At 35.9% G+C, this 69,364-nt stretch overlaps 3 protein-coding genes and 2 pseudogenes across 5 annotated transcripts; 3 read left to right on the top strand and 2 right to left on the bottom strand.

Annotated features, from left to right (window-relative positions):
* Positions 1-8,703: 8,703 nt before the first annotated feature.
* On the bottom strand, positions 8,704-11,368 carry LOC143565898 (zinc finger protein WIP5-like; annotated as a pseudogene). Its single transcript, XR_013141152.1, has 2 exons — positions 10,794-11,368; positions 8,704-9,197 (listed from the first exon to the last, which is right to left on the bottom strand). The product of XR_013141152.1 is annotated as a zinc finger protein WIP5-like (transcript).
* A 9,680-nt stretch (positions 11,369-21,048) lies between these two features.
* On the top strand, positions 21,049-21,819 carry LOC143565906 (zinc finger BED domain-containing protein RICESLEEPER 3-like). Its single transcript, XM_077052740.1, has 2 exons — positions 21,049-21,343; positions 21,413-21,819. Exons 1-2 carry the CDS (start codon positions 21,049-21,051, stop codon positions 21,817-21,819), a joined length of 702 nt encoding a protein of 233 aa, XP_076908855.1.
* Positions 21,820-34,108: 12,289 nt separating this feature from the next.
* On the top strand, positions 34,109-36,467 carry LOC143565918 (ADP,ATP carrier protein 1, mitochondrial-like). Of its 2 annotated transcripts, XM_077052752.1 has the most exons (4): positions 34,109-34,205; positions 34,515-34,869; positions 35,594-35,965; positions 36,067-36,467. In XM_077052752.1, exons 2-4 carry the CDS (start codon positions 34,537-34,539, stop codon positions 36,346-36,348), a joined length of 987 nt encoding a protein of 328 aa, XP_076908867.1. In that variant the 5' UTR covers positions 34,109-34,205; positions 34,515-34,536; the 3' UTR covers positions 36,349-36,467. The 2 variants fall into 2 exon arrangements, with proteins under 2 accessions (XP_076908867.1, XP_076908866.1); XM_077052751.1 differs by lacking the exon at positions 34,109-34,205 and having other exon boundaries at positions 34,413-34,869.
* Positions 36,468-37,833: 1,366 nt separating this feature from the next.
* Positions 37,834-42,820, top strand: LOC143565907 (uncharacterized). The gene is made up of 12 exons (XM_077052741.1): positions 37,834-38,374; positions 39,102-39,304; positions 39,386-39,583; positions 39,682-39,753; positions 39,836-39,931; positions 40,027-40,106; positions 40,481-40,556; positions 40,648-40,858; positions 40,963-41,159; positions 41,240-41,339; positions 41,447-41,536; positions 42,049-42,820. The coding sequence occupies exons 1-12, from the start codon at positions 37,834-37,836 to the stop codon at positions 42,774-42,776; spliced, it is 2,592 nt and encodes an 863-aa protein (XP_076908856.1). The 3' UTR covers positions 42,777-42,820.
* A 7,108-nt stretch (positions 42,821-49,928) lies between these two features.
* Positions 49,929-56,016, bottom strand: LOC143565908 (galactolipase DONGLE, chloroplastic pseudogene; annotated as a pseudogene).
* Positions 56,017-69,364: the final 13,348 nt, after the last annotated feature.

The raw sequence follows: 69,364 nt of genomic DNA on the forward strand, positions 1-69,364 counted from the left end.
TGACAAAAGGGTCAATGTTGTGGTCCAAGTATACATCTAAGTTATCTAGAGGGCGCGAAAATGCTTGGATCAGCACATTTTGAGGGTTCAAAAATGGTATATTAGGAGTTATAGGACAACACTAAAATGCAAGAATAACCATTTTTCTTATTATATGCCACGTATTAGGTTTGGTCCGGGTAATTTTAAGTATTGGTGGTCCGACCCGTTTGTGTGTTTTATATTATTTTTTAGTTTCACTATGTGCTATTTGTTTGAATATGTTGGAAGAGTGAAATTAAACGGGTTAGACCGGGGTTGGATAAAAGAAAAGCCTCCTATTAAGATTTCGGGAGCGAGTCTGGCTGAAGACTTTTCTGTAAACTTAGCGCTTCCCGGGAGGCAACCTGGTAGTATGTTTTTGCTTTATTCTTATTTTTTTTTTTGGTGTTTCTTGCTTTCTTTTACTGGCCGTGTGTTTTCTGGTTTTGCTTTCAGGTGTCTCAAGGATTGCTTGTGGAAGGTTGATGATACATGGTTTGATTCAAGTGTGAGGAGCCTATTTGCTTATTGATTGCCGCTTTCGTTCGTAAGTGACAGCTTGGTAGAGAGCACTGGAGTGTGAGACTTTCGTTCGAATTGGAGGGCATGGAACACGACTCGCAAGGCAATATCGTCATATGATTGCTTTATAATGAGTGTTAGAACTACAATTTACTCTATTATATTCTTGTTTGTGTGGATTTTGCGCAGGCCCATATGATGATGACGGTGGACAGTGGATAAAGAAAAGAACATGAATTAAATTAATAACAATTTTGGATTTTGGATTTAACGATTGGGTCTCACATTTACGGCCCACAAGAAAAGATCATGGTTGCTTGCATGGAAATAGAAAAAGAAATTTAACCTACTGGAGAAAAATAATATATATAGATTATTGTTCCTTGGAGGTGGGGGTGACATCAAGTCAGAAGAAGCAGCTGCCGTCACATTATCGATTATTATTTTGTTGAAGAAAGGGAGCAAGCAAGGTCACTTTTATTTTATTGTTTTGAACATGGTTGTTGGCTAAACCCTTTTAGTTATCTAGGTTTGTGATGATGTTTTGTTGACTGTTTTGGACTTGTCGGTTTCGGGTTTTGTTTATGGGATTTTGATTAATTAAAAGTTTTGATTAGTTTTATTGGATGTTTCTCACGCGTATTTACTGTTGATTTATGCTTGAATGAATGTTTCACATGTTACTTGATTGATTGTTTTCGATTATAGGTTGCATGTTAGGGTTGTTTACTGTGTGTTTGCAACTTGTATATGGTTTATTGAGCTCATTCATCATAGAAACTGATTTCTGACATATTATTAGAAGTTTATATTTTTACCTACTTAGATATCTGACGGGTGATAAGTTGTCGGGTTTGTCTGCGTTGTTAGGGTTTTAGGTTAAACTATCTGACAGGAGGTTTGCGTATTTTTGCCTTAATTTCACTGTTTACCCGTATCCTTTAGACTGTTCAAAAACCACCCCGTGTACTTAGGTGCATTGAGATAGTGAAACCGACGGGTTAGCTGTTTTCTAGGGTAATTAATCATAGTTGGTGAACTGACAGGTGAACCAACAAGCCGGTGTTTTTACATGATCTCTAAGATTTCTTTTTAGGTGACACATTGAGAGTGATTAAGGATCCATTAAGTTTCCTAGAGTTTCATACCTTTAGATTCCCGGTTCCCATAGCATTTTTCCCGTAACCGATAAGAGCCTGAGTCGTCACAATTCGGATTCCTTGCCTAGGTAACTTCTGGTCTAATTTGAATTTACTAAAGTCTTATTCGGTAATTTAATTTTCTAGTTTACTTTAATTTAATTAAGTAATTAGTTTAATTAATTATTAGTTTTTTTTAAATAATATAAATTAAAAAATCCATATATAATTAGTGTCAGTGTCAGTTTTAGTTTAAGTATTCTTTAGTTTATAGCTAATATATAAAAAAAACACAAAAATAACTAAATCTATTTAATTAAGTTTTAAGTCAGAGTCTAGTTTTAGGTGTCGTTAGTGTCCTTTGGGTTCGATATCCGGATTTCATTAGGCTTTACCACAGTTGATAGATACTCTTGCCTGTCTAGTGGTTTAGCATTAGGATAGTCTAGATTTATAAATTTAAAACTAGAGTGTAGATTAGTCTATTATTATTATTATTATTATTATTATTATTATTATTATACACTTGAGATGAAAATGATAATGGAAGTCTCGTCTGGAAGATAATTAGGCCCGATGTTTCTAAACTTCACTCTTCATGGCTTCAGCATCAGCTGGGCTGGACCAAAGACCAGCTCAGGTCCAAGATCTTGATCCAGTTCACACATAAAATGAAAAACGCTAATATTAGTTGAAGATCTTTATACTTCTTAACCATGAATAATTTTGTAGTTTTAACCAAGTATTAATTAAATGAACCAAGAAATATCATAAAAATTCTCGAAATTGTTTGTTTAAATTTTAAATCTTGGTTTAAGCTCAGTTCTGAACTGAACCTCAATAAACAAGATCGAGTATGAATTGATACATAGTTTTATTAATTAACTTCACAGGTATAAATATATAAAAATGACTTTCACTAACTTAATTTGGGCATAAATAATTATATTTATACATCTGTTATATAAACATTTATTTATGTGCTTGCATTCATTCCATTATGAAGTTAAGATAAATGAGAAGTTGATGAAGTTGTATGATTAGAATAACACAAGTTGCAAATTTTTGAAAGAAAATTGACGTGTTTCACTATTTTGCCCCAAATATCATGTGTAATAGTTGTTGAAGTGGTATATATATGCTGTTTTTCTTAGACCATGCGTATTCCTTGAACGTTGTGGTGGTTTGACTTGGCGTTTTTGAGGGAGCGTTTCCTACAAAACGCTAGTTCGGCTCGAATTTTTATGGAAATTGTGTGTGGGGAGGAGAGAGGGGGGGGGGGGAATATATATAATTATTGTAGGAGAGTTGTGGCGCTTTGCGGCTTTTGCCCATTACACCACTTTTTGCAAAACTCTCCATTGATTACGGGGATACCACATGACACAAAATGCCCAAGGGTGAGGCGTTTTGACTACATATGGTCTTACAAGAAGGATATATACTAGTGGGGACTCTAAAGGGTTGTGTGAGTGGTAAATTTATAAACGGCCTGGTGATACATTTATGCTTAACTTGCACTCGCACGCGCTTGGTGCGGGTCATGAGCGCAATATGTCGATTTGGTGACATATTTATATGAGTCGGATTGAAAAGTTTATTCATAATTCAAGCTCAAACTTCATATATATAGTGTAAATCAAACCAAACTCAAGCTTTTAAGTTAAGCAAGTTAAATATGAGTTTAATCAAAATCGACTCAACTCATTTTTATTTTTAAAGTATTATACAATTTTAAGAATAGATATATAAGATAACACGAGAAAAAGGTGACCATGCATATTATAACTGTCTTATCATTTTTCTTAAGAAAAATGATCTGTGCATATTATAAGTGTCACAATAAAATTTTATTTGATGTTACATCTGTTTCAATATTTTGTATGTTTTAAAAACTGACAATAATAATCATATCCATTAAAATCTTATAATTAAACTATTGGAAATGGATTGTACAAGTAGAATGTATGCAAATATCATAAAAGAGATTGCTTATAAAAAAATTGGCAATAATATATATACGAATTATAAATAAAATATTGCGTAAACAAATTAATTAAGTATACCCAATGGGAGATATTGAGGGATACGCTATAGCATCCATATCATACTCACCAATTTTAACAGGACGGTCGATATTATATACACTTAACTTCTTTATATAAAATGATAATAATATTTTTTTTTATACTTCTCTTGTAATAAAAACACATTTTACAAAAGTGAAATAATCCCTCATAGTTAGGATTATGAACTATAAACAAGTCGATTTAACTCAATCTTGTCTTGTTTCAAGTATTATATCTAAAGCTTGATTTCGCTAGTGAAAAATCTTTCAAGATCTATTTTTTAATTACATTTTTAATGGCGAATTTTTTTCTTTTAACTATAAATATATTCGTTTATTACCTATATTGTATTCAAGGAAAAATTCCTAAAATGTCTCATTTTTAGAGAGAGATTTTAAATATGTCTCTCTAAAATTCAAATTCCTTTTTTGTCTCTTTTTTAGAGAGAGATTTTAAATATGTTTCTTAACTCGCCGCATCCCCTCCATATTAGCTCATAACCTGTCGCCTCCCCACCATGTTAGCTCAAAACCCATCGTCTCCGCTCCATTTTAGCTCAAAACACGTCGCCTCCACCCTATGTTAGCTAAAAAAAAATCTACTTTATCTTTACTAAAAATATAGATCCAAAACTTAATTAAAAAATATTTGAATATATTAAATTTTATTGGTTTTTAAGTTATTGTATATTGAATTTTGAATAATAATATGATTTAGAAAATCGGGTGAGATCCCTCATATCTCCCATATAAATTGGTGATAATGAAATTTTAACCCCGTACCTCTCACTATTAAAATAAGTGCTCTATAGGAACTAGTAAAGAGCGTCATATAATATACTAGTTTGAGTCCCGTGTATTACACGAGTAGTTCTTGAAAATACAATATTTAATAAATAATCAGTATACGGGAAACAATAAACCCGTTAAACACTATTAATACAGTCGTTGTATAATAGTCTTTAAAACAATTTAAAGTAAAAGATAATTATAAATATCAAATGTTTGAAAAAATATATGAAGTAATATTAAATTAACAAATTTTGAAGCATAAATTTTAAGAATGGTAACTATTATTTTACTATTATAAATTTATTAAAAAATGTGAGGTCTAACATAGGAGTGACAAGTGGCAAAACTTGTAGTCTTTTATTAGGGAGTATAGATGTTTTGATTTATTTTATAGGTAACTAAAAATAATAATAAATTTATATCGGTGAAAAGGTTCACAAAAAGACAGTACAGTAAAGTAAGTTGGTCGTATGCAAAAGTTTCAGAGATGAGAAGTGATGGATGGAACATAACATCTGAACATTGGAATGCTTTGACATGACATCTCGCTGCAATATCCCTTTTGTTCCTCTGTCCCAACCCACCCAAATTATTTTGGACACAAATTATTGTTTTTATATATACTTGGAACTGAAATTTTCTAATTATCCTTAATAATATGTAACAGTTTATATAAACAGTAAAGTGAGAGTGAAAAATCTTTTAAAAATATAGGAAAATTGTGAAAAATGCTGTTAAGCTATCTTTTATTAAGCTATACGTTTCTTTTCTTTTTTCCTTTCTTTGTAAAAAAGATAACTTTTAAAAATTGTACGTGACACATATATTCTTACAAAAAAAAGGGGTTGTATTAGTCTCTTCAGTATAGAAACCGATTTTATGCTAGCAACCAGGTATATATTGTTAAAATATAGCCAATGTATTTGTATAGGATTCTTGTTATCCCCCAAAAAACTAAAATCCGAGTAACAGAAATTGGTTTTTGTAAACTACAAGGTTTTACTTAACTGCAATAGAAATTGGATGCCTCAAATAGTTTTGAACACATTATGTTGAAATCCTGTTTTTGTAACTTAATTTTGATAAGTGTTTTCTTTTTCTATCTAAGATGTGCTTCGTATTTCCTTCATCTTACCTATAAATTAGAGAAGTTTGCGTCAGTGAATATAAGGCTAAGGGGTGTGGGGGCTCTAATGGGGGCTCCAGTGGGGGCTCCAGCCAATAATATTATGACGTGTGGCAGAGAGAGAAACTGGATAAGGGGGGTGTTGGAGCCCCCGTTGGAGCCCCTGGCCCTGGTGTGGAGGGGCTCCAGCAGGGGCTCCAGCGGATTTTTTTTTTATTTTTTTATAAATGTATTAAAAAAACGTATTATTAAAAAAACTCATAAATTATTTAAAAAAACACACATTAATTAAAAAAACACATTAATATCTAAAAATAAAATAAAAATTAAATTACTAAAAAAAACATTATTCTTATTCTTCGGCTTGGTCTTCTTCGATCAACCTCTTTCGGATACGTTCCTTTTGCTTTTCCATCAGCATTTGATCGACCGGATTTAGGTTACTGAAGTCTCTTGTAAGGAAGTCCAAATCTCTCATTCGACTTTTTCCTTTTTGTCATTAGAGACCACCTCCATGGTTTTGTTGAATTTATTGAGGGATTCAACAAGATCGGCGATGTTTACGGCTCCCCCCTCAGCCGGTTTTTTCCCCTTGGCGTCCCTTCCCAATGGCCGCCTCCTCGGCGGTGAAGACGTTTCCTCCCCCGCAATGTTTAGGTCGAATCCAACGCGGCAATCCGACCCGGCGGAAGTGCTATACACTCCAGACGAACTAGTTTTAGTCCGTTTCGGCCCTACTTCCGCATCAAGGTCCGGCGCCACCAGCTCAACCCACTTGGAACACCTTTTCAACCTCTCCCACAACTTTAAATCGTCCCACGTCTTCACCATCCCATACCTCCGCAAACACTCCTGCCTCCACTCTTCGACCGTGAAATTGTAAACCGCCAAATCATCACTGCCACTTGGTCTCATACGACCGGCGTTCCTGTTGAAAAGATTAGTAAACAAGCCGACAAATTTTCTGATTTCGGACCACCGACCCGAAATCATATCGGCGTTTCGCTCTGTACTCCCAACGAGCGTATAGAACGTCTCCCTAACCTTTGTCCAAAAAAAACTTGCTTTTTTGGTAGTCGGCTGCAAAATGAATAATTAAATTAGATTTCCAGTTAACTTTTTTATTTAACTTTTTTATTAAAAATCATTTTTAAAAACGTTAAAACAATTACCGCAACGCCGATCCTCAGAAATGACTATCCAAGCCCGACACAAGGCTTCCTTCTCATCCGATGACCACGGAGTGGTTTTCCGTTTCGTCCTCGGAGTCGAAGCCGGTCCCGGCCCGTCCGTTGCTAGTTGTTTTTTCCGGTGGTCGCATCTTCTTGCTCCCGTAGCATCACCGTGTGATTCTTGTGTCTCTGGAACAACAAAGTTAGGAGACGGTTGTATGTTGAATGGTTGAAAGCCGGATGTTTCTTGCGGCCCCGAATAAAACATCGGTTGGTCTGGTGACGACCATAAATCGTCGTCAATATAATCTGAATCTAGGTTTGGGTACCAATTTCCAGACATTTTTGGGTATTATATAGGAGTTTGGGATACTATATAGGAGTTTGTAAGGTGAAATTTGTGTTTTGATATGGTTGAAATGGGAGTAATTTGGGGTATTATATAGAGGTTTTTAATGTTTTTTTTTTATTAATTCCGAGCTCAACGACTCTTTTGGGCATCCACACCAGCTTTTTCTCTCTCTTCTCCCGCGACCACACTCACGCCTGCCTGGGGGCTCGCGTTCGCGCCCCGTTCGCGCCCCGGTTCGCGCCCCGGTGGTGTGGGGTTAGCGCTTGGGGGCGCGAGCGGAGGGGCTCTCGCGCCCAGGTTAGCGCCCCACACCCCTCAGCCTAATTAGTTGATGAATGTCCATAGGAAATATAGGATGGGTAATGACCCTACAAACACATCACAATGAAACTTTTGGATGGATCATTGACAATAATTTACTAACGAAACATCGACATATCACCAATAATAGATTGATGCAAATGCAATAAAAAAATAACATGTTTCAAATCAGTAAATTGTTTCATTTCAATCAATGTTTAATAGTATTTTAAAAAATGTTCATACAATTATAAAAATTATTTAAATGTGAGGTTGTGAGTTCAAATACTTGTAAGTGGAAGATGAAAGGTAGAATTTTGTTTTTAAAAAAGAGCTATTGGATGGGGGTGGTGACATGCCATTTGGTCATAAAAGCACCAAACTCGATTTTCAATTATCCGATTATATCGAGTCAAGTCCGTAGCTAGATGTTCATGTTGCATTGAAGGCCTTCAACACGGTTCCACTTAGCCTCCAACTATGAACCCTGTCTCACACGTCTTATTGTTTATTTGCATGGCTAGCCGTTTTTGTTCAAAAATAATCATCAATACAAGATCCGTAAACTCTAGTGAACTCAAGGTGGATTACATAAATATGAGATTTAAATTATATTGCACCATAAGTCATACTGCCAATTAACAACTTAACACGAGGGCAATAAAAGAGAGAATACATAACTATATGTTAGATATATTAACATGTTAAATAAGTCAATAAATACAACATTCACATAGTTTTCGGGCATTCAATATTCAATTATATTACAATTTCAATACTGTATTATAGATTTATAGTATAAGATATTGGATTAGTTTTGATATCATGATGTTGTAAGGAAATCCCAAAGTTGAATAAGCCTAAATAGTAGAATCCACTTTCTAGAAATGTTGGGGTAATTTCCGCCTGCGAAGAGTTTTTGAGACATACCTGAAGTGTTAAATAGAGAACGGTTGAAATTCCATACCATATAGGCTTGAAAAAAACGTTGTTAACAAAGATAGACATGGCTCTTATAAACAATGGTTTAATAATACATAACATTGTACGTCTTAATATGCAATCACATATTCACACACAGTTTGAACCCGTTAAAACTTATATATAGAAGACAACCGTACTAAAATTAATGACATAAAAAACTAACCCTAAAGTGATTGTGAAATAATGTATGCAATAGATGGTGACTTACAATATCTCTTTCAAAAACCAGTTAATGTCTCAAAAGTCACATGGTTCAAACGTACTAAAGTTAACATGATATGGATTTACATTCATTGCTCAATCTCCGAATTAGCAGCTTCATCTTCTTCAACTTCAAAACAACAATCAACAAAATCAAAAGCTCCATGCCCATTTCCAAAAGCTTTCACATGATCTTTCAAAGACCTTTTATGCTTAAAATCTGATCCACATGTGCAACACCAAAGCTTCCCACAATTCTTCTCATGGGTTCGCCAATCCCGCGAACCGCAAACATTTTATCGCATTTGTGGCACATGAATGGCTTGTCTCCATGTTTCCTCTTGTAATTTGTCTGAAGGGTTCGAAAATCTTTAAGTGGTCTAGCCCTTGGGTGGTCAATGTTGTTGCAACACCCTGGTGCACAACAATAGCATGGTAGTCTAAGCATGGCTGTTGGTTGTCTTCCTCTTAGTGATTCTGGACCTCTTCTGTATTGAGATCCATGCCCCCACATATGCATCTTTTTTATATATATAAATCACAAGAAGATATATGATCAATTAATTACAAGATTAATTAAATGAATATATAATAACTTTTTAAATTTAAATGGACAAAAACAAAGTTACATGCGGTATAATCATGTGTTATATTTTAACTTGTCACGTCTCTATGAATGAACCAAATTCAAAGAAGACAAGCTCTAGAGTCTAGTACGAGAAAGAGCCAGAAGAATATAAGTGTATTGTTACGTACGTATGTCAGATGATGAAAAAAACATAGTATATGTGCCAAAAATTAAATGATGAAGGAACATATGGATATGACATTAAACAAGAACATATTGTTGTTAGATGACAGTTTTCACTTTACTAGCAAGAGAATGGCATAGTACTATATGTTTTCCACTAATTTATGGCTGGCATATATACTTGTAAACTAACATGATTATATATATAGGATGACTATCATTACGGAACTCTTAAATTATTTAAGAAATTAAAGAATCCTTTGAAAACTAACATTTTTCTATAAAAAATTTTGTATGTTTATGTTATTTAAGTGTAGCTTTAACATTTTTATATCTATATTTAAAATTACAATTTTGAAAATTAGTTTTTATACATATCTATGTTTTGTTTTACACTTATGTAAATTTGTTAATACATAAACTTTACACATATATAAACTTGACTTGTGATTAATATATGTAATCAACAATTTTTATATAAATTTTTTTTAAAAATGTTTGATTATTTAAAGTTTTTAAGAATTCTTAATTTTTTTAGAGTTCTTAAAAGACTTAACATAAAAAAAATCACCCACATATGAATGTTAAAAACAAAATAGACCTTAACATATATATATATTTCAGAAGTTTTTTTACAGCGAGAAGTGCGAGAAGTAAAGGTGTAACTCAATTAATCCCTAATTTCACTCATTTTCTTGTGTGTAGGTGCGTTGTGTAGGTGCATATGTATGTGTGTAGGTACGTATGTTTGTATATGTGTACGCATGTTTGTAAATGTGTATGTATGTGTGTAGGTACATAGATTTGAACGTGGCTCGGTACATTTAGGGTTTAGGGTTTAGACCTTAATATAACATTCATATGTAGTTGATTTTTTTAATGTTTTTTTTAAATTTCAACTCATGAATCTGTAAAGATAAAAAGCTAAGTACTATTTTCTAAAAATCTAAGCTTTGCTTTTCTTTTTCTTAACAAGAAAAAGGATAAAAATGGAAAAGGCAAATAGAATATTAAGAAAGAACACAAATTCCAAGAAAGAGAGAGAAAGAAAAGACATGATATTGTCTTGTCAAATCACAGATAAACTCATAAATGATAAATCCTCTTATTTTCTGACCAAAACAGCATGATCACTATTAGAATGGATCAAAGTCAAATCAAATCCCCACAAAGTATTCATTGCAAGAATTAAATTAATGAATAAGGATGCATGTTGAATTTAACCCTAAATGGAGATGCTATCAATTAGCTAGCTAGGTTTAGAAGAGCACATAGAAAGAAGTCTACTTGTGTTTGCCTTTACTACAACAAAGCATTAAAATATAAAAGATTGTATATTATATAAGATTAATAAGGGTTGAAAACCTGCATGTTATTGTATCTGTTGAAGGTTTTGCAGCAAAGATGGCAAGAGAACTGATTTGGACCAATGAGGATCTGAGTTGGAGTAGGGATCCAATACTGACCCTTGTTGATTGAGCTTGTAAAATACCCATTGATCATGTTTGTACCAGCTTCCTTTAATTTATCATCTTCTTTATATTCATCAGTTACATGATGAGCATAATTGGTGGACAGTCTTGAAATTAGATCAGATTCAGAAAGTGTAAGGCTTGGGAGTCCAAGATGTAGAGATACAGTCACAGTACTACTTTCAGAGCAGTTATGAGTGGCTGTGGTGGTTGTAGTTGTACTACTACAAGCATCAGTACTAGGGTTTTGTAAATAAGAATTAGGTCTTGTTGTTGGACTTAAGCTGAGGAGAGGAAGGGGTTCTTTAGGTGGACATGGAGGATGAATAGAAGATGAAGAAGTAGAAGAGATATTCATGTATTGGCAATGAGGGTTGAGAAAGAACCATGAGGCATTGAGATGAGTACTATCATGGCTCATGTTTTTAGAAACCAAAAGCAAACTTTAGAACAATAGGTAGATGGTTTATAAAAACACTATTGAATGAAACACTAAAACTAAAAGAAAGTTCAAGGGCAGACTTTTAACATAAAAATAACTTACAAGCATTATGATTCATGAAGCACCTCCTTGAGACAACACAAATGGAGACAAATCATATCTCTCTCAAGTCTCACCTCCACACATACATAATTATTAAAGTTATAGAAATATAATTTTTGCCATTGGTTTGCATAGAGGAAATGCCATGATAACATTATATTAAGTGTTGACTTTTTATTTAATGAAGAATAATAGTTATCATTTTTATTATCTCTGATACTTTTATATATATACCTTAGCTTTGTATTTGTTATATACCTTATTTTATGTGTGTATGTGTGCTTTGGGATTTTGGTAACATTTCTGATAGAGGGTTTGAGTTTTAGAAAATACATAGAAGTGTTTACTTTTGAAATAATACGGATATTTATTGTTTCAAATCTTACGCCTCCTTAACCAACTGAGCTACACGGCGTACGGATATCATTATTATTGTGGAAAGTTAAATGGGATAAAGACCAATTTCCCCAAAACTTAACAAGCAGGATGCCCTAATATAAAGGGTGTAGCTACCACCACCTGATCATCGTTAAGTATGTTCCATAAGTCTCTTAAATAGGCTAAATAGTGACAAAGTTGTTATGTGACCAAATGTAATACACGGATGATCTTGACGTTGTATGTGATCGTACGTAATTAGTTGGTTGTTTAGTCTAAGATGCTTATGTTTCTTGCTTGGTAAGATTAATCAGAAGTTATTGATTGGTAAATGTGTAAAAGGTGGTAACGAAATTGTTGGTAAAGTACGTTACGCTATGTCGATATCATATTAGAATGTCGAAATTTCACAACATGTTGTAGGTGGCACATTATACGTCGCTGATATGAAAGCTTTCTCTATTGTCATACACTATACGTTAGTGGGAAGAAAAATGGAGCAGTCGATCGACATATTAAACGCGGAGGCTTTTTTACATTTGTATGTTATGTTGGTGACTAATTTTGGGGCTTGTATACCATATTCAGCTTATATATTCTCATTTAGCATTGCTAATAATGTTTCATTGTATTTATATTCAGGTACATGAAATTAAACATGGGTGGATCATATATAACCACGTCTCGTCGTAAACTACAAACACTAATTAACGTGAAAAGTAAGTAAAGTGATTACGTGAAGGATTACTATAGTGGTATTTGCTTTGTAACTAAACTATATGATAATCAACATAATTGTTACATTTATGGGCATCAATATATAGTCTCGATTGTTATGTAACATAAATAAACTCAACTAACCCATTTATCTAAGCAAGTCAAACTAGTTGATAACTTGACGGGTCTCAATCAAGATGTAAAACGGATTGGAGGTTCATAATAAATGTGTTAAACGAGTTGGTGAGTAAATTGTTGATAAAATAGGTCGGCGGATCAACTTGTTTTACTAAACAAGTTAACCTAAAAATAACCGTCGAACTAAACGAGTTAATCGTGCGGCTTAATCGTGCTGTATCAAAAATTGATCAACACCCACCTTACTTACAAGACAATATTTACTAATCAGACCTTAAAGAATATGTAAGTTACCCTCAAGCCCCTCTAGTTGGAAAGTACGTTGAACTATTGGAAGACAGTATGAAGTGGGCCTGGATAAGATTAGGGCTAAAGAAGACAGATTGATGAAATAAAGGATTTATGCAAGGCTCTAAAACGACATGAATGCTTATGCGAGTGTTTGATCAATTTCACTATTCATGAAGAACCAAACAATTGACAACACACACTACATGTTTCTGTCGTTCTTTTGTACTTCCCTTTAAATTTCTTACTCTAGATCAAAACATATCCACATTATTTCCAACCGGGTCATACCTATACATATGCATTTATTTTGAAAATATTTTTATTGTGAAATACAAGAACAAATGTCACATAAAAGTATATTGTTTGAAAAATGAAGTTGATACGTGAAAATAATATGGACATTTAAAAGTATAAACTTAAGAGTGGATACACACGAAAAAAAAAATGTATTTGTAAAGAAAGTAATTAGGTTGATAAAGTTTGTCAATTCAAAGAATCTACGATAATACACGAATATAACATAGATAATTAAATAAAAAGTTGGTGAACATTATAAACTAGCTGGGTGCCCGCGCAATGCAGCAGGGCGCACACGCAACTTTACATTGAACGAATAGTCCATGCCGGTACATACGTCACCTGATGAAAATGCGTACGTAGCCTGAAATTGGGCGCGTAACTCATGCAAAGCCAGTTGCGTGTAATCGAAGATTGAACACACGTAACCAGACGGGAATGGACCTTATCGACATTAAAACATGCTTAACCAACAGCACGCGTGTAACTCATGGCGATTAATGGTGTAGGGTGCTCGGTTGATCGTTTACCAGGATTGGGTTATGTGTGTTACGTGGTGCTGGACTTCATTGGCCCCGGTACATGTAAACAACGGTATCCGCGTAGCTTGTAACGAAAATAACAAGGAAAACCTGAAATATATAGTAATTTGGAATAAATCATTTTTTTAAACTAACCCGCTTTGGCCCCAAACCCATTCTGATTCGACAACGTTCTGACATGGCCCCTTTCTACCCGAACCCGAACCAAATTAACCATTTTTTGTATCGACTCATTCCGACCCTAATGTACTTTTACAAATGACCAAAGCTCGCCTGACTCGACCTATTACCCGTATCTAAATAGTAAGCGCGCAACATGCTAACTTTTTAAAACTAAAAAAAAACTATAACAATATCATAATCAAATTAAAGAGAATAAAATGCTCGTTTTTATGATGTATTTTTTTTAAAGAATATTAACGTGTGAAAAAATTATGACCGTTAAAAAAGTCATGGGGTAGTTAGTTTTGAATTACTGAATTAGGGCCATATGAGTATACAACAAATTCTTTCTGTGAAAACGGGGAAAATGAAACGTATGGCTGAATTAGATCCTGATCCTTTTTTTGGACCGAGCAAAGCAAAGAGACTGAAAGTAGATAGGAGTACAAGGACATTTCAAACGAAAGGTGCATTTCCTCAGTTGATAGAAGAAAGAGTGCAGCCCAGCGCTACGACTTAGTTAGGGGGCTAAGAGTCATGGCTGACTTATAAGGAGAGTCTACGGTAAGCAAGAGAGTCCACGGCACCTAAGCTATTCACATATTAGGATTGGTTAGTAGTCTTTGATTATGAGACTAGGGAAAGTGAGACCATAGCCCTAAGCTCTTCTTTAATAGCTTATAGTGCACTGGAAAAGAGAATGAAAGATTGATCTCCTATTGTAAGCAAGACCCTAATCTAAAGCCAGAATCAAAGGCAATGCCACGGGGAAGTGAAAGGTGGCATGAAAGTAGAATCAGATCTCCGAAGCAGACTGGCTTGAATTCATGTCATGCTTGAAGACTGCTTGAAAGCTAATCCTGCCTTCCTTCTTGCTTGACTGACTTTCAAAAAAAGCAATTCCACCGGGGAAGGATCCACGAAAGCCCTCGCTTGCTACCACTAACTATTATTAAACTTTACAAAAAGGTAGTGAAGTTGAAGGACTAAAGTTTTAAATATATTTTGAAAGAATGAAAGTTACGTTGTAAAGACCTTACTACCCCTAATTTCTAAATTTTTGATGCATTATATGTTGTATATAAAGCAATGCGTTTGGTACATCTTAAATTTTAAGAGGTTCATAACTCATGCTTTATATTTAGTATAGATTACAAGGGTCATGCACGTATTATAAGCATTAACAAGTTATAACCGGAAATCCACACCCCAAAATTTTGGTTAGCTAATCGGCTATGACTCGATTGACTAGTAGAGGGAAGCCATAGCCGGTTACGTAAGCACTAAGTCCTTTATCGATTTAGACATCAAGGGAATATCAGTGTATCACAGCATCATGTGTAATATTAAAGTTGGCAATGCAAAAATGAGTTAATTCATGTGACGTAATTATGTAAATAATGCATAGTATTATAAAAGTAGTTACATATAAACATGACAATAGAATTGAAAGACAATAGAGATGTAGACAAATGTTATATCAGCTCATGTACACCGTGTCAAGATGTTGTTCTCTTTGTTCATTATGGATTGTCATTCAGGAACTCACGTCTTTGTTTTCACTTGATGAATTGTTTGCCCAGACAAAACGATGAGTTCTTAAGGGGGTTGATTGTAACAATATATAGAAAATTAACATTACCCATTGGATTTGGTCATCTTTAGCTAATAAATGATCTCGTTAATGATAAGCGTCCCTTCAATAATATTTCGGTTTTTGAGAAAACCCGATTGATTTTCAAAAATAATTGAACCAATTACCATCACTTTTGAAATTACCTTGGGTAATAGAACCAATTAAATTTATCGGTCTGTAATCGTTGAAACTGAGATGATCATTCTTTTTGGAACCATGGATATAAAGGAATTTTGCTAATATAATTGTGTTTATTTTTTGGAACAACCTTGTTTGATGAGGTGTAGTTTGCTAATATAATAGAGTTTATTTGTATGTTGGATTGGACCTAGATCAATATGGACTTAAACATAAGTTGGGCTAAAGATGAAAAGAGTTTGGGCTTATGCTTTCTAGAGTTGCTGATGGGCCTGGAAGCTTATCAATATGATCTATGGTTATGAAAGAAAAAAAGACCAAAAGCTGTAGGAGACTTCTACCAGTGCATTTGCCTTCAAATCGTCTATATGACTTCATCATATTTGATCTAATATCAGAATCATTCTCAAGATTTTAAATCATTAGAATCATTCTAAAGATCTTAAATCATCTTTGAATCATCTTTGAAACACTTTTAAGCACAACACCATCCACATTTAAAACTACATAAGCTCGTTATCAATTAAAACTACACAAACTCGTAACATTCAGGTTTTAAAATATTATCAAACAACACATTTTACTATGACATCAAAACTAGCTAATCAGTTTCCTGTGTTGATGTTATTGATTGTTATTCCACCATCCTTCTTCATCTTTTGGGCGTTGGTATTATACCTAGCAGCTTTACTTGCCAGATACAAAAGAACAGTAGCTTGTGGGTACATTGTAGCTAGACCAATAACACCAACAAGATTCCAAACTAAGTTTTCTTAAGCGCTTTTGGGATCTCCTCCTCAAAAACAAATCCGGTGAAGCCAACAACGTGGACAGGCCCAGCAACCAATTTTTCCTAACATCAGTTAAAAGAAGCACAAGTTAAAAAAATATGACATAAGCATTTGAATAATATTAAAAAAGAAAAAAACAGGTGTTACCTTAAGGGAGATGGAACCATCCTGCTTCTTCTCATCCTCAATTTTAAACTCTGCCCCTAACGGATCACCATAAACAACCTCCTTATTCAACTCATGTAAATAATGCATGTACTTACTTAATCATCAGGTCATGCAATATCATCATACAATAAGTAACTTGATAAAATTCAACATAACTAACCTGGTCGAATTGAACATTGATGGTTTCATATTTAGAAACCTCCAGCACTCTTACTTTGATGATAGTTCCAGGCAGCAAAGCAGTTATCCTATTGACGAAGCATGAATGATGGACTAAATCATAATCACATCTAGATATAATGTTGATGCTGACAGAGTAATCAATATCTTAAGAGAATTCCACATCGATCGTAGAGATGAGAGATTTTTGGTTGATAAAGAATGTCATGTCTTTTCAATCACCAACGTATTTTGAACTTAATTGGTTGTAGAGTAGATGATGACTCAGCGGTTAAGCATGCTAAGGTAAGAGTGTAGTACCAGGAGTTTCTGAGTTTCTGGATAGACATCTACCATGTGCAAAGCGGACAGTATTAGTGATACGCACGACATGATGTTACAACTGATATCAGAGCTACTTCTATATTGGTATATTGTTTGGGATGATGGAATAAACCTCACCAACAGCCACGTGTCCTTATAATATATTAACTACAAACAAATATATCATAAGTTATAACTGAAAATTGGTTGCCTTAGGAAATAAGGAAAAACTAATTGTAGGTCCTCTTTGGATGGATCTAACTTTACTCGGATCAATCCGTGTTGTTAGCTAGCGAAAATCACTAACAACACTTTGATCTCGGATCTTAGACCATGCGTATTCAAAACTAGATAACCCTAGGGATTTTACGCCATGTGGTGCTTAGTCAGCATTTCAAAGTTTTGCCAAAAACAAGTGTAGTGGGAAAATGCCATAACTTTACCACAATCATTATTTTATTCTTCCACTCCCTCTCTCTATCTCACACAACTCTCCTCAAAACAAGTTATGTACATAACGCCACCCAAAATGCTCATTCAAAACGCCATCCATAATGCCTGGTGGGGTGGTGTTCCCAGACATTATGGCATCAAAATGCCACAATAAAGCCACCACTACGGATGGTCTTAGTTTGTAAGAAATAAAAGAAAGAAAAGATAGGAAGTGGGAGTAGGTGAGAGAGAAAGTTCTCTTTTGTTTCCAAGAAAGTTTTTGAATTGTGAAGTGTTGTGGAGAAGTGGGTTAAGTGACTCTTTAATTGGGTCCTTATTTCTCCAACTTTTACATTTTGTCCATACAAAATAAACTTACTGTAGTACGTAATACACCGACTAAAAACAAATATAAAGACCCTACACTAACTGAACAAAATTAATATGAAAAATTGGATATCGGGCGACTTGCAATGGATTGTCGTTTGCCCTTGACGCAATAATTGACTAAAAAGCCCAATATATATCTTACTTTAGGCACTAATTTATTTCTTATGAAAAAAAAAGAGATCTTGGGCCTACGGGAGGCTTTAAGTTGGTCTAAGTGGTGTATTTCTTTTAAGGGACTATATGTTTTAGACTTTTAGCCCAAATTGTTTGTGTAATTTGCTTAGACTCACATGGCTCTGAGTTTTGGTTTCTTGTAGTTGTGGTATTCTTCATGTTTTTCGTGTTTTGTAATTGCCTTGCTTCATGGTGGTTTTGTTTTCTTGTAGTTGTGGTATTCTTCATGTTTTTCCTGTTTTGTACTCGCCTTGCTTCCTTGTGACAGTTCTATTTTTATTAAAGTTTCTTGCCTTAAAATAATGATTTATCCAATTAAGTTTGGAAATAATGGTTATTTCAATATTTGTTTTGTCTTCACTCTTCACCCACAGAATCCCATTTCACTACACAATCTGCACTCAGAAATCATGGACAACAATTTATGTAACCCATGAATCTTTCCAATTTACATTCTATTATTTGGTTTTGTTAATTCATTTAAGGAAGAAACTTGTTTTCTTTGGTTTTCATCCTCTCGAGATTTGTTATAGCATCTTCAATAAAGAGCTCAAAAACGTTTAAAACACCCGTCAAACCAATTTGCCAATTCATTGAAAACAATATTTCCACTACAATACTAAACATTCACAGTTATCCCTATAGGGTAAAGATGACTTTCTCTCTCCATATGCAAGACACATGTTAACTCCTCAGTCATTTTAAAACGTTTATAACTTTTTCATACGACATTAAAATTTTTTTTAACCATAATAACAAACGTTTTTTATCTTTAATATGAATATCACATTGTTATATAAAAATAAGAAAAAGTTAGTGGGTTTTTTTATATTGTGTTACTTGGTTGTTCATTGTGTTTTTTAACTGAGTTTTTCTATGCATTGTATTAAAAATTTTGATCATTGTGTTTTTCATTTGGTACTCATACTAAAGATAAAAATTAAAACAAATATTACATTATTGTGTCTTTATTTTCCATATTTTCTTTCTACTTATCATTGTATTTTAGTCATTGTGATCAACATTCACTTAAGTTGAGACAAATAGTATTATGTTCTTTTTGTATTACGTTCAAGTCATTGTGTAATATGTAAATTCTCTTGTGTTTTACGCTTCCGGTCATTGTGTTATATGTATTTACCATTGTGTCTTGCGTTTCAGGCCATTGTGTTATATGTATTTATTATTGTGTTTTACGTTTCAGGTTATTGTGTAATATGTATTCATCATTGTGTTTTATGTATTTGATAATGCGTTGGTATTCTTCATTATATTTACATATTATTACACAATGGTATTATTAGTATTTAAAAAAGGCACAATGATCATTTGAAGACACAATGGCGAAAAAAAACACATTGACAAACAGAAAGACACAATGACGAAAAAAGACATAATGGTAAGAAAAAAAAACACAATGATGTAATTTTTGTTATTTGTATATAAAAAAATCATACTCATATTAAAGATAAAAAAACGCTTGTCATTATGGTGAATTTTTATTTAAAAAAAATATTGTGTGAAAAAGTTACAGACATTTAAAAATGATAGGAGAATTAACATGTGACTTGCATGTGGAGCGAGAAAATGTGTACTATTACTTTTATACCCTTTTCTTTTGGTCCCTACTTGACACATGTAGGGATGGCAAAAATCCCCGAATCCGACGGGGAAACCCGAAAACCGGCTTATTTCGGGTCGGGTCGGGTTTTGTTTTTTCGGTTTCGGGTCGGGTTTTGGAGATTGTTTCGGGGATTGTTTCGGGTTCGGGTTCGGGTTTGGGTTCAGGTACCCCCGCCCCGACCCGCCCCGATATAATATATAAATATAAATATAAATAATATATATATATATATATATATATATATTAAAAACCAATAAACCCTAAAAAGACATCCAGTCCGCCCCCGCCCCCCCGATTCATATCTGCTTTTACTCTTCCGGCAATCCAGCAATCCAGACTCCGGCAATCCAGACTCCGACAATCCAGCCCCTCCCCTGCTGCTGTTACTCTTCCGCCACCATCACCATCCACTCAATCGCCGTCTGCACCACCGGACCACCCTCCTCCTCCTCCTCCTCGTTTTGATCCCAGCCGAAGTATGTAATCTCACTCTTTAATCATTTGAAATTGAGTAATTGATACACCGTTCTCTATGTTTTCTCCCGTTTGTTTTGAGTCTCAATTAAACCATTCAGAGATCCAGATCTATAATTCGTTAAGATACAGATTGTTTTGAGTGAAAAAGAGGACATGTCTTAAATGGTTGATGCATTCAAAATCACACATCATGTTTTGACTACGAAGTGCCTAGATAGCAGAACATGTGATATTGTTTGTTTGGATATGTTGATGAGATTTAACAGATTTTTTCAAATTAGGCTAATATGTGACTATGTGTGTTTACAGTTTCTTGATCTTATCTGCATTAAACAAAATACTTTGATTTGATGTAATAATTTCTTAGATAATTTGTGGATATGATTGTATTATTTTATCGAGTTCACATATGTCATGCTTATTAATTTCTTAGATAATTTGTGGATATGATGTAATAATTTCTTAGATAATTTGACTGCATTTCTTGTGTCTATATGGGCTGCACTTAGACATGATTTTATGTTTATTTGACTCCTGAATTCTGAAATGTCATATTTCCTTTGGCACCTGTTAATAACACACCCTGCTTCAATATTCATACACCCTCTATACGACTCGTACAGCCTATACGAGTCGTATAGATATCCGTACACTGACAACTACCAGCTTTTTGAAAATATTATCAAAAAGGTGAAGGCGTATAGATATTACACAATGATTTAATTGGTTTATTTCAAACTTCTTCTTTGTAGGTTTTTACAACTATATGGCATCACAAGGTGATAAATTTGCTTCAGACACTTGTACTCCTACTCCCATTGCTTCAAACACTCCTACTTATTCTACTCCTCAAGGAAGCAGTGAAGGGGTACATGATTCTAATGAACCACCACCAACTAACTTTACTACCCACGATGAGTCTAACCTTGATGATACTTTTGAAGATGGTCAAAATGTCGGTGGTAAAAGGAAAAGATCTGCCGTGTGGAACCATTTTAAATTAATGAAAGTGAACGGTGAAGATAAGGCGGAATGTAACTATTGTAAGAAAAAGCTAGGAGGTTCAAGCAAAAACGGCACATCGCATTTACGAGATCATTTTGAACGTTGTCCAAGACGAACTGTTAAAGATATACGACAAAGCATCTTGATTATGGAGCAAAAGAAAGTTGATGGTAGTTCATCATATCTCTCCAACTACACGTTTAATCCAGACAACTCAAGGAGAGATCTCGCGGAGATGATTATTGTGCACGAGTATCCTCTTACAACGGTGGACCATCATGGTTTTAGAAAGTTTGTTCAAGGTCTTCAACCTTTGTTTAAGGTTCCGAGTCGAAATACCATCAAGAGCGACATTTTAAAAATTTATGAATATGAAAGGGTGAAAACTAAGAAACTATTAGGGAGGATCACAAGTAGAGTGGCAATAACTACTGATATGTGGACAGCTAACCATCAAAGAAAAGGGTTTATGGCCGTCACTGCACACTTTATAGATGACTCTTGGAACTTGCAAAGCCGAATCATGAGGTAAAGCATATATATTGTACAAGTCTAATATAAAGTTAGTTTAAAACTTTAAATGTATTTTACACTTATATTGATGCATAAATTTTATATAAGTTTATTTATGTGCCTGCACCACATACAGCTGATGTTCTTGCAGATACGCTATATGATTGTCTATGTGATTGGAATATTGATAGAAAAGTGTCTACTCTTACCGTTGATAATTGTACCACAAATGATGCAATTATCAACAAGTTACTACAGAAGCTTCCATTGAGATCACTCATGAGGAAAGGAGAGTTGTTTCATATGCGTTGTTGCGCGCACATTCTCAATTTGATTGTTCAAGATGGTTTGTCTGTTATTGAGGATGGGATTGAAAGAATTAGAGATAGTGTTTTATTTTGGTCTGCATCAGGAAAAAGAGAGCAAAAATTTGAGGAAGCAGCCAATCAACTTGAAATGGAATACACAAAGAAACTGATCGTTGATTGCAAGACTCGCTGGAACTCTACTTATTTGATGCTTAGTGTTGCTATACCTTATAGACATGTTTTCACGCGATTAAAGCAAAGAGAGCCCAGGTATACTAGTTTGCCTACGGACCTTGATTGGGACTTAGCAACTGAGATATGTAACAAGCTACAACTATTCTATCGGGTAACTCTTTTGTTTTCTGGTAACAAGTATCCTACTGCTAATGTCTTTTTCCCTTTGATATGTGAGATTCGTTTTTCTATGCGGGAGTGGACTAAGTCTTCTATTGTTGACATTAGTCTAATGGCGTATAAAATGAGTATCAAGTTTGATAAATATTGGTCTGTAATTCATGGGATTATGGGGATGGCTGCGGTTTTAGATCCACGTTACAAGCTAAAATACGTAGAGTTGCTTATGCCTGCCTTATACGGTGAAGAAATGGCAAAGGAAGAGTTTAAATCTCTTGAGGATTTTGTCCGAGCTTTTTTTAAAGAATATGAATCTACCAACTCACGTGGTAAAAACTACTATGAAGGTATAATCATATTAATATTTAATGAGTATAAATATAAATTGCTAATATTTGATTTATCTTGATTCACATTAATTTATAGGTGGTGGTTCTAGTTCATCTTTATTCAGTTCGGGGTTGTCAGAGTGTTCTTCTGGTGGATTCCAAAAATTCCTATCTGACATTAAATCCAAAGCTAAGGTGAATGATGACTTGAATGATATGGCGGAGTTAGATAACTACTTGAAAGAAAATCTTTTGCCTGATGAAGTAGAACTGGATTTGTTGCTTTGGTGGAAGACAAATGGAGGTAAGTATCCGACACTTCAAAGGATGGCAAAAGATGTATTGGCAATTCCAGTTTCCACCGTTGCCTCTGAATCTGCGTTCAGTACAAGTGGAAGATTAATAAGTCCTCACCGAAGTCGACTTCACCCAAAAACTTTGGAGGCTTTAATGTGTGCTCAAAGTTGGTTGTTGAATGAGATTCGAGGTAACGCTATATTGAATATTACATTATTACTCATGTTATTTATCTTCATAATCATGAATATATGTTTATGTTATTACTATTAAATATAGAAACTTGTTCGGAAGAGACCGAGGCATATTGCCGCACCATTGAATATGAAATGGACGTGGAAGAGGTAATAATATTTATAAAATTTACTATTTTTGTAACATAGCTTTTATTCTTTTAACTTGGTTGATTTATTGATAAATATTCTTAATGTAGGTAGGTACTAAAGAAAGTGGCACGACGACTTTGGATGATTTGGTTTGATTTGGTATTTAGATTTGGTCGCAAGTTTGTAGTTTGTGTATTTGGCATGATTTTTCGGCCATGTAGACTTGGTTTTATTTCCTTTGTAACACATTGTTTCAGCTTTCATGTGTGTGATGCAGAAGTTTATTTCGATAAATGTTCAGTTATGTGATGAACCAATTTCGGGTCGGGTCGGATCGGTTTCGGGTTTTCGGGTTCGGGGACGGGGCGGGTCGGGGGGGTACAAAAAACCAAACGGGGAATCCCCGAATTAAACCCGACGGGTAATGGGGCGGGTACGGGGATGGTTTTTGGTTTCGGGTTCGGGTTCGGGTTAAGCAAAACCCGCCCCAAACCCGCCCCGTTGCCATTCCTAGACACATGTCAATTAATTATGGTTTCTCACACTTCTCATTTTTGTTGCATTTTATAAAATAACTCAACCCTATCTTTATAATCCTATACTATCATGATCACTAATATTTATTTTAGCAACACTTAACTCTTGAGTATCATGGGCGGTTACCGATGAAATATTTCATGGGATATTACCAATGAGTTTTTGACTCATATCAGTGTTGCAAATGTTAGGCCATGAATTTTATACTGAGGATCCTTTATCCTTGACTGTCTTATAGATAGTTTATCCTTGAAATATGTATCAGGATATAAAGGATCGACGATCCTCGGTATTACTTGTTTACTAATGCGTTTAGTATGGTGATGTGTTAGACAGGCGTGGCAACTTTAAGACGTACTTGTATCAATTATCCTCACAGAGCATTCTCTAGCTGGAGCATGGATCCAGGATCCTAGTACAATGTAGTTGTTAATGGACGAACTCATGTGAAGATGGATGTTTAAATATCAACAACGGCTACAAGACTCGTTCTCCCGCGTTTCTCGCTACTGGACGGCTATTGGCACGTGGTCAAAGGTCGTGGAGCGGCTAGTGGAAGACTTCCGGATGGTTAGGGAATATTGTTAGTGATATTTTCTTATTTAGTTGAGCTATGATCGAGTAGGAAACACTTGTATTATCACACACACTAGAGCAGAAACAAGCATTCTCTCTATTCACTAGCTTACTTTGTAATCTCGATCATTTACTCCACAACGATTGTAACACCCTTTTTATCTAATATAAACGACGGTGATAGTTTTCACCGTCCGGGGGTTTTTTGTGCCGGAGGTCACGATAATCACATACTCATCGACCAAAGGTTACCTTGTTGATCCTTGACCGAAAAGACTCAACCAACGATTACTTAATTAATCCTTGATTGAAGAGATTCGACCAAAGATTATCTTGATAAGTTTGACCGAAGTAAGACTATCTTGGTTAAAAGGCTTTTTCCCTCGTGATCAAACCTTTGTGTTCACCAATATTACGATTACACACTTGTCATTATCAAGTTAGCACCTCACCTCACTTAACAGATTTGGATACTCGATCCTTAGCAGATTTTCGTCCAAAACAGCAAACATCTCAACTAGGCACCGATTAATATTCGATTAGTCACTAGTCCCCACTTTACTGATTAATTTTGAGTTAGTCGGCCAATTAATCAGTCAAATCCGGCCAAAATCGGTGACTTTAGGCAAGATTCCGACCAAAATGAGCGGTTTTCGGCGAGATTTCAACCAAAATGTAAGGCCCCGAACCCGGTAGCCTTACTTTAGCGTCGGATTTACTCATAAACACAGTTCTTACAAATCAGAGTTCATTAAAACTTTCGCGGAATATAAAAACTTTCATAAAACATTTCGTAACAAAACACTCCTTGTCTTAAAACATCATTTTGTCTTTCAAAATTAACGAACATTAACTTAAACGTCTTGAGTCTTTCGATGCCAGCCTCTTATTCAGTGCCACGTGTCTCCTCAAGCGAGCTGCCTCATCCTACTCACCTGCGTGCATACTAAAAGTCAGCTACGCTGAGTGAGTTCTAGTTAATCAAGCAACTTATCATACAACCACTTCATACAATATATACGTATCCGAAGACACATAGTCCACTGTCTAACATGCCACTGTTTAACCACTTAATTACCCCTATAGCTTAGCCTCTTAACTACCCCTACAGCTTAGCCACTTATGCCACTTTATGCCACTTGATGCCACCTTAATAACGAAGTCACGTATAGGCTTACCCTACCACGTACTATCGTCATGCCACTAACACTCTTACTAGACTCTGCCACTTCTATCACACTCTACCACTACTTGTCTACAGCACTCTTTATACCAATACAATATTTACATAATAAGCAAGTCGCATCATAGAATACATACACACTAACAACCACTTGACAATCACCCTCCTTGACGATACGTTCAATATCCGAAGATCGTTCACGTACCGACAAGCATTACATAATAGCTACTTGTATAACATCTATACACTTACCACTTAAGGTAAGTGTCACACTTTCGCATCTAACCTGCTTAACTTACCACTTAGCCTCTTATTTACACCTACCACCTTGCCACTTTGCCACTTTAATAACGTATAACGTTATGCCACTTTGCCACTTAATAACGAAAAACGTTATGCCACTTTGCCACTTTAATAACGTAAAACGTTATGCCACTTTGCCACTTTAATAACGTATAACGTTATGCCACTTTGCCACTTTAATAACGTAAAACGTTATGCCACTTTGCCACTTTAATAACGTAAAACGTTATGCCACTTTGCCACTTTAATAACGAAGGCACGTATAGGCTTACCCTACCACGTACTATCGTTATGCCACTAACACTCTTACTAGACTCTTGCCACTTCTAACAGTTCTACCTCTACTTGTCTACAACACGCTTCATATCATTTACATAATAAGCATGTCACATCAACAATCATACACACATAATAACGATGGCACGTACAGACTTTCCCTATCACGCGCTCACGTTATGCCACTAACACCCTAGCTAGACTCTTGCCACTTTTAACACACTCTACCTCTACCTGCCTATATCACACTTCATATCAGTTCGGTATTTACGTAATAAACCAGTCACATCATAACATTCGTACACACTATCAACCACTTGGAATTTACTATCCTTGGCGATACGTGCAATATCCGAAGATCGTTCACGTACTGACAAGCATTATAAAATATATACCTCGTATAACATCTATAGCATACACTTACCACTTAAGGTAAGTGTATTCACACTTCACATCGAGTATGCACACAGCCCCGAAAACATAACAAGGAATGGGGCTAGAAACTCACCTGAACTCTGCTTCTTCCTCTGATAGTTGTAAATCCCTTCTTTAACTGAGCTCGGCTGACTTGAACGAGTTGAACTACGAACACGGTTAAGCCTTGATGTTGTTTTGGTCCGTCACGACGTTCCAGCACCAACAAGCTCGAGTTTTCGCCTTCGGATCTTGGTTCGGGTCGTGTGTGTTTTGGGTGTGTGTGTATGGAAATGAGGATTAAATGGTGGTTAATGGTATTTATATTTAGGGATCATGGGCTTAAGCCCATGAACTCTCCTTCCTTCTTTCATAACCCATATCCATTACCCAACACTAGCCCGACCCATACCAACTCCTACTCTATTTATTTATTTCCCGATAATCCGAGTAAACTTTCCCTCTATTATTAAGTAATATAATTAATATCATTTTGGAAATTTCGGGATGTTACAAGTCTTCCCTCCTTAAAGAGGTTTCGTCCTCGAAACCTAACTTATTCCCTATAAAAGAAAAACTTTTTATATTTACACTCTTTATTGAATCGCCTTTGCTTTCTGGGTTATCCCTCTTACTCCTGACTTGTAGTCGTCGAGCGGTGATCATGTGTTTTAGCTATTACGGTAGCTTGTCCATGAAGCCCTCGATGTACCAAGTCTCGTATCGCCTTCCCGAGGAACCATCTCCTATAATAACGCTAACTCCTAAGGCGACGATTTACCATCACACAACTATTTATCATAACCAACATGCATTCAAGATAAATTCCTAGGTCGTTCATACAAAAACACAAGAAGTCACAAGTACTTCATTACATAAAAGGAAATCATTCAAGCTTGCTAAACAAACATAGGTTCAACTGTAACATAAAACACTCTTTAACTACTAAACATAAAACAACTGTGACATGCCACTTATTCTCCTACAACCTCCTCAGCAATTAATAGATCATCCTTTCACGCGTTTCCTCTTCCTTCCCCCACTGCCACGGCTTCTCCACACGCCCTAGCTATGTGACCTGACTTACCACACTTGTAACACTTCTGGTCCTCGGTGCATTCACGGGAGATGTGCCCCTTCCTCCCACATCGGTAGCACTGATTTGGACCAGCCTTGCATTCCCCCAAGTGCATTTTCCCGCACACCTTACATGCTTCCTTTCCTGCCATCTTCTGTGTCTTTCTCCCTGCACGCTCCACGACATCCCCAGCTCTTTTAGTTCCTTTCCCTTTTTCCCCATCTTCCACTTCCACATCATCCGCCGCCAGATCATCATAGACCATCTCCGCCAACTCGACCGCCGACTCAAAGGTAACGGGTTTGTTGGCCCTGACTAACAGGCGGACCTTCTGGGGAAGTCCTCTAACGTAACACTTGATCCGTTTCGCCTCGGTGTTCACCATGTCAGGAACCAGCCTAGACATGCGGTTGAATTCAGTGGTGTACTCACGATGTGTCATCTTGTCCGCCTTCAGATTCAGAAATTTCATCTCGGCCCTCTCAACCTCAGCATCAGCACAGAACCTTTTCATCACTAACTCCTTAAGGTCATCCCACCTCATGGCCTTAATCTCCTCTCGGGTCTTCCTTTGTTCGACAGTTTCCCACCAGTACATGGCCTCATCTTCAAATGACTGAGTGACATAACCCACTGCTTGGTCGGGACGGCATTCGCTAATTCGGATTTTCTTGTCCATTGTGGTTATCCACTGGAGAGTAGCGATTGCGTCTCCCAACCCAGTCAGCTTTGGCGGGTCGCATCCTTTGAAGGACTTATAGTTGCACCCATCTCGGCCTCTTTTCCTGTCATCGACCTTCACAGACTTATCCTCACTCGAGGCCTCTCTTTCTCCTTCCCCATCCTTCCTACCATCACCACCCGCCCCTTCAGCAGTTCGTTCACGGCTTCCAGCAGATCTTTCGGGATTCAGGTTCTTCATAGCAACAACTACAGCTTGAACAATGGCTGCTTGGACTGCAGGGCTAAGTTGAACCTCTTCGTTATTGTTCTGGTCTCCTCCAGCTGCGCTTTCTTTACCTTCGGTGTTAGAAGCTGTCTCAACCGAAAGTTGCTGGACACGACAAGGCCTGCCGCGTCGTCCAGTGCGACCTCCAGCTCCAGCAATGTTTCCAGCCCCAGCCATCGTATTCTAAAAAGGAAAACACAAACATCATCACTCAAGGAACTATTTAGTACAAGGATAGCAAGGCTAACAGGTAATAACAGTGGCCAGCTGTGACTAGCTGATCACGTTGCTTTCCGTGTCCTATACACTTCCCTTTATGAGTCTATTTGTGCTGGTTCTACTTAATCAGTTAGTCAAATCAACAATCAATTATTCCTATCCCTGCCGTTCACGTATCTTTTCTTTCTCATTAACATATATCATTTAATTATACACTTTACCTTTACTGATCTTGCTTGAGCGACACATGGCATTCTTGAACTGGCATCTTCTTTCCTTTCTTACTTAAATCCCATTCTCTGTTCGAGTCTAAGCATGTAGGATGCTTAAATCTCTCGAACTTATGCTCTGATACCAACTTGTAAGGCCCCGAACCCGGTAGCCTTACTTTAGCGTCGGATTTACTCATAAACACAGTTCTTACAAATCAGAGTTCATTAAAACTTTCGCGGAATATAAAAACTTTCATAAAACATTTCGTAACAAAACCCGCCTTGTCTTAAAACATCATTTTGTCTTTCAAAATTAACGAACATTAACTTAAACGTCTTGAGTCTTTCGATGCCAGCCTCTTATTTAGTGCCACGTGTCTCCTCAAGCGAGCTGCCTCATCCTACTCACCTGCGTGCATACTAAAAGTCAGCTACGCTGAGTGAGTTCTAGTTAATCAAGCAACTTATCATACAACCACTTCATACAATATATACGTATCCGAAGACACATAGTCCACTGTCTAACATGCCACTGTTTAACCACTTAATTACCCCTATAGCTTAGCCTCTTAACTACCCCTACAGCTTAGCCACTTATGCCACTTTATGCCACTTGATGCCACCTTAATAACGAAGTCACGTATAGGCTTACCCTACCAAGTACTATCGTCATGCCACTAACACTCTTACTAGACTCTGCCACTTCTATCACACTCTACCACTACTTGTCTACAGCACTCTTTATACCAATACAATATTTACATAATAAGCAAGTCGCATCATAGAATACATACACACTAACAACCACTTGACAATCACTCTCCTTGACGATACGTGCAATATCCGAAGATCGTTCACGTACCGACAAGCATTACATAATAGCTACTTGTATAACATCTATACACTTACCACTTAAGGTAAGTGTCACACTTTCGCATCTAACCTGCTTAACTTACCACTTAGCCTCTTATTTACACCTACCACCTTGCCACTTTGCCACTTTAATAACGTATAACGTTATGCCACTTTGCCACTTAATAACGAAAAACGTTATGCCACTTTGCCACTTTAATAACGTAAAACGTTATGCCACTTTGCCACTTTAACAACGTATAACGTTATGCCACTTTGCCACTTTAATAACGTAAAACGTTATGCCACTTTGCCACTTTAATAACGTAAAACGTTATGCCACTTTGCCACTTTAATAACGAAGGCACGTATAGGCTTACCCTACCACGTACTATCGTTATGCCACTAACACTCTTACTAGACTTTTGCCACTTCTAACAGTTCTACCTCTACTTGTCTACAACACGCTTCATATCATTTACATAATAAGCATGTCACATCAACAATCATACACACATAATAACGATGGCACGTACAGGCTTTCCCTATCACGCGCTCACGTTATGCCACTAACACCCTTGCTAGACTCTTGCCACTTTTAACACACTCTACCTCTACCTGCCTATATCACACTTCATATCAGTTCGGTATTTACGTAATAAACCAGTCACATCATAACATTCGTACACACTATCAACCACTTGGAATTTACTATCCTTGGCGATACGTGCAATATCCGAAGATCGTTCACGTACCGACAAGCATTATAAAATATATACCTCGTATAACATCTATAGCATACACTTACCACTTAAGGTAAGTGTATTCACACTTCACATCGAGTATGCACACAGCCCCGAAAACATAACAAGGAATGGGGCTAGAAACTCACCTGAACTCTGCTTCTTCCTCTGATAGTTATAAATCCCTTCTTTAACTGAGCTCGGCTGACTTGAACGAGTTGAACTACGAACACGGTTAAGCCTTGATGTTGTTTTGGTCCGTCACGACGTTCCAGCACCAACAAGCTCGAGTTTTCGCCTTCGGATCTTGGTTCGGGTCGTGTGTGTTTTGGGTGTGTGTGTATGGAAATGAGGATTAAATGGTGGTTAATGGTATTTATATTTAGGGATCATGGGCTTAAGCCCATGAACTCTCCTTCCTTCTTTCATAACCCAAGTCCATAACCCATATCCATTACCCAACACTAGCCCGACCCATACCAACTCCTACTCTATTTATTTATTTCCCGATAATCCGAGTAAACTTTCCCTCTATTATTAAGTAATATAATTAATATCATTTTGGAAATTTCGGGATGTTACACAAAATGAGCGGTTTCCTGCAATATTCCAACAATACCAACGTTTTCCAGCAAGATTCCAGCCAATTTCCGGCCAAAATATGTTTATGTATGTATACAACTGAAAATTACATGTAAAAATGTGTGCGTGTATATATAATACTGAAAAATATCAATTAAAATCCGATCTGATTAATCTCAATTAATCCCGAATAATCACTAGTCCCCACATCACCGACAAACTAGCGATTAGCGATTTTTACAACACTGCTCATAACCCATATAAAGGATTTGATTTTTTTTTAATTTCAAAATATTAGTGCATGTTTGGGATTGCTTATTTAAAATGTTTTTTGCTTTTTGGAGAGTCAAAATTTCCAAAATGCCCCTCCAAAAGCACCAATTTGGAGCTTTTAGGTGCTTTTGAAGGGGCATTTTGAATATTTTGCCTCTAAAAAGCAAAAAACATTTTAAAGAATCAATCCCAAACACCTCCTTAACGGTTTGGTTGGAAACTAAAACTGAAGTAAAATTGGAACCCTTCTTTCTCTCTCTTCCCTCAATTTTCATATTGTTTATTCAGATATGAGCAACATCGATTTTAAGATTTGATATTCATACTCACCACCGCTCTTTCTCTTTCAGTGTGGTTCAAGCAACATTGATTTTCAGATATGAGTGATTAGTTTTCAAATTAGTGAGAGAGATCTAGTAGGAAATGACAAGGTTTGATGGTGGTGGTGTACGACGCTGACGATCTTTTTTCTTTCAAATACGTACTAGTCTAATTGATTTAAAAGTTATTCATAATTTTTTGTTTTTATTTTCCTCTTATAACTTTTAGAATATGATATTTAATTTATAAAAATTTCAAATATTATAATTGTGTAGTCGTAAACGGAGCGTACAAATCAACAAAGCGACGTGCTTTAAAAAAATCTTAATTTGTCGTTGCGACGTGCTTATTTTTTATTTATCTTTAGATTTAAGTTTTTTTAAAAGGAGTGTACAAGTGATAAAAACACAATTTTTAATTTTTTACATTTTTTTCCTCCTACAACTTTTAAAATATGTTGAATAATAAAATCTTAATTTTCCATTGCGACATAATTGATTTATCAACGTTTTGACATTAGTTTTTTTCAAAACCGAGTTATGAATTTGAGGGTAACATCTAGAACACCTACGTACGGCTACATAATGCAAATTTGATGGTAACATCTAGAACACCTACACGACTACACCACACATATCTTTAACTTGTGGATCTACACAATTCTTTACTCCTCTACGATTATATTATTAGTTACAATACATTCGTACATTATATCTTCTTAATTACTTTTTTAATTTTAGTTTTTACGAACATAGCACAATTCCTAATGAGTTTGGAGGAATCAAATGCTTTCTCGACATCCTTTCTTGAAGACTCATGTCTTTGTTTGAATTTTATCGTTGGTGGGTTTGAAGAAAGAGCGAGTCGAGAAGCAACTGTTGCAGTTTTATGAACAAAGACTTACGTTGTAACTGAAGCATTTGAAATTGAGAAAATACGGTTTATATAACAAGGATTTTGTGAGTGAAAAGATCAAGAGCCCTAGAGTTTAATATTGATGAACAAGAGGTTGATGTTGGAGAACATGGCGTTACAACTAAAGCATACAAATCAAGTCACACACTCCTACTAGCTTTTTGAGGAATTTTTAAAACACTTGTGACATGATCATCATATGAACTTGGTAATGGTATTGGATAATGGGCCGATTTAATAAAAGACAGAAGGATGTTTCATGCGTTTAGAATTTGAATGTCTTGTTAATTCGGGCCCAAATTCTTTTGGTCCTATTTGCTCATCCCGCATGCCTTTTGGGCTGGTTGTGCAGAGAACCAAATCCACCCCGTTTAGAATAGATGCTAATCCATTTTTTATAAAATTTTAAGGTCTATTTTTGGGTGGAGGCTTTCAAATGATGGATGTAGCTTGTTTGAATGATCTTGCTCACACTTTCTAGATTTCCAAACGGACCAAACCATATACACTATACATATTCAATTTTGGTTACAAAACATGATTCAAAATTGAAAATGACTCATAGCTAGGCAATTTGGACCGAATACTTTTTGACCCATATATACCTTAAAAATATAAAAAGTTCAAAATTACACGTGTCATCCTCTTGGCTCTTCCAATGCTTCTGGAAATTTTCTTTTCTAATTGATCCTTCTAATAAACACAGTAGAGTACACATTATGACATGAAGATTAATAATTTTGTCAAATTCTTTTTTAAATAAAAAGCCAAATTAATTTGTGAACTATACTTTTTTAAATAAATAGCCAAATAAATAAAAATGTCAAATTTTATTATATAATTTCTGATCTCTAGTCAAAAGTAATTTTATTATATAAAAACTATCATTATTGTTGTTTATTTATTAATAAATGTACTTTAAAAAAGTATCTATAAAAAAACATTAGTAATCTACAATAACTGCCGTTAAAAAAAATCTACAATAATTCAATTTACGATCAATTTCGACATGAGTTGGTGGAAGATATTTATCTATAGTGTTCAATAAAAGATTACTACTAAGAATAATAATTTAAGTGTATGATAGAAAAGTAGCATATAGTGACATGGGTATCGGTCAAAAGTCAAAAGTCAAAAGTCAAAAGTCAAAAGTCAAAAGTCAAACAATATTTGGATACTGATTTGTTATTTTAAACCTGGACCCCACTCGGAATATTCAACGTGGGCACCAGGCCCGTTATATATAAAGTTAACTAACCCATAGTCACAATTTTTGTCATTCATATAAAATCCATAGTCTACACACATAACAGTAACACGATATTTCATCCACCTTCTCCAACAAATTTAAATTTAAGGTATTGTATTGGGTGTTCATAAATTCATTCAAGATTTGAATCACTTAACCGAAATCAATTAGTTTACTCGTCTTGCTAGTTTGGTCATGTTCAAAACTTGGAAACCGCCGAGTACATTGAACCGATCACTTAACTTTCTATTTTTTATATATACATTCTTTCTTTATTCTGAGAATAGACGGTTATGATTAACGTCAGGAGTTTCAAAAGTATTGTAACTTCGTCATTCAAAAATAAAAACTTTCTTTTGTATCATTGAACACTTTGTTTTCCTGAATAGTAAACTAATAATAAACGTTTCATCCGCAGAAATATCATATATATTGAACATATGGCTGATCAGAACCAACAAGCGGGGTTGCGGTATCCGGTCGTAACACAATATTCATTAGTAGCTAATGCTCCAGCAGAGAAAGGGTTGGGTGGATTTGCAATTGACTTTCTTATGGGTGGAGTTTCGGGTGGAGTTTCCAAAACTGTAGCAGCTCCACTCGAACGCGTGAAGCTTTTGATTCAAAACCAAGATGAAATGATCAAATCGGGTCGGCTTTCAAAGCCATACAAGGGTATAGGGGATTGTTTCACTAGAACGGTTAAGGATGAAGGAGTTTTGTCTTTGTGGAGAGGTAACGGTACTAATGTTATCCGTTACTTCCCTACTCAGGTATGCTATATATTCTTTAGTGGTAATTTCGACTTATTTATTTATGAACGGATTGATTCGGTTAATATCTAACGGGTAAAAAATCGAATAAAAATTGGAAAATTCCATGAAAGAGAATTATGACAAAGCCATTTTACAACCTGAAAAATCATGAAAATAGTAATTAAAATAATGTCTTAAGTCTTAACCGATGAGTTTAACAAAATAGTCTCAAACTTTTAAAAGTTTTCAAATCAACTGCAGTGTCTCTCGGCGCAACCGATTTCAATCTTGGCACGCCTCAATGTTGGTGTAGCAGATATCCATGTAGCAGAGCGTGCCATGTAGAAGCGTCTAGTTTGCTAAAACAACTTCTTAACTAAAACTAGAAATGTTATATGATATTTTTATAAAAGGAAAAAGTTGTAACTATTTTGTTAAACTTATTGTCAAAATAGCTATTGTTACCAAATATGAGAATATTGTATGGAGATGGTATTGTTTTTTGTTTTATAAAACATATCAAATAAGAAAGTATTAACTAAAATGAAGTTTTAGTAATTCTAGTTTTTAAATATTGTTTGAAAGTTAAATTTTAATAGTTTTAAAACATTTTCTAAGTTATGGTAATTTTATTTTTGTAAAAAAGAATTAAGCCTTAAACATGTGTGAAACTTATAATAAATATTATTATGTTTTGGTATTTTTAAAGATTACAATGTTCTAAGCTTGGATTATTGGGCAGGCCCTTAACTTTGCATTCAAGGACTACTTTAAAAGTTTGTTCAACTACAAAAAAGACCGCGATGGCTACTGGAAGTGGTTTGCCGGAAACCTTGGATCGGGTGGTGCTGCGGGTGCTACCTCCTCGTTATTCACCTACTCTTTGGATTATGCACGAACTCGTTTATCAAATGATGCAAAGGTTACAAAGACAGGAGGCGAGAAGCAGTTTAATGGTTTGATTGATGTATACAAGAAAACTATTGCATCAGATGGTGTTGTCGGGCTATACCGCGGATTCAACATTTCATGTGTTGGTATAATTGTGTACCGTGGTTTGTATTTTGGGTTGTATGATTCTTTGAAGCCTGTTCTTCTCACCGGATCATTGCAGGTTAGTAAGTTATATTGTTTGGTAATAGGTCAAAATTGATTTAGTTAAAATGGTTGCATTGATTATGACAAATGATAAGCTTTTGAATGTGTGATATTCAGGATAGTTTTTTGGCTAGCTTTGGGCTTGGTTGGGCGGTCACAAACGGTGCTGGTCTTGCCTCATACCCAATCGACACGATCCGTAGAAGAATGATGATGAAATCTGGTGAAGCAGTCAAGTACAAGAGTTCTCTTGACGCGTTCAATCAAATCGTGAAGAACGAGGGTGCAAAATCACTGTTCAAGGGCGCAGGCGCAAACATATTGCGTGCTGTAGCCGGTGCCGGTGTTCTTGCTGGTTATGACAAGCTTCAGGTCATTGTTTTTGGCAAGAAGTATTAGTTTAAAGAGGCATGCTTTTTAAAGGTAATGGGTTATAAAATGATGATGATGATGATGAAATCTTTCCTGAGTTTTGTTTGTGTATAAGGTTTAGTATCAGAGTCCCTGAATTGTTAGTGTTTGTGTTTGTGTTTGATTTAAAGGTTTCAGTTATTTATTGTTAATTGCTTTTTGTAATAGTCTTATTCTTCCGAATCGCCATGTGGATTTTTAAGGTATTTAAAGTTATAAAACAAGAAATTGTTACTATGATTGGAGATATATGACGGTACAACTAGCGTAATCTTATTATGCAACGGTTTTATAAGTAGCATAGTGTTATTTACGCTACTTGTAAAATTGTTACATAATCATTAGCTTGTTGCCTAGTTGGTTTTTAAATAAAGATATATTGATTTTAAATAATCTCAATTATCAGTTTTTGACCGCTGTAGTTCCCAACTAACAAAATATGTAGAGACAGTCCCACTTTTTAACATGTTTGCTTCCAAAGATCCACGACTAACGAAAGCATAACTCTGTTAGACCCTGATCTCTGGAAAAAATGTTTTCGGTCAGAAAACTCGACATTTTCGTCCGAAACCTCTTTGAAACCTTAGATCAGACCTTTAAGAACCTTTTTTTAGGAAAACCCCAATTATTTAGGTTGCCGGAACCCTAGGTGGTGGTCGTTAGAAAAACATTTTCTGCCGAAAAACTCTCTTTTCAGATGGAAACCTTTAGCGGTGGTGTTTAGATAACGGTGGTCAACGGTGGTGGTGGTATTCAAGTAATGGTGGTCAACGGTGGTGGTGATGTACCGGTTGAGTTTTTCAAAGAAAAACGTTTTTTTGGTGGTTTACGCTTTAGTTGGTCGTAAATCGTTGGAAGCAAACATGGCATTAGATTCTGTACTTTCAATAGCTGTTCCCGAATTTAGGGAGACCCCTACGTTCAGATCGGTGCTTCAGGAGATCATAAACAATTTTTCACTAGGGGTTGGTTGCCCCTCAAAAATGATATTTGGATTCGGTGGGTTCATAAGGACTAAGACTGTCACCAGCCAATTTATTAGTTAAGAGCCAAATGTAATAGTTGATATTATATAAAACCAATATATCTTAAATAAATTTAACAACCCCAACCCCAACTCCATCCATCCCAAGAAACAAAATTTAAATAAATCACATCTCCTAAAGTAGTGGAGATAATGACACCGAGGATAACTATTTTCTTTCCAAACAGTTCCACGTCCATGGCTGACCTCATAATTGTCGGTAGCAACAATACGTGACATGAAACCCACAATCACAATTCAATTCAATTCAATTCAATTCATTCACATTATCCTCCTAATTTTGCATGCCTCCGTACATGTAAATCCATTATTTCTAATTCACTCATGCAAATACATATTCATTCTCACTTTCGTTTCCATTGATATGTGATCATTCGAATGTAATTTCATCTAGGGTTTCACGTTTTTTCGATATTAATATTCACAAAATGAGATTGAAGATGGACATACTTTATATTATGATTATGGTTTTGGTATTGGTTTTGTGTTATGATCATGTCATTGGCAAAGAATGCACCAACACTCCAACTGAGATCTCATCACACACTTACAGACACCAATTATTAAGTTCAGACAACACTGCATGGAAACAACAAGTGTTGTTATCACACAACCATAACCATTTGACTCCCTCCGATGAATCCACTTGGGCGAGTTTGATCCCAAGAAAAGTGTTGAAACAGGAAGACGAGTACGCGTGGATGATGATGTATAGACAGATGAAGAATCAAATTGTTAAGTCTCCTAAAGTTTCCGGAAACTTTTTGAATGAAGTTGCTTTAAGTGATGTGAGATTGGACCCCGATTCGATTCATGGTCAAGCTCAACAAACCAATTTGGAATATATGTTGATGCTTGATGTTGATAGATTGGTTTGGAACTTTAGGCAAACCGCGGGGTTGCCTACACCGGGTGTCGGGTATGGTGGTTGGGAGGCGCCGGATAAAGAGCTTCGTGGTCACTTTGTAGGTTTGTTGTCTTCCCGAGTGTTAGTTGGTTGTTGTATTTGTTTATTTGTATTCGTTTATGTGATAAAAGTCGAGTTAATATCGTAAAAAACCACTATGTATCCTTATTTTCATGAAATAGTCATGGTATAAAAAAGTACATGAAGAATGTTACTATTACTAAGCTAATTTTGTATATTAGAAAGAAGCCTATAAACTTGACTAAAGTGAACATAGTGGTTTTAAAATTTTTTTGTATTAACAATGACTTCTTAACTTCAAGATTTGTCAAAATAAGATTGTATGACTTTTCTTTTGCCAAATTGTTGAATGTATCTTTATCAAATTTGACTGATTTTATAGTTAACAAGTTATTATTTTACAAATATGTTCACAAGTACATTCCTGTCTAGACAAATTAAGGGACTTGAATATACAAACATTAGCTTAGTGACTTTTTTGTGTACTTTTTACTGGTTGAAGGATATTACAGTCATTTCTAGACAAATTTTTTGGTTATTTCACACCCCATTACCAGACAATTTAATGACAGTTAGTGAAGAGACGTAACGCATCACAAATTTTCATATAAAGATGGTTTTTTTGTAAACCTGCAAGTTGGTATGTATACCTAAAGGATGAAAAGTGTATATATATTTTAAAAAATGAGAAACTATATTGGTTTTGTCGGGGAATTAACTGGTAAAAATTTCACTAATTTAAGAACTTGTTTTTGAAAATATTATCAGGGCACTACTTGAGTGCCACAGCTCTAATGTGGGCAAGTAGCGGTCACAAAACTTTAAAAGAAAAAATGACTCAACTCGTATCAGCACTCGGTGAATGTCAAGATAAGATGAACACCGGGTACCTCTCGGCTTTCCCAGCTGAGTTTTTTGACCGTGTTGAAGCGAGTCAACCTGTGTGGGCCCCATATTACACCATTCACAAGGTAAAACTTTACCATTTTAAAAAACTTGATGCAACTCTTCGATCAAATTCTACATCATATATACTTTCTTGTAACTGGCAGATAATGGCAGGGTTACTTGATCAACATGCTTTTGCTGGTAATGATCAAGCTCTAATAATGGTTATAAAAATGGCGGATTATTTCTGCAAACGCGTGAAAAATGTGATCACGTTGTTCAGTATCGAACGACACTGGCAATCTTTGAATGAAGAATATGGCGGGATGAATGATGTCATGTATCAGCTGTACACCATAACGGTATGTTGAAACCTTAACCGACATCATATATTATGTTGTTTGCTTCATTTTCTTATAATTCTGCAAATGTTACTAAATGTGGTTCTTGTTGTTACTAGGGAGATACAAAGCATTTATTATTGGCTAATCTTTTTGACAAACCATGCTTTCTTGGACCATTGGCTTTAAAGGTAAGTTATATAGTTATATGCGAATGTGATTATTTTTATCGAACAATATGGATAAATTATATGTAACAAAGAACACCTGCAGGTCGATGAGTTATCTGGTTTTCATTCCAACTCGCATATTCCAATTGTTGTTGGATCACAAATGCGGTATGAAGTTACTGGTGAATCTATATACAAGGTACATAATGTATTAATATACACATTAAGATGATATTATTATACAAATACAACTTCTTTAGAAAACAAATATCTGGTTTTTTGAACTATTATCAGGATATCGGGATGTTTTTCATGGATGCGATTAACTCTTCTCACATGTATGCTACCGGAGGGACATCAGTAGGCGAGTTCTGGTAAATATAGCAAATGGTCACTTTCTTTTGTGCAATATTATAGCAAAGTTCTTGAGACTGTATATTTTTATTGCTTATAAATACGAGCATTTTTCGCATCTTATAAGTGTGAAAAAGGAATGTATACGAACTCAGCTATCAGTTAACATTTTATGAACTGTTCGGTGGAAAATTCATTTATGTTTGTTTATAAAATTTTTTGTTTATATTCATTCGTTTAACTTCATTTATGTTCTTTAATTTACATTTGCTTAAGTTCGTTCGTTTGTTTGGTTAAAGTTAAATGAACGAACATGAACTTGACTAGTTCAGTTCGTTTACATGACAAGTGAAAATAAAATATAAACAACGCATTTGCTGGTTGGTTTTATCAGGACCGACCCGAAAAGACTCGCAACCACCTTGGAGCTGGAGAATGAAGAAACATGTGCCACTTATAACATGTTGAAGGTATGCCAATGATAATAATAAAAAATTAATCTTATATTTTTCAATGTCACATTATGATGATTTTACATTTTTTTTGTAATTGTGTTTACAGGTCTCTAGGATTTTGTTTAGATGGACCAAAGAAATGGCGCACGCAGATTATTATGAACGCGCGTTGACTAACGGTGTTTTAAGTGTTCAAAGAGGAAAAGAACCCGGGATTATGATTTACATGTTGCCATTAGGCCCGGGAATGTCAAAATCCTTCGGATTCCATAGTTGGGGCACACCGTACGATTCCTTCTGGTGTTGTTACGGGACAGGTTTGTATATAACATTTTGTATACAGATACATAGTGCAAATATATATACATATGTAGTTTTATAATTATATATGTGTAAATGAGTTTTCTTTTCGTTTATGTAGGTATCGAGTCGTTTTCAAAATTAGGTGATTCGATTTACTTTGAAGAAGCAGGAAACAATCCCGGGCTTTACATCATTCAGTACATATCAAGCTCGGTTAACTGGAAACTTGGGCAGATTGCTATCGATCATAAAGTAATACCGGTTGTGTCATGGGACCCGCGCCTTAGAGTGACAGCTACTGTCTCCTCAAAGAAGGTAAAAAGGTTGTAAAAAGGTTATATTTGTTATATTGCTTGTTCGTTAATTTGCAAACGCGTGCTAAGTGTTTTCTGCAGGAAGGATCGTCGTCTACTTTGAACTTTAGAATACCGTTTTGGACTACAAAGGATGCAAAAGCAACACTTAACGGTCAGAATATTCCTCAAGTATCTGCGGGTATGAATCTTTTGATCGCGGAATAATGTATTTATAAAAAAAATATGTTAAAGTAGAAGATTGTAGAATTTAAGTTATGAGAGGGCTTATAAAAGTTCTTGATGTAGGTAAGTTCTTATCGGTCACGAAAAAATGGAGCTTGTTGGACGTTATTACCCTTGAACTGCCAATAACACTTAGAATGGAGGCTATTCAAGGTAATATGTTTCTTCTTTTGTAGGGTTATATCTGTGAAACAGCTAATCTGTTACTCATTATTAACTCTAGGGGTCGGTTTTGGGATCAAAGCGAACTAAAAAGCGAAAATTTGGTTTTAGGTTATTGAAAACCAGTTGGTTTGGTTTTTTTGGTTTTGTCGGTTCGTTTCAGTTTTTATCGTTTTTACCATTTTGGGCCGAAAAAGTTCCAGGTCCCAAAATAATGAAATTGGGATCCGAAACTTTCGAGTATAAATTTTTGTTGATTATTACACATTTGGATTTAAAATTCTTGGGTATTTAATAAAACTCTATAAATTACTGAAAACTAGTTTTTTCAGTTCGGTTCCAATCGGCCCGGTTCATTTTTTTTGGGTTTATGGTTGACAGCAAAACCGAACCAAAAAAGTCAGTTTTTCTAAAAAAATATAAAACCAAATTCCGGTTACAATTCAGTTATATCAGTTTCGTGCACACCCTGACTAACTCAAACGAAAATGCTAATTTTCCAGATGACCGGTCCGAGTTTGCTTCTCTTCACGCAATATTATACGGCCCGTATCTCCTCGTAGGCTTGACCACCGGTGATTCCGACTTAAAACCTGCATCAGGTCTTCTTTCCAAGTGGATCACTCCTATTCCATCAGATTACAATTCCCAGTTAATCACTCTTTCTCAAGAAACCGTAGAGTCAACACTCGCTCTAGCACATGCAAACAAGACCGTCACAGTGATCAACTTCCCAGCCTCAGGAACCACCTTTTCCGTGTTCACAACATTTAGAATAATATCAACTGATCCAAAAACAAAGGTGTCATCATATAAAGATGTCATTGGCAAAACCGTTATGCTAGAACCATACAACCTCCCTGGAATGGTAATTGTACAGCAAGGGAAAGAACAAGTACTTGGAATAGGAAATGGAGTCAGTGATTCCGCTGATCAGCGGAATGCTGAGTTCCGGTTGGTGGGCGGAAACGATGGAATGGTTAGACTGGAGTCTGTGAGCCAGAAGGGTTGCTTTGTGCACAGTTTGGATGGAGTGGTGAAACTGAGGTGTGATTCTGGTGAACCGGATTCCGTGTTTGTGACCGCAACTAGTTTTAAGGTTAACCGTGGAATCAGTAATTACCATCCGATTAGCTTTGTGGCTAATGGGTTGAATATGAAGTATCTTCTGCAGCCTTTGTTGAGTTTGAGAGATGAGCAATATACTGTTTACTTCAAAATTGTTTCATAAAGAGTGTTCATTGAAGTAGGAATGAAACTTACACAAGTGGTCCTCTATTTGACTATTTCTGGTCGGCCCGGGCCTGGACGGGCTGGGCTGGGCTGTGTGGTTCGGTCCGGGCCTTAGTGTTTTAGGTCCTGAGTTGATCATGTTAACCATTTCGTGCAGTAAATATTAGGACTATGTGCGGTAATTGTTGTACACTGTCTGTTTTTATTATGGCCCTCATTACTGAGGGGTGATTAATTGCTTAATGCTTATGTTTACATTTTTATTCTTATGTAAACAAATATGATCATGGAAGTTTTGTAGCAACCAGAAGACGACTCGCGTATTCACAACTGATGTGGACACATCCTATTTCACGAAATTTCACGAAAAGTTTATCCACAAATTATGCTCATAACTATGAATTTACATAAAAAAAAAGCGAACAAAAATGATTAATAAACATTTCTACGCTTAAACTGCAAAACCTAAGCGTTTGTTTCGATTTTAACTTCAAAGTTTAGGCATAAAAAGGTTATGAAAATAAATGGGTAATACTGTCAAACTTTAATGCTGGTCTGTTTAGCTAAACAAAACCTGTTTAAGAGATTGCATTTCATAACAATTTGAAAAAATTAAATGAATTATCGGAAGCCACTTTGTGTATCAAAGCCAGGTTTCGATCCTGGCACCTGTGGGTTATGGGCCCACCACGCTTCCGCTGCGCCATTTTGAATTGGTGATATCATTTTTATTCTATGTTTTAATAACATATTCGGTTTTATTTTTTTTTGTCTGATATATCTCTTTTTTTTTAAACCGTTGTACTCACACATTTAACTTTTTGTACACTAAATAATTTTATTTAACATTTATACTTTTAGATATGTAAGTTAAAGAAATGTATAATTATGTGAATGGAGAATATTTAGGCCTGTAAATGAACCGAACGTTCGGTGAACTGTTCGTGAACCGTTCAGCGGGAAGTTCGTTTATGTTCGTTTATTGGATTGGAAATATATAGACGATTGTGAATGGCTTGGATCAAAGATTCGTGTGATTTTGCTTTTTAACTAGTAAGGCAGCAATATACCATTGATTTTTAATGACTACATTATATATACAAAGGCAAATAGAAATTAGTAGTTACCGAAAATACATATGGGACACGATTACATGTTTATGACATCAAATTTACAATCTCCAATATGCTCCAATTGAACTTGATCTAGCTTTCACCCAAAAAAAAATGTTAAAATCTCAACTTCCTTCACAATTGCATTTAAATCCGTATTTTTTTACTATCGAATATCTTATTGTTCTTTACTCTCTAGATATTCCACAACATAATCCGAACAATACAACATTTGTTAGCATTATTAATCGGCGTGTTTAATAAAAGATTATATATCAACATATGTTTTTGTGTAATATACACACACAGAGTTATCCTAATAATCCCTTAAAATTTCGGGGCCTAGGCTAGTTCAAAAAAGTCTTAAAATCACGTTATTGGTATATTTTAATACCTTTTTGTCTAAAATAAATTATATTTTAGAATTATTGGGATACTTCTGATAATTTAATGAATTAGTTATTCAATTGTTTAGATAATAAAACTAGTATTGTTATACTTCTAATAATTTAGCCAGCTTAATTACCTGGTCGTGTACTTGGACTTTTGTATCATTTCAATTATACAACCTTAAATGACTATCATGGACTTTTTGTTCTTCACAAATCTTCAATAATCAGCTTCACATGTTTAGGGATAGTTTGATGGTTTTTTTAATGATTTTATTAACATGCTTCATCCGAATCAGTAAGAGTTAAGATTATTTGATTTACTTAAAAAATACATCTTATAATAGTTTAATAGGCCTCTTACACATTTAATTTTAAAATATTGAATGAAAAATTGACCCAGTTAATTACCCAAGCACACCATCAACACCATCACCCGTTCCTTGCTTCTCCTTTTTCTCTTTTGGCAACCCTCGCACAATTCCACCATCCTTGCTTGATTTCAGCCAATTCCAAGCACAACCTTGTACGACTTATGTTTCCCTACTCGATTTCCGCTCTTATGTTTGCCTACCCGACCTCTAGGGTTCGGCTACGGTTTGAATGGCTAGGCCTAGAAGCAAGGGTTTATGGTTTGAACCGACTAATTGATGTTCGATTTGGTTTCATCTTGCTTTTATTTTACAATTTAGGGGTGAATGAGGTGAGGGTTTAGATTTAGGTGTGTGCGCGCGCACGCGTGTATATGTGTGTGTGGGGTTGGGGGAGGGGTGATAAAGTTGGTCTAAAAATAAGAAAGAGGGGTTTTCACTACCACAAAGTTGGTGAATACAGTATGGATCATATAAATTTTTCCCATTTGACTGTATGACCAGTTGTTAGTTAACGAATTTTAAATTATTAAAAATTTAAATTGTAGGCAAAATTATTTTTTTGTTTTTGAATTTTAGCATGTTTCACAATTTGGATTTTCTATGATATTTTGTATTTTTCTCTTATAATTACTTATCATTTAGTACAATCATTCAAAACTATGACCAAGATCAACACAAAATAATTTAGATGGATAAAATAGTCAGTTATCATTCATAGGCCCACTAAAACACCAATTGCTACCTCAAAGTCCCTTATCAAGTCAAAACTCTTACCGGCTTAGAACTTACCAACACAAAAGTTACTAAAGAGTCCCTTAAATCTTTTAAAATATTTGTAGTAATTTGTTCTCTAGGACATGCCTATTCTTCAATACCTTCTTTTAACTTTTGATTTCTTCATAAAACCTTCTTTCTTATTCTTTTTTGGATAAAACCCCAAATATAAGTCAATTAAGTATTTATTATATGGAACGTTTTGTAGCATAAGAAATTCATATTTACAAGTAAAATAAATATGATTATATGAATGATATAGACATGCAGATATTAAGGGATATCAAATTACCAAACAGATCATCAACTAAACTCAACTTGGAAATTTAAGCTCATTCAAGATGGAAACTCATATCAGGTTACAAAAATGGATCATCAAAGAAGACATTCAAATGGATCATCAAAATAAAATATAAATATGTTTCATATATGTAACTAAATTAAACAATATAGTTGTACCTTAAAAGGAAGAAGATTACCATTTATTGCACTTAAATATGTCAAATTTTTCATCATTCAAAGGAAAATGGTGTAATAATATGATAATGCAGATATGTAATTATTGGTCAAACCACAATCTATGTGGTCCTCTTTATATTATGCATACAAGATCCATTATTTTATTTTATTTTGTTTTTTTTAAATTACGATTTTTTGTGTGTTAGTAACGGCCGAAGATTATTAGGACCAGGGGTGATCCGGTCACTGTTATTTTTCAAATAATAGGGTAAATTTCATGATACCCCCATGTTTGATTTTAGGTATTGAGTGTGGTTGCTCCTAATGTATTTTTTTTTTCAAAATCTAACAGTCACCACTAAATTTTTTTTATAATACCCCCACGCTTGATTTTTCTTTTTATAAATCAAATTTTTTATAAACAAATACTCGCCGAATACCAAAAGCTTTGTTTTTATAAAACTTAAACTTGAATGGGACTGTTTGTAACAATAATAATAAACTTGTTTAAACAAAAAAAAACGGTATTACCATTAGGTTGGGGTTTGAAAACCATCTAGCATTCATTCAGTTCAGGATTCAAAGACACTGTCTCACTGGAGACCACCGGCTACCACTAAGCACACATCGTTGTCGGCAATCGCCTTGGAGACCACCAACCACCACACACATGACAATGTCTCAGCTTTGGAGACACCATACACGTCCCATCATTGAGTAATCGCACATCGCAATCACTAATCAACAAGGTAATTGTTAATATTAGTTTATTATTCATCATTGTTGATTTGTTAAACATTGTATTGCATCTATATTGATTATTGTTCAAGATTATAAAATTAGGGTTTATAATGGTGGAATTGGGGACTCGGGGAAATTGATAAATTAAGCTTATAATTGTATTGTATGGTGAAATTTTGGTTAAACTCAATCATGTAGAATCTTTTTAATTAGATAAATCATGGGAAAGCAAGATGCTATTATTAATTTCTTTTTTCCTTTTCTTAAGGATGATAAATAAAAAGGTAATTTTTCTCCTAGCTACTCACGCTTCTACTCACATTAACACGAATATTTTAGGTATTTGTTGTTGAAAATTTATCGAGTTTTTGTTTTTTTTATTATCATAAGAACAATCGTTTGAACTTGAATGAATGAAGAAAATTAGTTATTTAGATTTCATACTGTTTGATATGCCCCGAATCAAATCGCTGATCCGAACCAAATCGTTGAACTGAATCGAATCACCGAGCAAAAAATTTTTGGGCCCGTGATGCCGGTCACCGCTGTGATTATGGCTAAGCTTCCCCACAATGTTAGACCACCACACTCTTCAAATTTGGAGAGTACCGTTGTCTCACTCTAGCTAGATTATGTTGTCTTAACCGAGTCCATGTTGGCTCCAAAGTTTGGCTTGACGTTCCACCGGGAAACCATTCGCCGACTGCCACTTGGCAGTCGTTGTACCCCCACAAGAGCAGAACTCTCTGGCGTAACACACAGTTATAGTACTATGAATAAATAACAAAGTCAGTCGATCTTGATTCATTTACTAATTACAATTTAACGTACAAAAATTACGCGTCTGCCAAAAGTTAAAAACTTTTAAGCTCGATTTAATTAATGAGAGGTTTATAAGATAAAGGGGAAGGCTCATGTATATTTTAATCTTAACATGAGAGCATAGAAAACAATATTTATTTTATAAAAAAATGAGAACGCAAGAAACAATATCAACTACAATACCAGTCTACATAAACAATGATTTATAATAACAAAGAAAAAAACCTAAAAACTACAACCAAAGAATCAAAATCAAGAACAAAATAACAACAAATTCTAGCAAATATTTAAAACAACAAAAGAAGAAAATCTAATAATAACAACAAAATATGAATTAGCAAATACTTATAACGTTTCACAATCGAAAATTAGCAAATACGAACAAAAAATAACAACAAACACCTATAAAAATAAACCTAATGATAACAACAAATTGGTTTTTACTGTTTTCATGTTAAGAATAAAATGTATTTGATCATGTTTCTATAAGATAATACTCCTAAATGTCAATAAAAATAAAGTCAAATAATTTAAATCTAACATGCGTATGGCGTGGGAACGATAATTCTGTATTATGTATAGACTGTATAACGAAAAGCAATAGGAATTCAATTTTGTCAGAAATAAGTGAAGGAAGCCGAATAACAAATTTATATTAAGAAAAGTTTGCAAGAAATTAAACAATGTCAACGTAGCGATTTGCATTTTTATATTTGATTTCGAGTCAAACCTTCATTTGAAAAAAGTTGACGGTTGATCTGGAATCATGTTACCATGGTTCATACTATTGATAATATACACTGATCATAGATTATGCTTTTACACTAAGTAGTGAGTACAGATGGCTGAATCAAATCAAGCTATAATATGTATTCATAAAAGTCAAATCAAATGATGAAATGGAAAGTTGTATTCAGTTGGAAAATCCTCATGATATATTCTGTTTATTTCATGAAATCGATTGCCTAAAAAGTTATACGCCCCTGAAGATCCCTAATTTTTACCGAGGTCTATAGGAAATCACTATCACCGATCAATCATGTCTTTAGAGACATGCAAGTCTTATAAATCCTGCCAAATATGGTTATCTTGTGTCAATTTGGGTTTGTCTATGTTCTTCACTTCTTCGTACCATCCATTGTGCAGGTTCACACGCTTGTTACAAGTGTCGTTATTTGCATCCTCTATAAATGGTCAAACCGTCTTAATCTCTCTCCTTTATCTTTTCTTAAACGTGTGCGGCCCTGGTTTATCCCGAATTACTTAGTTCTTATCCGTTCTAACCTTGTGTTCCCACACATATCCTAACTTTCTCATCTAATTAGCCACCTCAAACTTTCATAATTATGTCTTGTTGATAACGTACCCAACAATGAGTTTTATATACTAGACGAACTACAATTCTGTTAAAAATTCTCATCATTTTTATTTTATTGGGATCACATCTCGTTCCATAACATGTATATATATATTATATTATTAGAATAGTTATATTGTTGAATAAACATCACCAATTAATGCTTCTTTAGTTGATTTTATCATTTCCTTCTACCCTAGAATTTTCTTTCCAAATAGGATATTTAAGGAGGTTGAAACGTTTTTTTTAAGAGAGAGAAAAGTGTTAATAGTTTCTAGGTGATATATTATTTGAAATGGCGGATTTTTTGATGGTTTCTAGGGTCGGTTAGTTTCTGTCGGGTGAGTTAGACAATTAGCTTGTGTTTCGTCATTTTAAATGACGGATTAGGTACATTTTTGGTGTAATCCATCATTTGAACCATTTCAAATGGCGGATGTCACTTCTTATCCACCACTTTAACTGGCGGATCACGATGCACTACGTAGCCTACCCCTACCAGTCAAAATGCCTTTTTGACAGACATATGAAATGGCACGTGTCTTCTGAACATCTGACATTTCAAATGGTAAATGTGAGCATTACCCATCATTTCAAAAATGCATTTTAACTGATAGGGGGTAGGCTACATTGGGTTACTTGGGAATCGTGATCCGTTTGTAAAAGTGGATATTCAGATGAAGTGGCATCAACTATTTCAAGCGGCGGAACACACCAAATATGTATCACATCCGTCATTTCAAATGGCAGAACACAAGCTAGTTGTCTAACTCAACCGACAGAAGCCGTCAGACCCTAGAAACCATCAAAAATCCATCATTTCAAATGATAGATCGCCTAGTAACCGTTAACACTCTATTTTCTCTTAGAAACCATTTCAACTATCTCAAATATCCTATTTTGAAAAAAGAAAATCTTCTATCCTATTTAATACACGTCATCACGACTCCGATCATCCAAGAAAACTAATATGATGAAGATCAAAATTTCCAAATTCCGCATTAAAACTAAGAAAATAACAAGGTTAACAAAGAACGACTAAATTTTACCTTAATTAGTGGTAGATTAAGAAATAATCGTTTGAAAATAACATTAATGTACATATACCGAATTTTAGAAATGTTACACAACCATGGTAAGTAAAACAACCCATGTTATTGCAACATATTTCCATGCTAATGTAGTTATTTTCATTTCTTGTAACTTTTTGATCAAAACCACCCTTTTTTTCCGAATTCGTGCTCTTGTCGGGCAATTCTTGATCATTTCAATATAAGTTTGCATGTCATGAACACATAGAATTGTGTCCATCTTAAAGAACTCCAATATATTCATACCCCTTTTTACTCTTTTATCTATCATGATGCCAAATATTTCTTTTCTCTCATCTTCATATGTATTTAGACTATCAAGTATCAGTTCAATACCGATGTGAGCATAACAAGCGCTCCTCCAAGCATTAAAAGTCTCATTGAATATAACCCCTGGGAGTTTTGTTATAGGATCATTTGCATTAACGATCCTGAGAACTTTCACTCCCAGCTCCTTACACCGTTCCTTGAAATGGACATTTCCAACCCTTGGTCCCGCAAATGAAAAAACTGTTATCGGGACGTTGGGTTGGTTCAGTCCAACCTCTGCCATGTCTTATGCGAGTAGCTGAGCCAATGAACTACCCATGCTATGCCCGACCAACGTTACGCTTAGTTCTTCATTTTTATATTTTCTTAAAAGTCTAGAAACTTCTGATAGTAGCTGTTCTCGACAACTTCCGAGACCAAATCTGATGTTAGTCTCGGAAGAAGTATACAGGTTGAGGAAACCTGCTTCAACCATGATATTAGGTTTAGGATCATTAGGATCCAACCTGGCAGAAGATAGTGAACTCATAAAGTTCGCTATCCATTCCTGGTAAGTAACCGTCCCACGAAAAGTCACCAAATATCCCTCCTCCCAATCCTCTTCACCTCCTCATACGATGACACCGCAATGTACCCTACCCACCGGGCAAATGAACCACCATTTTGGGTTGGAATCTTAATGTCAGCAGTGACATAAACATACTTGGTAACCACATAACCGCAATCTCCCCAACCTACCTCTAAAAACATTTTGTTTTTACTATGCTTGCAGTTCAAGTAGCGGCTGGAATTAGGGTTTAGATCAAAAGCATCGTAGCACGTAGTTACAAACTGGCCGTAACGGATTATTTCACGTTGGAGAAGAGGATTTAATGGTTGGTTGAGATTTTCCCAGATGTTTAAACCTTGAACATCCCTCCAATTAAGAGATAAACTAGCTAGAATATTAGACATAGCTGGTGAAAGTGATGAGGGTAAAGACGTAATTGTTGTTAGAGGTCAAAGGGCTATTCTGATATAATTCCAAATATTAGGGACCAAGTTGTAACTAGTTAGTTTTATCGTTTATTTGTCCTGTATAAAAGAGGGATTAGGTCAGATTAGATAAGTAATTTTGTTTTGTTCATCTTCTTGTATTATGTTCAGTTCAATCACTTAATAAGATTTTCTCTTTCGTGTTCTTGATTCTGGTACCGTATGGTACACCAATTGGTATCAGAGCGGTTAAATTCGCTCAATCGATTCATCAGTTTGAATCTGGATAATCGCTTCCGTCAATCATACACTCGAAGATCAAAGATGGGAACACCACAACCACCTCCTCGTGAAAACTTCATGTCAATACCGCTTCAATGTCCGCTTCTCACTCCGACGAAGGACACAATATGGGCGGTAAGATTGAAGGCAATCTTTAACCTGCACGGTCTCTGGGAAGTAATTGAACCAACTGATCCGGCTCCGGCAAACATCGATGTTAAGAAGAATAATGCGGCCATAGCATACTTGTTTCAAGAGATGCCAGAAGAGATGGTTCTTTAGGTTGCAAATCTCACTACGGCAAGGGAGATTTGGGCTGCAATCAAGACAAGATACGTCAGTGCAGATAGAGTCAAGATAGCGAGACTAGCCACGCTCAAGAATGAATTTGAAGCCCTAAAGATGTATGAGAATGACAGTATATATGACTTTGCTTCGAAGATCACATCAATTTCATCTAAGGCAAGTGATTTAGGTGAACCATTCCAAGAGAAGTTACTGGTTCGCAAATTGCTTGATGTTGTTCCTGAGAAATACATTCAGATTGTGGCCTTAATTGAGCAGTTTATTGATCTTGAAACGATGTTATTTCAAGAAGCGATTGGAAGGTTGAAGACTTTTGAGGAAAGAATAACTTTGAAGAAGAGGCAATCTATGGCAGCACCTAAAGGTGATCAGGTACTGCTTACTTACTCAGAATGGCAAGAAAGGAATAAAGATTCTGAGTCTAAGAACAAGAATTGGGTAAAAAGTAACAAGAATTCAAAGTTTAACTCAAAGAAAAAGGAAGGGGATGGTGGTAAGTCAAAAGGTAATATGGGTAGTCGAAAGAGAGTTGATAAATCCAAGATTAAGTGTTTTAAATGTGACGAATTAGGGCATTATGCTAGCGATTGCACTGGCATAAAAGTAAAAGGTCAAGAAGCAAACTTAACCACAACACAAGACGGTCAAGAACAAGATCCTGCATTGTTAATGGTGCAATCACAAACACTAATAAAGAAGAATATGGTTTTCTTGAATGAAAGTAAAGTTGTCCCTACAAAGTTTTCATCAGATTCATGTGATGAATTGTTATGGTATCTTGATAATGGAGCTTCAAACCATATGACAGGTAATGGGTCTATCTTTACTAATCTTGATAGAAACATTGTTGGGAATGTGAAGTTTGGGGATGGATCTTGTGTTGAGATTGAGGGCAGGGGGTCAATTGTGTTGGAAGGGAAGAACAATGAGCAAAGAGTTCTTACAGATGTGTACTATATTCCTCAATTGAAGAATAATATCTTGAGCCTTGGGCAGGCAACTGAGAGTGGATGTGAAATAAGGATGAAAGATGAGTTCTTGTGGTTGTATGAGAGAAATGGGAAACTTCTTATGAAAGTCCAAAAATCACCAAACAGGTTGTATAAGATAAATATGAGGATTCGTACACCAATGTGCTTTCATGCAAATCTTGATAATTCACATTGGTTATGGCATGGGAGCCTAGGACATGTGAGTTTTGAGTCATTGAGAGAAATGACTAGCAAGAATTTGGTAAAAGGAGTCTCTGTGATTAGTCACCCAACACAGACTTGTGAAGCTTGTTTGGTTGGAAAGCAAACTAGGCAACCATTCCCTGTTAAATCCACATACAAGGCTGAGTTACCTTTGAAGCTGGTATCAATGGACTTGTGTGGTCCAATCACTCCAACAACTCAGGCTGGAAATAGGTATTTTATGCTTTTAGTAGATGATTGTACCAAGTTCATGTGGTGTTATATGTTGAAAAGTACGGACCAGGCATTTGAAACCTTTAAGAGGTTTAAGTTGAAGGTTGAAAGTGAGTATGACTTTAGTATCAAGGTTGTAAGGTCTGATAGAGGGGGGGAGTTTATCTCATATGAGTTTGGTCGGTTTTGTGAGAAAGAAGGTATCACAAGGCTGCTCACAGCACCATACTCTCCTCAACAAAATGGAGCCGTAGAGAGGAGAAATAGGTCCATTTTGAATATGACCAGAAGTATTCTTAAGGCAATGAAAATGCCACAAGACTTTTGGGCAGAAAGTGTAAGGCATTCTGTTTATCTCCAAAACAGATTGATCACTAAGAGTTTAAAATGATGTACTCCTTACGAGGCTTTGAAGGGTAGAAAGCCGAATTTGCACCACTTAAGAATTTTTGGTTGTGTGGGTCATGTGAAACTGATACAACTTGGTATGAAGAAGTTGGATGACAGAAGTGCACCTATGGTATACTTAGGGGTTGAAGAGGGATCTAAAGCCTATAGAATGTATGATCCTGTCAAGAAAAGGATTGTTGTGAGTAGAGATGTTCATTTTGAAGAAAAGAGAAGTTGGGACTGGTCAGACTATTTGAAAGAGTTTAGTAATGATGATGGTGGTTGGGTAGAGTTTCATGTACATGATGATTTTATGCAAGAAGAAGACATGGCAAATGTTGATAATGAAACAAGTCCAGTCACAGAGTTTGAGGAAGGTGAGTCTTCGAACAGTCAAAGTCAAAATCAGGTTGTTACAAACAATTCTGAGCAGTTTGCACTAAGAAGGTCTACTCGAACTTCTACTCTACCGCATAGGCTTAATGATTTTGTCTTGGATGGTAGTGTGAAATATGGTGTGGGAAGACAAGAAGAGATCAACTTTATAGAGTTGCTTATTGCTCAAGAAGGAGAACCATTCTCTTATCAAGAAGCTGTTAAAGAGAAGGTTTGGAGAAATGCAATGGATGATGAGATTCATGCTATAGAAAAAAAATAAGACTTGGGTCTTAGTTGAACCGCCATTGGAGTGTAATCCAATAGGATTAAAATGGGTATATAAGATTAAGAAGGATGCTTTTGGAAGGGTTACTAAGTACAAGGCCAGATTGGTTGCTAAAGGGTACGTGCAACAGTTGGGGATAGATTTTGAAGAAGCTTTTGCTCCCGTAGCAAGGATTGAAACAATTAGACTGATATTGGCTATGTCAGCTAAAATGGGTTGGGATGTTTATCACATGGATGGAAAGCAGCCTTTCTACATGGGGAGTTAAAGGAAAGGGTCTATGTTAAACAACCAGAATGATATGAAAGGAAAGGGTTGGAGCATAAGGTGGTTAAACTGTCGAAGGCTTTGTATGGCTTGAGACAAGCACCTAGAGCATGGAACATCAAACTTGATGTTGTATTAAAAGAATTGGGATTCAAAAGGTGTCAACATGAGCAAGCAGTGTATGTTAAGTCTAAAGGTAATTCACTCTTAATAGTTGGAGTGTATGTAGATGATTTACTAGTAACCGGAAGTAGTTTGCAAGATGTTGAAAGTTTTAAACAGCAAATGAAAAACAAGTTTGAAATGACAGATCTTGGTCTGTTGTGTTACTATTTGGGTATAGAAGTGGCTCAAAAGAAAGAAGAAATTTTGGTTAAACAATCTGCATATGCATCAAAGATTGTAAAGTTGGCTGGTTTGGAAGATAGTAATGAAACAAAGACTCCAATGGAACATGGCTTAAAGTTATACAAGACTGAAGGAGGTGAAGATGTTGATCCAACCTCTTATAGAAAAATTGTGGGTTCGTTGAGGTATTTGACAAATACCAGACCAGATTTGAGCTTTGCAGTAGGATATCTTAGCAGGTTTATACAATATCCTAAAGAAGATCATTTAAAGGCTGTTAAGCATTTGGTTAGATACATAAAAGGTACTCTTCATTATGGTGTTATGTACAAAAGAACACAAGAAGGAGGTCTTATTGGGTATAGTGACAGTAATCATTTGACTGACAATGATGATGGAAAGAGTACTTCAGGGAATGTATTTTACTATAATGGTTCATTAATTTCTTGGAGTTCACAAATGCAACAAACTGTTGCTTTATCATCATGTGAGGCCGAGTTCATGGCTGCAGCATCAGCAGCTTGTCAAGCTTTGTGGTTGCAAGGGTTAATTGAAGAAATAACAGGTAAAAGACAAGAAGCAGTGGTCTTGTTTGTTGATAATAAGTCTGCAATTGCATTGATGAAAAACCATGTTTTTCATGGAAGATCTAAACATATCAGCACTAGGTACCATTTTATTAGAGAATGTATTGAAGATGGTAAAATTATAGTTGAATTTGTTAGAGGAGATATGCAGCTTGCAGACATATTGACAAAAGCACTTCCAAAGTTGAAATTTGCATAAATGAGGCTTATGATTGGAGTTGCAGAGCATAAAGGGTAAATTTGGAATTAGAGGGGAGATTGTTAGAGGTCAAAGGGCTATTCTGATATAATTCCAAATATTAGGGACCAAGTTGTAACTAGTTAGTTTTATCGTTTATTTGTCCTGTATAAAAGAGGGATTAGGTCAGATTAGATAAATAATTTTGTTTTGTTCATCTTCTTGTATTCTGTTCAGTTCAATCACTTAATAAGATTTTCTCTTTCGTGTTCTTGATTCTGGTACCGTATTTCAATTGTAACAGTGCTGCAACAGATCTTGGTGACATTAGGTCTGGATAAATATGGGTTTTCGGGGTTGATGATCATAAAAGGGTTAAGTGGGAACTTAACAATATTTATGCCCGAATTGTTTACCGCGTTAAGCAATGATTTTGAATCCATGGAAGAACAGATTGATCAGAGAGAAAGATGAAGATATTATTGAATTCTGAAGCATGTTGAGCCAAGCAAAGCTCAGCAATGAAGACCATATATATATATATATAATTAGGCATATGTGTAAGGCTCATATTGGGTGATGAGATTACTAATATATATAATTTAAATTTAAATTCACAACCATGTTGGCTATGTTAACCATTGGTTCAACGATCTTAGTAGACATCAGAGGTCAAAATTAAACATCATGTTGCAAGTGTGTAACTAAAGTCGCATAGCTTTAGGTAGCAAGGATGAATATATATTAAGGCAAGCATTTTAAATATATTTGCCATGGTACGTGCTTAATTTTTATTAAAAGTACGAAACTTTTTTATTTTCTTTTTGTTAATAAATTATGCCTGTACACAAATGCTAACTTTTGTAATTGTGATTTTTAACCAGAGTAATCGCATTGTTGGACCTTTACCTACCGACACATTAAACATCACAAGATCATTCTATTTTTCTCAAATAGATGAGTGTATGTATATTTACATTCTAAAAATTGAGAACAAAAATTGTAGATTCTCTAAGTTTATAAGTACTAATATTTTTTTAGTCAAGCACTTACACCTATGTGATGTGTAACATTAGTTTCAACTTAAGAGTATGTCATGCTGAACAACTACACGTATGAGAGACTATTCTTACTAATCATCCTGTCAACTCACATCGTCAAGCCTAAGGTTGATGATTCAACTCTCGTGATAGACAATATGTAGATTTAAAAGTAGTAAATAGATGAGTGTATGTATATTTACATTCTAAAAATTGAGAACAAAGTTATGAATTCACAATTTAAATCTTGTTATATTTAGGCTTATTTATTAATTGTTGCATAAATTTAGTGGATGTTTGCTTGTGTCCTTTAGAGTTTCTTCGATCTTCTTCTGTTTTTTGTCGGGATCATAATTATTAAATATTAGCCCATATATTTTTAATAAATATAACACATATATTTTACATATTTTTAGGCTCAAAAGTGTTAATATATGATTTTTGATAGGTCAAACCAAATAAATATAGTCATTTTATATTAATTTCTAATTTTTTACTTCCTTTGATTTAAAAGTTAATATTCCACCGCTATCAATAAATGATATTTTAAGATATCAAACTACATAACATCGATGTTAAATATTTTAAAATTTTACTTGTAAACTACTCAGAAGTCAGACCCCAGCCTCTAGTCACGTCCATAACAGGGCTGGCTATAAGGGAGGGCCAGGTGGTCGACTGACCCCGGCCCGACACTTCGATAGTCTCGGATTATTTAAAAAATAATAATTTATATATATATTTTTATGAAAAATAGTATATATATATAATGTTTAAACATAATTACAAAATTACTAGTTTGGTTTAGTGGCAATTAGGTTTAACTTTCAACCAGAAGGTTATGAGTTCTAGTCTCACTTGAGACATTTTAATATTATTTTTATACAAAAATAGTTTTTTACACAACCAAATTAGAAGACCCAAGAAGTTAAGGCTTATTTTAAAACTAAATTGTTTAACACAACAAGATACCCTTTTTATTAAGGCCAAAAAAAATTTCGCCTTCGGTTCAAAATTTTTTAACCGTTCTCGAAGCCGGGCCTGGTCCATAATTATAAGTCTTAGCTTTGTTGAATTAAACTTGATTAAAATATTTTATTATAAAGTTATAATTTCTTGGCTGAAGTTTCTGTGATGATATACATTATGTTAGTCGAGATCCCTACTTTATTAAGGAGTTGGCGAGGCGGAGAGCATCTCGTGCGGTTGATCTTATGAAACTCTTACTTTGCCTTAGGGATCCCCAGAGCGAACTCCTCCTGCTTAGGTCTTGCATGGGGGTTGCTAAGTTGCTTTTTGGGTTACGAACATGCCACCCCCATATGATGGATGATGCGGTATCCTGTTTTGATAAGGGACTTCGAGAAGCCATCGAAGACATAGTTGTATGTGGAGGCCCGTTCTTTGGTGATCTTCAGTGGCGACTTGCATTTTTACCGATGCGCTTAGGGGGTTTAGACCTTCTTTTGGCTCATGATGTTGGGGTTTACGCTTTTGTAGCGTCGAGGGCTCAGTCTTGGAAGCTACAGAATCACATCTTAAGGAATAGCGGAGTTGTCGACCTGGACTCAGACTACGTGCAGGCCCTGGAACGCCTAAATGGCACTCTCCCAGACTTTGACATTGGTGGTTTCTCTAATATGGACACCACCCCACCAAAGCCTCAAAAAACTTTGGCGAATGCCCTTTTTGGCAAAATCGCTCAAAGCCTGGGAGAAGTTTTTGGATTGTCCTCCCGACAGAAGGCGGTTATTGAATGCTTACAAGGTCCTCATGCCCAAGATTTTCTGACCGTTATCCCGATTGATGGCTTGGGCCAAAGCATGTCTGCGGTCGAGTATAGGGCCATTCTTAAGTACCGTTTGATGGTCCAAATGTACCCAGAAGACGAAACATGTCCGATCTGCCGTAAGGCTTGCCTGGATAAATTCGGAGAGCATGCGGTTCATTGCAAGGAGATGCCTGGGTTCAAATACCGACATGATTGGGTGCGGGACGTTCTTTGGGACATCTTAAGGCGAGCTGGGATATCAGCTAAAAAGGAAGCCCCCGTAAACTTCCTTACAGACCCCACGGAAGGGAGACCCACTCTACGACCGGCAGATTTGCTCGTCTTTGGTTGGGCCGGGGGAAAACACGCTTGTGTTGACCTTACAGGGGTATCTTCCTTAGCTGGTTTGAGGGATAATGGGTTTGTAGCTGGGCAAGCAATGAAAAGGGCTGAAACGAAGAAGGTGGAGAAACATGCTAAAGCCTGCGAAGAGAACCAACATGTTTTTGTCCCTTTGGCTTTTGATACCTTTGGCTCCTTGGTACCGGAAGCTATCCGTTTCCTAACCAGGGTCCAACGGGTTGTGCATAGCAATGTGTCGACTCCAAAGGGGTAGGAGTATGTCTTTAGCAGGTTAGGGTTTGCAATTCAGAAATGGGTGGCGGCGCAGCTTGTTGCCCGCCTACCTGCTATGTTGATGTAATATCTATGTGTCTATATAATGAAAAATACAGGAATTGGGTTTTAAAAAAATGATGTAAGCACACGTCGTATCTATAGATATACTATAAATACATGATCAATATAAACTATAAAATTATTTTTCATAATAAAATATTAATCATCATTGGATCGCCAGGTCTGTGTACACACAGAATCGCATGAATTGCGACAAATTAAATAAAGATGGAGTATGAAATTATGCCGGGTTATGTACACGTGTCATGGTAAGTAGTGGTCGGTGAGTTGACAAAAATCAAAAAGTAAATTAAATAATAATATGAGTCTTTGCTGCTGTGAATGAAAAACGAGAGCGGGAAACAATCATATAGAAACCCTACATTCCCTTTGATACACAACAATCCTTTTATATTACAAACAAATAAAATATTAACTTATAAATACACGAATTAATTTGTAGGATTCGGACGGTGACAATTTTTGTAATATTATGAGCTATAAGTATAGTATTTGTTTCTCACAAAAACATACCCAACTATAAATTCCTATGTCATAAGAATTACTAAAAAGTACGTAGATAATTACTCTATTTTTCAAATACTTATTACTCATTCTATCCAATTAAAAGTGTCATGTTTGAAAAATACAAAATTCAATGTAGATTGAATGATTATTTATTTTACTTACCAAATGACAATAATACCCTTGAAAATCGGGTCCATCAATATTGTTTATTAATGTTAGTTGTATGTGTCTAAGCGTAAACTTGAAAACTGAATAATAAATTTTAAAATTGAATATTTGTAATGAGACAAACAAAAAAAAAACTATGGACAATTTTATTGAGACGGAGAAAGTATTACATTACACTATAAAAGTTAAATGTAATCTCAAAATCATTTAAGTAGGCAAATAATTATGATAGCTATAGCTATTGTAAAAGGTAATCACACTACAAAGTAACTATAGTAACTATAAGTAACTATGCTAGTCATATAAATAATTACTCCACATTTTATAATTACACTACTTATTTTCTATGGAAAGTGATCATCATATGTGCACTTAGACCGGCTATATCATAAGGAACAGACTGTTAGGCCATTAAGAAGACTCATGTGCGAAAGATGGAGATGGATGAATATGGTAAGATTGATATGTGGGCACACAAGATTGGACCGAATTTAAAATGAGGAATTTCGGGAAATATTGACGGTCGCTAGTGTATCAGATAAAATTAGAGATAGGAGATTGAGATGGTTTATGTAGTAATACTAATTTTATATAGATCACACACATATACATTACACATGCAATATTGTATATGTTTTGTTTTGTTTTATTATGTTCTAATCTAACAAGCATTTACCGTTACCGTGTTCTTTACACGGCATAACTCAAATTGTAACTTGAGAGTTGAGACATGCCAATGAGATAGAATTTCTAATACAGGTAGTTAGAAACAACAGTTTTGGACATGATGAATTTCTTGATACATGTTTGACTTTGAATGATTTCTCATTTCCTTGTCAATTGGGTTTCTTAGGCTGAGGGGTGTGGGGTAGAGTTGATCAAAAAAAACCGGTTCCTGGAACTGAACCGGTGGACCCGAACCGGTTCCTACCCGTTTTTGGTAGGAACCGGACCCTATCTGATTCAACCCGATGATCCGTGACCGGTTCTTGCGTTTCTGAGTGGGGGCGGGTAGGAACCGGTTCTAGCCGTTGGATTGATTAAACCGATGGAAATCGTTTTTTTTGGCCGTTTTTTGACCGTTGGGGTCAAAAATAGCCGTTTTTTGGCTCCCCCAAGCACCCCACTACTAGTATAAATAGGTATTTGGTGTCATGGGTTCATCACAACACTCAAAACGCAAACCCGAACGCAAAGAAATACAAAAAAACGCTATTACAACGTTTTGAGTTCTCTAATATCTTGTTTTCTCTTCTTCTATATTCATATTTGTTGTTATGGCTGCCTCACAATCATCGGTTGGTCAATGTTCCAACGCCGAACCAAGTTTCGTTCGTATTGTACCTCATAATTGTAATCAAGAGATTTGGTGCAATTGGGATTTGGTTGAATTGAGTGACCATTCATTGAAGGCTCGGTGCAAGTTTTGTGGGGTTTATTTAAACCCACTTTCGAATTCAAATTTGAAGAAACACATCGAAAAACCGTATTGCAAGGCGTTGAAAAAGAACGTCGATTCGCAACAAACTCAATGGATAGTGAAGGCGGAATATTTACATACCAAATTGATCGAGTTCAAGATCGTATGGCGAAGTTTGTGATTCAAGAAGCTTTGCCGTTTAGCCACTTCGACAACCATCGCTTAACCGCCATGATTCGAGATACGCTTCAACCACAATACACTCACGTAAGTCGTCATACTCTTAAACGTTATTGTTTAAAATTGTGGAAGAAGGCCAAAGAGGTACTAATTGCATATTTTGAAAATATAAATACGGGAATAAACTTAACTAGTGATGTCTGGTCGGCTCCACATGGTCTACCCGAATCTTATCTTTGTGTCACCGCTCATTGGGTAGACCCGTCATCGTGGGAAATGATGAAACGCACCATTGCTTTCGAACTTTTTGAGTATCCACATACGGGGGATAATTTGTTTGAAATTTTAGATTATGTTATAAAAACTTATAAACTAGAAAATAAAATATTTTCAATGGCATTTGATAACGCGTCGAATAATACATCGGCGGTTGATAAATTAAAATTAAAATATACGCCGATTTGCAATGGTGTATTTTTTCAATCAAGGTGTGTTGCACATATCATTAATTTAATCGTGCAAGACGGACTTGCTTCGGATGAGGTTACATGGTTATAAACGATTTTAGACTAATGCTACATGAAGTTTTTAAGAAAAGTAAAAAAAGACAAATGGATTATAGAAAATTTTGTAAAGATATGGGAAGAAAAGTTTTGGGAGCTAATTGGGATGTACCTCATCGATGGAATTCCACTTGCACAATGTTTCAAAGTGCTTTGGAACAAAGAGAAACTTTACAAATGTTTCATTCTAGTCTTGCCGAGAATGATTTGGCAATCCCCTTTTCAAATGAGAAATGGGAAATTATCAATGACTTATCGACTTTTCTTGAAGTTTTTAAAACATCAACTACGAAACTATCGGGAACGTATTATCCGACAAGTCCCTTGGTTCTTTCGGAGTTATTTTTAATGGTTAACAATCTTAAAGAATTTGAAAATAAAAGTCCAATGTTTTCAAACATCATATTACCAATGAAGTTTAAATTAAAAAAATACTTTTTTGAATTGCCACCGGTTTTTACTTGCGCCGCCGCTTTAAACCCAATGTTAAATTTTACGGGGGTTGAATGTGTGATAGACGAAATTTTTTCAGCCTTAGATATGTATGAAATTGACCCAAACTTTTGAACAGAGGCAAAAAATTATTTTAACTTGAATTTTAAATTTATGTATGACTTTTATTTAAATAAATATGGGTCAAACATACACATGCCTATGCCGGGGGGGTCTTCATCAAGTTCAAGTGCTACTAGAGTACGAGATCCCATGATTAGCCTTATGAACACCGTTCGCAACGTAACGGCTAAAAAACAAAGGGGTAACACCCCTTCAAGCGAACTAGGAAGGTATAGTGCAAATGATTACTCTACCGGTTTATCCGAAGAGGAATATGGCACTTTTGATGTTTTGGCTTGGTGGAAGGTAAAGGAAACCGAGTTTCCGATTCTTGCCACCATGGCCCGTGATTTACTAACCGTCCAAGCTTCTACGGTAGCTTCGGAATCCGCTTTTTCTCTTAGTGGCAGGGTAATATCGGTGAGAAGAACAAGACTAAATTCGGAGTCGGTGGAGATGTGCATTTGCTTAAAGGATCACTTGGACTCAATCGATCGTATTCAACACGTAACCACTCTCGAAGATGAAACACCACTTGATGTTCGAGTGCACGACGAACAAGAAGGCATTTCTACAAGTAATTCCGAGGAAGAAGTCGCCGCTCAATAATTACGACAAACAAGAAGGCTTTTCTATAAATAATATGTCACAACTTTATATTTATAAGTTTAATGTTTTGTTAGTTTGTTTTTGAAGATTTTCAAACATGTAACCTTTTTTTTTTAACTTCTTAAAGTAAATAAAATGAATTTTATGTTAATTGTTTTGTTTATTTTTCATGCTATACAAATACGAATCGTAGTTTAGAATCCAAATCGCAAACGAAAAACGAAAAAAAAAAAATTTTACACTATAACCGGTTGGAACCGGTTACACTGTAGGAACCGGTTTAGGAACCGGTAAGAACCGGTTAGATAGGTTAGGGGTCCGAGGGTGGGGGAACCGGTTCGGTTCCCTAACCGGTTCGAGCCTGGAACCGGTTTAGAAGGGGGTTTTGAATATAGGAACCGGTTCCGGTTCCTAGTCCCAAACCGTTTTGAACATCTCTAGTGTGGGGGGCTTTAATGGGGGCTCCAACCAATAATATTATGACGTGAGAGAAACTGGATAAGGGGGGTGTTGGAGCCCCGTTGGAGCCCCTGGCCCTGGTGTGGAGGGGCTCCAGCGAATTTTTTTTTTTTTTTTTATAAATATATTCAAACAACGTATTATTAAAAAAACTCATAAATTATTAAAAAAACACACATTAATAAAAAAACACATTAATATCTAAAAATAAAATAAAAATTAAAGTACTAAAAAAAACATTATTCTTATTCTTCGGCTTGGTCTTCTTCGATCAACCTCTTTCGGATACGTTCCTTTTGCTTTTCCATTAGCATTTGATCGACCGGATTTAGGTTACTGAAGTCTCTAGTAAGAAAGTCCAAATCTCTCATTCGACTTTTTTCCTTTTTGTCATTAGAGACCACCTCCATGGTTTTGTTGAATTTATTGAGGGATTCAACAAGATTGGCGATGTTTACGGCTTCCCCCTCAGCCGGTTTTTTCCCCTTGGCGTCCCTTCCCAATGGCCTCCTCCTCGGCGGTGAAGACGTTTCCTCCTCCGCAATTTTAGGTCGAATCCAACGCGGCAATCCGACCCGGTTGAAGTGCTATACGCTCCAGACGAACTAGTTTTAGTCCGTTTCGCCCTTACTTCCGCATCAAAGTCCGGCGCCACCAGCTCAACCCACTTGGAACACCTTTTCAACCTCTCCCACAACAATAAATCGTCCCACGTCTTCACCATCCCATACCTCCGCAAGCACTCCTGCTTCCACTCTTCGACCGTGAAATTGTAAACCGCCAAATCATCACTGCCACTTGGTCTCATACGACCGCTGTTCCTATTGAAAAGATTAGTAAACAAGCCGACAAATTTTCTGATTTCGGACCACCGACCCGAAATCATATCGGCGTTCCGCTCTGTACTCCCAACGAGCATGTAGAACGTCTCCCTAACCTTTGTCCAAAAAATCTTGCTCTTTTGGTAGTCGGCTGCAAAATGAATAAATAAATTAGATTTCCATTTAACTTTTGTATTTAACTTTTTTTATTAAAAATCATTTTTAAAAACGTTAAAACAATTACCGCAACGCCGATCCTCAGAAATGACTATCCAAGCCCGACACAGGCTTCCTTCTCATCCGATGACCACGGAGTGGCTTTCCGTTTCGTTCTCGGAGTCGAAGCCGGTCCCGACCCGTCCGTTGCAAGTTGTTTTTTCCGGTAGACGCGTCTTTTTGGTCCCGTAGCTTCACCGTGTGATTCTTGTGTCTCCGGAACAACAAAGTTAGGAGACGGTTGTGTGTTGGATGGTTGAAAGCCGGATGATTCTTGCGGCTCCGAATAAAATATCGGTTGGTGCGGTGACGACCATAAATCGTCGTCAATATAATCTGAATCAAGGTTTGGGTACCAATTTCCAGCCATTTTTTTTAAAAAAAAGTTGAGAAGATGAATTGATTTTGGGTGAAGGTTTGAAGTTGTGGTATAAAAATGGGTGAAATGGGGTATTATATAGGAAAAAATTTTTTTTTTTTAATTTAATAAGAGCCCAACGACTCTTTTTCTAAAATTCAACAAGCTCCTCTCTCTCTTCTCCTGCTAACAGGCTCACGCCTGCATGGATTTTCGCGTTAGCGCCGCTTTTAGCGCCCCGGTGGTGTGGTGTTAGCGCCTGGGGGCGCGAGCGGAGGGGCTCTAGCGCCCTCGTTGAAGCCCCACACCCCTCAGCCTTAAGTATTAAAATAAATAAAAAATGTCAAACCAACAAAACCCAACATTTATTGCTGTAATGCCGATAGATTGATAATGTCAAAAAGATGTGGGGCCAAAGACTATATAAGTTGTCAGTATTACCCCTCCTTTATACACACATCCACAGCTGTTTTGACTTCTTGGGCTATCTGTAATGAGGCGATAAAGGGAGGCGATGGGGGCGATTTTTAGAGTGAACATCGAAACCCCCCTCCCCGGACAACAGGGGGTGGGGGGGGGGGGTGAGTTTTTGTGTATATATATGTATATTTATATTGGCTACAACACCACTACACCGCTAAAACAAAACCCACCCTTACTGACTAGGCGCCACATGACATAAAACGTCACATTTTGTAGTCCCTCCACTACACAATCTTAGTTCTTATAGTACTTTCTTTGAGCCCGTGCTATAGCTAGTGGTTCAATGTTACGGTGTCTCTCTAACAAAATTAACATGGTGGATTGGTGGGTTTAAATTCTTACAAATGCAAAGTTAGAAAGATTTTAAGTGGAAAATTTGTTGTTAAAAACAATGTTTTAAAAGTTGATTTTGAACATTACCAAGTTGGGCTAAAAAGCGGTACAACTGGTAGCCTGGGTAGTTCTACCAAGTTCACTAGTTGACCCAATAATTACTTAAAAAAAGCTAGTACATGATTTCATGGTATAGGAAAGACCGCTGGGTTGAAACTAATTGATTCGATGGCATTGGAAAAACCGATAGGTTAAAACTTTGAATCCAAGGTATATATGGGATACTAAAAGTCTTTGGTTTAAAGTCAAAACAATAAAAGTTACTTTGAGCTTAAAACAAATACAACAGTATAAACTTGTAACATCCCCAAAATTTTAATCCAAATTTGACAACTTAGGAAAGTTGAGGGATCAAAAATAATCTCAAGGTAAGTAATAAGAAAATATTAAATAAGGAATTATAAGAAAAATAAGGAAATAAAAAATATTTCATAAAGTTAAGTTTACTTACATGAAAGAAATTTCATCCCACATTGGAAGATGTAAGAAAGTGGAGGCATTCCACCAAGGTATAAATAAGGAAGATAGAATCCATCCCACATGGAAAGTGGTAAAGAAATGGAAGCTCTTTATAAGAGATAGAATTTCCATAGTTATATTCTTTTATGAATATCATGTACCAAGTGGTCCTAGCGGAGGGTGCGAAGCACCCGACGCGCACGCGCACATGCACGGGCTCGGGCGATGGCGACGACGACAGGCGTGGGGCGCAATGTGGCGCTTTGATGGCGCACTTCGCACGCTCGAATCGCCAAGAGCCGCCTTAGTATTTTTGGACAACGAGAACTAGACCAGAAATGATAAGCTACAAAAGATAAAGGACTAAAAACGAAAATAATATCTAAGGACCCGTCGCGGTTCCAAGAAGACGGCCATCGAGGTACGCGATGGGCCGTGATGAGTCATCAACCCGTGTCGCACTCCGGCGACACGTGGCAACACGACGGGACACGTGGTAGAATGTGTCAGACCACGTGTCAGATTGGTACCCGTCGCGGTACGCGACGGTGTTGAAAAGGTGCCCATCGCGTACACAAAAATGGCTATAAAAGGGGAGGGATCCGGCTCATTTCACACACACCTTTCCACTCTCTCTCTAGATTTTTACTCTCTCTACCTCGGTTTGCGTACCGAACATTGTTTTGCCTGCCACAGACCCGACAAATAACACATCGTAATCCGTTACCATAAACCCGGCGTTTTCCTCGAAGTTCGTGCCACTCGAAAGTAACCCGACATTCCGTCTCGAAGTACGTGCACGACCCGGCGATCGAACATTGCCTCGATTTGCGTGCCAAGGAAGTTGGATCAAGAACACCTCGAGAAACGTACAGATAGAGTAGAAGTGCTGCCCGTATAAACTTAGGAAATCTAACTCCGAATACCCGTGCGAGGTAAGGGGTTCTGCCTAAGTTATTATTATATTATTATAAATGGCTTAGACCATAGTCGAGGGTATAGCCCGAACCTTGATTACGATTAAGAATAATATAACTTTTCTTGAACAAAGGTTATAGTCAAAATAGTCTTTCTTTATGACTAAGAAATATAATACAAGAGATTATAATTAATGTTTCTTCTTGAAAAAGAAACTCAGTATAGACGTTTCTTCCTGAAGAAGAAACGTAACATATAAATGGTAAATAAAGAAAGGGACTAAAGGTCCAAATGTTTTATATAAACAAATGATTTTATCAAGGTTAAAGCTATACGCAATAGACTAAAGGTCTAAAGCTAGATCGTTGATCTAGTTATTTATACAAAAAGGTTATTCTCGTACTATAGGTCCGAGGTAACAAAAGAAGAAGACAAGAATCAAAAACAGGAATCAGTATCAGAAACTGATTATAAACAGATAAGGTGAATACGCCCTAAACCTTTTATATTGAGTCAGAATGTTTGCATATGATTTACGAATCCTTAAAACTTTGTGTACAATAATAAGAAACGGACACTCTGATTAAGAGTATACATGTGGCTGGATCCAAACATACATGGTGACTTGGCATTTCCCCGAGGCCATGCATATCATCAACATGCCTCTGAAGGTCTACGGGACTGTTCAGAGAAATGATATTTAGTATATAATTATCTGTACATGGTACTTAGGGTAATTTGATCCCATTTTAGTTGGGTTCCTAATGAGTAGTCACAAAGGTATTATTGTTGGTTTCACAAAGGTATTATTGTTGGTTTCACAAAGGTATTGAAAAGAGATTTTAGAGTCAGCGTTATTCACCAGCTTTGTGCTGACGTATTTTCCCACCCATATTACAGGGAAACAAGAAAGGTTAGAACATACAAGCAAGAAGGAATAGAAGATTGGAGTTATAGTCATTAGATACTATCTGATGGCTCAGATATTTTATTTCAAAATATTATAAAGAGTTATGTTTTCTAAAGAAATGTATTGTAAACGATGGACGGGTATTTAAACCCGACGTTTTAATAAGTTTTCAAAGTAATAATATTTTATTAAAGACTTCCGCTGAAATAAAACCCGCAACTCTGATTTATTTACAAAACAAGTACCAATTTGTGATCACACGCCTAGGCCCCAAATTGAGGGTGTGACAAACCGGTATTACCAGTAATACAAGCTGTTCAAATTACAAACCGTTCGTCCAATTTACTGGTTTTGATGTCTGGGTTTCTTTTTTCTTATATAATGTTACATGTGTTATCAATCGTTTATTTCTCGGTTTTACGAACCCCCCCCCCCACCACCACCATGGGTTTAAAACTAGTTTCACCCAAACCGTTTCCAAAATGCCAGTTTCAGGACCGGTTCACCTTCAAATCTATCAAACCGGTTTTAAAATTGAACCGATTTGAGAAAAACCGGTTTGAAACCGGTCAAACCAGTTTATAAACCGAACCGAACCGGTGTGACCAGGTCGGCCTGTCATGCTTCTAAACCGGTTTATAAACCGAACCGGTTTGAGTCAAACCGGTTTTGACCAGTCGTTGAACAAACCGACCCGGTTTATAAACCGGGTTCGGTTTATAAACCGGTTCGGTTTGGGTTTAAAACCGGTTTTATACACCTCTATTTATACCTAAGCTACTGTTCACAGACCAGAGATGTACAGTGGGCTGCCCCAGTTTCCTAGGCCCAACGAAATGTCTGGATCGTGAACCGTGATGATGGCTCCAAACTAGGCCGGTATGTTAGCAAACTGAACCAAACGGAAATATGGAAAATTAACCCAGAGGACTGATATAGCTCTCTCAAAACAAAACGGCTATTTCTTTTTAATGGACGTTTTGAATACTGACATTTGCATTCCCCGAGTATGGACCTCCCTCAAGAGAAAATCCACGATAAGTGAGAAGATCATTTGGGCAACTTGAACGAACCTTGGTCCTCCTCCTTTTAAATGAAGTCTTTAGGTGTTTCAACGGACCTACAGTTTGACCACGGGTGTCGGCCGTACGCTGTGATAAAAAAATAATTAGTCATATATATATATATATGATCAGGATCATGAGAGAACTTTTTTAAAATTGAGAACTATGAGAACCATTTTGATCACAAAAAACCCAAAA

Source organism: Bidens hawaiensis, unplaced genomic scaffold (genome assembly GCF_021521415.1).
Source record: "Bidens hawaiensis isolate Kalapana, Puna unplaced genomic scaffold, B.hawaiensis_p1.1 tig00022579_1, whole genome shotgun sequence".
NCBI classification, from domain to species: Eukaryota; Viridiplantae; Streptophyta; class Magnoliopsida; order Asterales; family Asteraceae; genus Bidens; species Bidens hawaiensis.

Excerpts from the sequence above, each read along its gene's own strand:
- LOC143565906 (XM_077052740.1), top strand. The coding sequence starts at position 21,049 with ATGGCATCACAAGGTGATAAATTTGCTTCAGACACTTGTACTCCTACT. Across the intron at positions 21,344-21,412 it reads TTGTAAGAAAAAGCTAGGAG|ATATACGACAAAGCATCTTG; the intron begins GTTCAAGCAAAA and ends GAACTGTTAAAG.
- LOC143565918 (XM_077052752.1), top strand. The coding sequence starts at position 34,537 with ATGGCTGATCAGAACCAACAAGCGGGGTTGCGGTATCCGGTCGTAACA. Across the intron at positions 34,870-35,593 it reads TCCGTTACTTCCCTACTCAG|GCCCTTAACTTTGCATTCAA; the intron begins GTATGCTATATA and ends ATTATTGGGCAG. Across the intron at positions 35,966-36,066 it reads TTCTCACCGGATCATTGCAG|GATAGTTTTTTGGCTAGCTT; the intron begins GTTAGTAAGTTA and ends TGTGATATTCAG.
- LOC143565907 (XM_077052741.1), top strand. The coding sequence starts at position 37,834 with ATGAGATTGAAGATGGACATACTTTATATTATGATTATGGTTTTGGTA. Across the intron at positions 39,584-39,681 it reads ATCAGCTGTACACCATAACG|GGAGATACAAAGCATTTATT; the intron begins GTATGTTGAAAC and ends TGTTGTTACTAG. Across the intron at positions 41,160-41,239 it reads CTACTGTCTCCTCAAAGAAG|GAAGGATCGTCGTCTACTTT; the intron begins GTAAAAAGGTTG and ends TGTTTTCTGCAG.